General features: G+C 54.4%; 1 protein-coding gene across 1 annotated transcript; it reads left to right on the top strand.

Annotated features, from left to right (window-relative positions):
* Positions 1 to 38231: 38231 nt before the first annotated feature.
* On the top strand, positions 38232 to 44808 carry LOC142268113 (uncharacterized; the record flags this gene model as incomplete). Its single annotated transcript, XM_075332351.1, has 2 exons — positions 38232 to 38402; positions 43639 to 44808. A coding segment is annotated over exon 2 (1164 nt), but the record flags the coding sequence as incomplete, so codon positions are not given.
* Between the last annotated feature and the right edge of the window lie 27281 nt (positions 44809 to 72089).

Genomic DNA, 72089 nt, shown 5'->3' with positions numbered 1-72089 from the left:
AAGTGGAAATCAAGATTCCCAAGCAAAGTGGAAAGCTGTTTCTTAGACCTGTTTCTGAACTTATTCTATTGCTCTAGTTTAAGTTTATGTGGCATTCCCCCGGATGCCAGACGGGGAGTGTCATGCCTTCATAGAAATGCATATAATTATTTTATTATGCCATGTAATAAGATAACATTTAGTAATTGACATTGATACTGATGCTGTGATATCCAACAGCGCCATCTGTTGACAATGCTGTCTTACTGCAGTTAGTTAAATGTTTCACTGGTTACTGTGCAATGCAAATTGTCCTACCAAGGCTTATGTAGTTACCCATCAGACCTTGCATAGGCTCTGCCCCTTCTTCTTCTTCAGCAGCCATTTCAGTTACATGGACATAGACATTTGCATGCTGATTATCTCTCCAGATCTCTGCTCCTTTTGTTTGCCTCTACATAGCACAGTCGGTGAGTTATGATCCCCTGGTTAGGGCTCATCAAATTATAATGTAGTTGCTCTGTTCTGCAAGTATTATCCAGACATTATAGCTAATATGTATTCACCATGTAGTGCATTTACCCTGCATGTCCTGTATCGAATGGAATGCTATGTATCTCAGATATGTTTTATGTTGTACTTAGTCTTTTCATTTATTTCTTGTGGTTTTACACTGATCTCAATAATAAAAGTTGTAAAGGACCCCCAGCGTCCGAGTCAATGCATTGATGGGAAAGAGTTAAGCTGTCTGTCAACTCGTCTTCCAAAGCACAGATTGAGGGTGCCAGAACACACACATTCCCTGTCAGTATTCAGTCTCAGCACTGACCTGTTATCACTACAGCATTGCAAATAACAGCCCCACATCAGGTTCTGCACCACACACCACATCGGGATCTGCACCGCACACCACATCGGGCTCTGCACCGCACATGCACATCAGGATCTGCACCGCACACGCACATATGGCTCTGCACCGCACACGCACATATGGCTCTGCACCGCACACGCACACATATGGCTCTGCACCGCACACGCACACATATGGCTCTGCACCGCACACGCACACATATGGCTCTGCACCGCACACGCACACATATGGCTCTGCACACGCACACATATGGCTCTGCACACGCACACATATGGCTCTGCACCGCACACATATGGCTCTGCACCGCACACGCACACATATGGCTCTGCATCGCACACGCATGGCTCTGCACCGCACACACACACACATATGGCTCTGTACCGCACGCGGCGCTCTGCACCAACCGACCCCCCCCATCCCCATTCCCATCCCCCATCCCCATCCCCATCGGGAACACACATCGGGAGTACATACTCACCCGTCCTCGGTCCCCGTCGCTCCTGCACGTTCGCGCGCTGTCTGTGCTCTGGACATGTCAGCACAGTAGTGACGTCATTGCTGTGCTGAAGAGAGCACAGACAGCGGGACAGTGATGAGAAGCAGCGCTGCGCTGCTTCTCATCAGCACTTTCAAATGTACCGGCATCTGTGATCTGCGATGCCGGTACATTTGAATGTGAGATCCTGAGCAGGGGGCCCGGTGCTGCCGCTGACACCACGGCAGCCGCCGCCAGGCCCCTCCCCCAGGGCACGGACCCCACAGCAGTGCAGGGGGAGGTTGCGGGGAGAGTAAGAGGTGCGGGGGAATGTGTGGGAGGGTGCAGGGAAGGGGGGCGGGGCTCATCTCACTGTACAGCCCAGCAGGGAGGCGACATGCTGTTCCAGATTTGCATGTCAACATGGCCCTGCCCATGTTGACATGAAATGACCGGAAGCAGCAAAATCGCGGCAGGAGCGGTCACATGACCACTCTGAGCCGGGGGAGAGGGGCTGACAGCAGGGAAGGTAAGTGGTCTCTATCTACTTATCTGCCCCAATGTAGCCCAATAGGGAGGCTGAGCGGTTGTCCAGCTGCACATAAGGAGGCCGGGCTGGTGCTCCAGCTGCCCACAAGGAGGCTGTATAAGGGCTTCAGATTTCCATGGGAGGCCATGCGGGGGGCTCCAGCTGCCCACAGGGAGGCCGTGCGGGGCCTCCAGCTGCCCACAGGGAGGCCGTGCGGGGCCTCCAGCTTCCCAAAGGGAGGCCGTGCGGGGCCTCCAGCTGCCCACAGGGAGGCCGTGCGGGGCCTCCAGCTGCCCAAAGGGAGGCCGTGCGGGGCCTCCAGCTGCCCGAAGGGAGGCCGTGCGAGGCCTCCAGCTGCCCGAAGGGAGGCCGTGCGGGGCCTCCATCTGCCAGAAGGGAGGCCGTGCGGGGCCTCCATCTGCCCAAAGGGAGGCCGTGCGGGGCCTCCATCTGCCCACAGGGAGGCCGTGCGGGGCCTCCATCTGCCCACAGGGAGGCCATGCGGGGCCTCCATCTGCCCACAGGGAGGCTGTTCGGGGGCTCCAGCTGCCCACAGGGAGGCCGTGCGGGAGCTCCAGCTGCCCCAAAAGGAGGCCGTGAGTGGGCTCCAGATGCCCACAGGGAGGCTGTGCTGTAGCTCCAGCTGCCCAAAGATAGGCCATGCTGGGGCTCCAGCTGCCCACAGGAAAGCCGTATGGGGGCTCTATCTGCGCACAGGGAGACCATGCGGGATCTCCACCCGCCCCCCACGGAGGCCATGCGTGGGCTCCAGCTGCCCACAGGGAGGCTGAGCGGGGATCCAGCTGCACACAGAGGCTGTGCAAGGGCTCCAGATTTCCACAGGGAGGCCATATGGGGGTTCCAGCTACCCCCCAGGGAGGCCAAGAGTGGGCTCCAGCTACCCACAGGGAGGCTATGCGGCAGTCCAGCTGCACACAAGGAGGCCGGGTGAGGGCTCCAGATTCCCACAGAGAGGCCGTGCGGGTGCACTAGAAGGCTGTCTTGGTGCTTCAGCTGCCCACAGGGAGGCCTTTTGGGGGCTCCAGCTGCCCACAGGGAAGTTGTGCGGGTGAGACCGTGCTGGGGACCCATCTGAACACAGGCAGGTTCATGCGAGGGCCCCAGGTGCCCAAAGGGAGGTCATGCAGGGGCTCCAGCTGTCCACAGGAAAGCCGTGAGGATGTGCCAGCTGATCACAGAGAGGCAGTGTGCAGGCATCAGCTGCTGACAGGAAGGCAGTTCGGGGGCTCCTGATTCCCACAGGGAGGCCATGCGGTGGCTCAAGCTGCACACAAAAAGGCTGTGGAAGGGCTCAAAATTTCCCCAGGGAGGCCGTGCGGGGGCCCCAGCTGTCCACAGGGAGGCCAAGCAAGGGCCCCAGCTGTCCACAGGGAGGCTGTGTGGGGGCTCTATCTGCACAAAGGTAGGCCTTGCGGAGGCTCCTGATACCCACAAGAAGGCCGTGAGGAGGATGCAGCTGAACACAGAGAGGCCATGCAGAGACTGCAGCTGCAGACAGAGATGCCATGCCACCTGGCCTGCCTGTGTTGCAGCCCGGAGCCCCACCTGGCCTGCCTGTGTTGCAGCCCGAAGCCCCCACCTGGCCTGCCTGTGTTGCAGCCCGGAGCCCCCACCGGGCCTGCCTGTGTTGCAGCCCCGAGCCCCCACCTGGCCTGCCTGTGTTGCAGCCCAGAGCCCCCACTTGGCCTGCCTGTGTTGCAGCCCGGAGCCCCCACCTAGCCTCCCTGTGTGCAGCTTAGAGCCCCCACATGGCCTCCCTGTGTGAGGCTTGGAGCCCCCAAATGACCTCTGTGTGCAGCTTGGAGTCTCCACATGGCCTCCTTGTGTGCAGCTTGGAGCCCACACATGGCCTCCCTGTTCGCAGCTTGGAGCCCCCACATGGCCTCCCTGTGTGCTTCATGGAGCCCCCACCTGGCCTGCCTGTGTTGCAGCCCCGAGCCCCCACCTGGCCTGCCTGTGTTGCAGCCCTGAGCCCCGACCTGGCCTGCCTGTGTTGCAGCCCCGAGCCCCCACCTGGCCTGCCTGTGTTGCAGCCCCGAGCCCCAACCTGGCCTGCCTGTGTTCTAGCCCCGGGCCCCAACCTGGCCTGCCTGTGTTGCAGTCCAGAGCCCCCACCTGGCCTGCCTGTGTTGCAGTCCCGAGCCCCCACCTGGCCTGCCTGTGTTGCAACCCCGAACCCCCACCTGGCTTCCCTGTGTGCATCCTGGAGCCCCCACATGGCCTCCCTGTGTGCATCATGGAGCCCCCACATGGCCTCCCTGTGTGCATCATGGAACCCCCACATGCCCTGCCTGTGTGCATCATGGAGCCCCCACATGCCCTGCCTGTGTGCATCATGGAGCCCCCACATGGCCTCCCTGTGTGCATCATGGAGCCGCCACATGGCCTCCCTGTGTGCATCATGGAGCCCCCACCTGGCCTCCCTGTGTGCATTATGGAGCCCCCACCTGGCCTCCCTGTGTGCATCATGGAGCCCCCACCTGGCCTCCCTGTGTGCATCATGGAGCCCCCACCTGGCCTCCCTGTGTGCATCATGGAGCCCCCACCTGGCCTCCCTGTGTGCATCATGGAGCCCCCACCTGGCCTCCCTGTGTGCATCATGGAGCCCCCACATGGCCTTCCTGGTTGTATCGTGGAGCCCACAAATAACCTCCCTGTGTGCATCCTGGAGCCACCACATGGCTTCCCTGTGTTGCAGCCGGGAGCCCCCACCCCCCACCTGGCCTCCCTGTGTGCATCCCGGAGCCACCACCTGGCCTCCCTGTGTGCATCCCGGAGCCACCACATGGCCTCCCTGTGTGCATCCCGGAGCCACCACATGGCCTCCCTGTGTGCATCCCGGAGCCACCACATGGCCTCCCTGTGTGCATCCCGGAGCCACCACATGGCCTCCCTGTGTGCATCCCGGAGCCACCACATGGACTCCCTGTGTGCATCCCGGAGCCACCACCTTGCCTGCCTGTGCAGCATCCCGGACAGCCCACCTGGACTCCCTGTCTTGCAGCCCCGAGCCCCCACCTGGCCTGCCTGTGTTGCAGCACCGAGCCCCCACCTGGCCTGCCTGTGTTGCAGTCCGAGCCCCCACCTGGCCTGCCTGTGTTGCAGCCCCGATCCCCCACCTGGCCTGCCTGTGTTGCAGCCCCGATCCCCCACCTGGCCTGCCTGTGTTGCAGCCACGAGCCCCCACCTGGCCTGCCTGTGTTGCAGCTCCGAGCCCCCACCTGGCCTGCCTGTGTTGCATCCCCGAGCCCCCACCTAGCCTGCCTGTGTTGCAGCCCCGAGCCCCCACCTAGCCTGCCTGCGTTGAAGCCCCGAGCCCCCACCTGGCCTGCCTGTGTTGCAGCCCGAGCCCCCACCTGGCTTCCCTGTGTTGCATCCTGGAGCCCTCACAGGGCTTCCATGTGTGCATCCTGGAGCCCCCACATGGCCTCACTGTGAGTATCATGGAGCCCCCACATGGCCTCCCTGTGTGCATCATGGAGTCCCCACCTGGCCTTCCTGTGTCCATCATGGAGCCCCCACATGGCCTCCCTGTGTGAATCATGGAGACCCCACATGGCCTCCCTGTGTGCATCATGGAGCCCCCACCTGGCCTTCCTGTGTGCATCATGGAGCGCCAACATGGCCTCCCTGGTTGCATCATGGAGCCCACACATGGCCTCCCTGGTTGCATCATGGAGCCCACAAATGACCTCCCTGTGTGCATCCTGGAGCCCCCACATGGCCTCCCTGTGTGCAGTTTGGAGCCACCACATGGTCTCCCTGTGTTGCAACCTTGAGCCCCCACCTGGCCTGCCTGTGTGTAGCTTGGAGCCACCACATGGACTCCCTGTGTGCATCCCGGTGCCACCACATGGACTCCCTGTGTGCATCCCGGTGCCACCACATGGACTCCCTGTGTGCATCCTGGTGCCACCACATGGACTCCCTGTGTGCATCCTGGTGCCACCACATGGACTCCCTGTGTGCATCCCGGAGCCACCACATGGACTCCCTGTGTGCATCCCGGAGCCACCACATGGACTCCCTGTGTGCATCTCGAAGCCACCACATGGACTCCCTGTGTGCATTCCGGAGCCACCACATGGACTCCCTGTGTGCATCCCGGAGCCACCACATGGACTCCCTGTGTGCATCCCGGAGCCACCACATGGCTTCCCTGTGTGCATCCCGGAGCCCCCACCTTGCCTGCCTGTACTGCATCCCTGAGCCCCCACTTGGCCTGCCTATGTTGCAGCCCTGAGCCCCCACTTGGCCTGCCTATGTTGCAGCCCTGAGCCCCCACCTGGCCTGCCTGTGTTGCAGCCCTGAGCCCCCACCTGGCCTGCCTGTGTTGCAGCCCTGAGCCTCCACCTGGCCAGCCTGTGTTGCAGCCACGAGCTCCCACTTGGCTTGCCTGTGTTGCAGCTCCGAGCCCCCACCTGGCCTGCTTGTGTTGCATCCCCGAGCCCCCACCTGGCTTTCCTGTGTTGCAGCCCCGTGCCCCCACCTGGCCTGCCTGTGTTGCAGCCCCGAGCCCCCACCTGGCCTGCCTGTTTGCATCTTGAAGTCACCACATGTCCTCCCTGTGTGCAGCTTGGAGCCCCCACATGTCCTCCCTGTGTGCATCATGGAGCCCCCACATGGCCTCCCTGTGTGCATCATGGAGCCCCCACATGGCCTCCCTGTGTGCATCATGGAGCCCCCACCTGGCCTGCCTGTGTTGCAGCCCCGAGCCCCCACCTGGCCTGCCTGTGTTGCAGCCCCGAGCCCCCACCTGGCCTGCCTGTGTTGCAGCCCCGAGCCCCCACCTGGCCTGCCTGTGTTGCAGCCCCGAGCCCCCACCTGGCCTGCCTGTGTTGCAGCCCCGAGCCCTCATGTGTTGCAGCCCCGAACCCTCACCTGGCCTGCCTGTGTTGCAGCCCCGAGCCCCCACCTGGCCTGCCTGTGTTGCAGCCCCGAGTAGAGATGAGCGAGGTTCGAGGTTCGCTAATATCATGTTCGAGTGATTTTGGGGGGTGGTCGAGATCGTACTCGAACTCAAGCTTTTTGCTAAAAGCTCGACAGTTCGAGTTACGTTCGAGAATGGTTCGATCACCAAAAGCGTGGGTTTTTACAGCTACGTGTGCATGGAGCCATCGCTGGCAGCCTGCGGTAAGCTGGTAACCAAGGTAAATATCGGGTATCCAAGCAGAGCGCTTTGCTTAGTAACCCGATGTTTACCCTGGTTATGTGAGCAAAAATCCCCGAAAGCCACACAGAAGCACTTCCGTGTGACTTCCGTCGGATGCCGCTGCAGTCTGTGTCCCGCTCTAGCTCCAGCCCCGCGGCTGCCCACTCAGCGCGGCTGCTGTCACTGCAGTGTCAGCATATGCCCGCACTGTATGGTGCCCACGGCTGCTGTCACTGCAGTGTCAGCATATGCCCGCACTCTACAGTGCCCACGGCTGCTGTCATTGCAGTGTCAGCATATGCCCGCACTCTACGGTGCCCGCGGCTGCTGTCACTGCAGTGTCCACAGCTGCCCACACTGCCGTGACAGCAGCCGTGGGCATGACAAGCGCTGCCCTCAGGAGGTTAGTGAAGTTCCTTACCTGCGGTGATGAAGTCCTGCCCTCCCGATGTCAGTGCTGTCACTGTCCTCCTTGGCCGCCGCTTGTCATATCTCCTCTCGCTGCCGACCCGAGACTCTCACTAGCGGTGACGTCACAGGCTCCCGCGATACTTGGTTGTGAAGGCGGCGGTCATTGAACTCAGTGACAGCTCTGCTGTCAGAAGTGCAGCGATCACCGCAGGTAATGTACCTCGCTATCCTCCTGACAGCAGCACTTGTCATGCCCTGCAGTGACAGCTCTGCTATCAGGAGTACAGCGATCACCGCAGGTAATGTGCCTTGCTAACCTCCTGACAGCAGCACTTGTCATGCCCTGCAGTGACCTGGGCTGACCTATTGATGTTAGCTCATGTCACTGCATTGCTCTCCCAGTCAATATGGAACATTCTGTTCTTCATTAACTGGGATATTGACTATGGTATGGATCGTCATGGGAACCCCTTGGATTACACCAGACCTGGATTTGTTTTTCTTTCTAATAAATTGGTGAAAGAGGGAATATTTTGGGGAGCATTTTTTCAAATAAAAATGTGTTTGTCATCTTTTTTTTTTTATTACTGACTGGATTCGTGATGTCGGGTATCTGATAGACGCCTGACATCACGAACCCCAGGGCTTGATGCCAGGTGACATTACACATCTGGTATTAACACGATATATTACCCCGTTTGCCACCGCACCAGGGCAATGGGATGAGCTGGAGTGAAGCACCAGGATTGGCACATCTAATGGATGCGCCACTTCTGGGGCGGCTGCGGCCTGCTATTTTTAGGCTGGGGAGAGTCCAATAACCATGGACCTCCCTAGTCTGAGAATATCAGATCCCAGCTGTCCGCTTTACCTTGGATGGTGATCCAATTTTGGGGGGACCCCCACGTGTTGTTTGTTTTTTTTAAATTATTTATTTAATGTAAAATAACAGCGTGGGGTGCCCTCAGTTTTGGATTACCAGCCAAGGTGAAGCTGCCAGCTGTGGTCTGCAGGCTGCAGCCGTCTACTTTACACTAGCTGGCTATCAAAAATAAGGGGAACCCCATGTCATTTTTTTTTAAAATGTATTTATTTTTTTGGCTAAATACAAGGCTAAGCACCCCTTAGTGCAGGGGTCTCAAACTCAGCTGGGTGTATGGGCCGCACACAGAAAAAAAATAATTTGAGGGGCCGCATTCTTTTCAGGACAAAGTGACATTGGTAGTGGTACCATATATATATGTATATATAACGCACACATTTTTTTTGTAAGTAATACAGTTTTATTTACAATAAGCACTGCATAGTAATTTTGGCAAACATCTTGTAGTAATGTGCCCCATCCTGTTCCCCATTCTGTAAAAATGTGCGCATCCTTGCCCCCTTGTAGCAATGTGTCCCATGCAGGTCCCCTTCTTATAATAATGTGCCCCCATGCAGGTCCCCTACTTGTGGTAATGTGCCCCATATGCAGGTCCCCTTCCTATAGTAATGTGCTTCATGCAGGTCCCTTTCTTTTATTAATGTGCCCCATGCATGTCTTCTTGTAGTAATCACACACACACACACAAACAAACCCTGTGCAGCCGCAGCTAACACACACACACACACACACACACACACACACACACACCCCCTGTGCAGCCTCAACACACACACACCCTGTGCAGCCTCAGCTAACACACACACACACACACACACACACACACACACACACCCTGTGCAGCCTCAGCCAGCAGCAGAAACACACACACACACACACCCCCTGTGCAGCCTAAGCTGACACACACACACACACACACACACACACACACCCTGTGCAGCCTCAGCCAGCAGCAGAAACACACACACACACACCCTGTGCAGCCTCAGCCAGCAGCAGAAACACACACACACACACACACACACACACACACACACACACACCCTGTGCAGCATCAGCGGACACACACACTCACACACACACACACACACACCCCCTGTGCAGCCTCAGCTGACACACACACACACACACACCCTGTGCAGCCTCAGCTGACACACACACACACACACACACACACACACACTCTGTGCAGCCTCAGCCAGCAGCAGAAACACACACACACACACACACCCTGTGCAGCCTCAGCCAGCAGCAGAAACACACACACACACACACACACCCTGTGCAGCCTCAGCGGACACACACACACACCCTGTGCAGCCTCAGCCAGCAGCAGAAACACACACACACACACACACCGCCTGTGCAGCCTCAGCCAGCAGCAGAAACACACACACACACCCTGTGCAGCCTCACCCAGCAGCAGAAACACACACACACACACCCTGTGCAGCCTCAGCCAGCAGCAGAAACACACACACACACACACCCCCTGTGCAGCCTCAGCCAGCAGCAGAAACACACACACACCCTGTGCAGCCTCAGCCAGCAGCAGAAACACACACACACACACACACACACACCCTGTGCAGCCTCAGCCAGCAGCAGAAACACACACACACACACACACACACCCTGTGCAGCCTCAGCTGACACACACACACACACACACGCACACACACCCTGTGCAGGCTCAGCCAGCGGCAGAAACACACAAAAACATTCTGCTCACCTCCGTCGGCTCAGCAGCACGCAGGCATGTAGACCCGATAATGATCACAGCTCCTGCCTGTCACTGCTGAACTTTCTGCCGGCGCGTGCAGAGCACTCAGAGCAGTTCTCACTGCACAACAGCCACTGGCCAATCACAGGTAAGCATCTGAGGTCATATGGAGCAGGTGCTTGCCTCTGATTGGCAGGCGGCTGTTATTGTGTTCTGCAGCGAGAACTTTACTGTGCCCGGCAAAGGCAAAACTGTAAACTGAAATAGATAGCTGGAGGCTGCGGCCTCTTGCACCGGTCGCCATCTTTACCGGGTCCACGGGCCAGCGGGCCGCAAGAAGCCACATGAAGGGCCGCATGCGGCCCGCGGGCTGCGTGTTTGAGACCCCTGCCTTAGTGCCACATGAAAGGCACCAAAGGGTGCAAAATTACAAAATGCAGGAGAGTGGGACATTATGTGTCTTTCTGCCATTATAATGACAGAAAAGACTGATATGAAGTGTACAAGCACAAGAAAATCACCAGAGCGCTCTACGCTGTGAAAAGCAGTAGAAAATGGCACTGGAGTGAACATGTAACCGCCTCATGTAGGTTGAAGCTATGGGTCCTGGGTAAATTTATGTATTTTCCTTCCTTCAGTTTTTTTGCAGTACGCAAAAAAACGGAAGGCACACGGATGACAAACGGATGACATACGGACCGTATACGGAACGGAAACGGATGCCACACGGATGCACCCGTGAAAAAAGCGGACCGTTTTTTGCGGATCGAAAAACGGATCGGTCGTGTGAATGTAGCCTTATTCTGATCTACCGTTTATAAACAGCAGGCAGAAATAAGTAAATAGCGCCCCCCAGCGTCAGAAAATCTCCGGGGTTTCAGGGGGTAGCTGAGACCCTCGAGATCATGATTCAGGATGTTTTTTCCGGTCCCCGCTCACGTGATCACAGGTATACACCGTACACCGATGATCACGTTACAGTAAATGACAGCGCCGGTAAAAAAATAATTATCTCCCATCTGGCATGAACAAACATGTCTGATGGAAGATAAATCTCCTCCCCGGTCCCCCGATGTCGCCAAAGTGCCCCCCCCGACCCTCTCCCGGAAATCCAAGATGGCTGCGCGCACAGCAGCGCGCCGGCCGCATTCACCCTACTCCTCTGATTTCTGTCGCATGTGCCATGACACATGCGACAGAAAACCCCTCCCCACGCCCTGCCAGGTCACTCCCTATAACCCCACCGGTGTTCCCCGGTGTCCCATGGTACCTGTGCAGCGTTGATCCCCTGCGGCCCCCTCCTTCACAATAGACGCTGCCGCATGCACAGAGCAGCTGTCAGCTCAGCTTCCTGTGTTCAGACACAGTGAATGGTGGTAACCATGCATCTGTAAGCTACTGCAATGCCCTGCTCATGAGGTAAGGAACATAGTTGATCAGGAGAGCTATACTACATTTCCAAATGGAGGTATTTGTGATTTTATAGTTGCCCTGCTGAACGACTACCAAACATGAGTCCCTTATACGCCACAAGAAAACATGTCTAAATAGCGAGCTCTGTTTATTCAGCTGGATAACTGGACTTAAAGGGGTATTCCATCTCCAAGATCCTATCCCCAATATATAGTAGGTGGAATAGCAATAATATCAGCAAATACCAATATTTGGAAATGTAGAATAGTTCTCCTGATTAGGCATGCCCTTACCTCATGAGCAGGGCATTGCAGCTTTGGTAGCAACAGTTACGACATGGACTCTGCTGCTGTGGACCCAGGGAGAGTGGGTGCAGATTCGTTGCACCCACGCTCCTCACATGGAGGGTCTGCACTCCTAGAAAATGGGGGATACGTTCCCTGAGCGTGTCCCCTCATATTCTAGACGGGGGAACCGCACGCCGTTTTTTTTTAATTAGTTATTTATTTATTTCTATACTCCATAGTGACACGCCCACCGGCTGCTGTGATTGGGTGCAGTGAGACACCTGTCACTCAGCGTGGGAGCGTGGCTCACTGCAACCAATCATAGGCGCCGGTGGGCGGGGAAAGCAGGGAATACGAGATTGTTTAATAAGCGGCCGGCTTTTTCAAATTAGAAAAAGCCGCCGGAGCAGTGTGAACGCCGTGCAGCGCCGGTGATCGAGGATCGGTGAGTATGAGAGCGGGGGGGACACTTCAGTCACTCGGGGGATTAGCGGTCACCGGTGAATCCTTCACAGGTGACCGCTAATCAGTACACGGCACACAGACAGAGCCGCGGCATGACAATGAAGTCGGGTGAAGTTCACCCGAGTTCACTCTCATCCCGCTACTCTGTCTTCCGACATGTAGTAACGACATTTTGCATCACACACGGACATTCCACACGTACAACACAAACACATGTCAGTTAACACACATGCACACACGGCTAGCATATGGGATTCATACGCAGGCCACACATACCATAAAAACGGACCTAAAAAACGGAAAACGGACCCGAAAAATGGCCCGTTTTACACAGACGTGGTTTTAACGGATGTGTGTTTTCGGCCTCAGTGGCATTACTTGTGCCCCAGTTGCAAACTTGACAGGTACATTTGCATCAAGCTCATTCTAAATCCACAAGCCTTTACTCTCCCCAGGATGACACAGGGGTAGTAAAGTCCTTGTGGATCCATGCCTTGTTCATCTTGATGAACGTTAGTCTGTCCACATTGTCACTGGACAGACGTGTGCGCTTATCTGTCAGCACACACCCAGCAGCACTGAAGACACGTTCAGAGACAACGCTGGCAGCTGGACACGACAAGATCTCCGAGGCATAAGTGGCTAGCTCTGGCCATTTTTCAAGATTGGAAGCCCAAAATGAGCAAGGCTCCATTTGCAAAGTCATGGCATTGATGTTCATTTGGAGATACTCCTGTATCATCCTCTCCAGCCGTTGACTATGTGTCAGACTTCTTGTCTCTGGTGGCCTTGCAAAGGATGGTCTAAAAAAATTATGAAACGATTTAATAAAATTGCTGTTACCAGCGTACCGCCCCGCGCTTGGCCGCAGGCGAGCGGTTCGGATCCGGGCACGCGTGGGTGTCGGTGGCTCGAGCGTCTCCGGACCGGGTTGCAACGTCGCTCTGTGAAGGGGGTTGTTTTGGGTGATCGGGCGGGTGCGCGGCCGGGGCCGCTATAGGAATTGTTCGTGACGCCACCCACAGGTTGTGGTGATGATTGGCACCACCGCTGCTGGTGATGGTGGGGGCTCTCTGGTGCAGTGTTGTGGCGCAGCTAGGTGTTGACCCCTCCATGAGTAGGGGATGTGGGTCCCGGGGCCCGCTGGGGTGATGGAGATGCCCAAGGGGTGCAGGGCGGGGGGGTGCAGGGCGGGGCGGCGTAGCGCGGTGCGGTGCCTGAGGGCACTGGTGTACTCACTCTGATGAAACACAGTGGAGTCACTGGTAAACCAAAAACGGGATGGTGGTCGGTGCCCGCAGCCGGCTGCGTTGTTCCCCCTACTCGGGCTGATGGTGTCCGTCTTTCTCCTGCACCTCTGTAAGCTGTGGGACTACTATGCCTGAACAACAATAGTCCGCTCCCCGGCTTGTAGATGCCGGAGGAGCCCTTTTGCCCGCAAGCGCTGGCCCGTGGGATTTTGGTGCCTGGGCGGTGGCTTCCTATCCTCCTTGGTGGGCTGTTGGCGACTCTCTGGACTTGGGGTGGGAATGGACCTATAGTCCAGACCGCAATCAGTTAATTCGACTTGGTCCAGTTGCTTCTGGGCCCTGTACGGGGTCTGAGTACCCTTTCCTGGTGCTCCGGTTTCGGTTTGACTCCCCAATTCGGTACCGGCGGGCCACTACCCTGCCCCGATGCCTTGACGGTTCTGCCGGTTCTACTCCCAGCCTCCTGCAGACGACCACCACCGCCTGTCTCCTGGCCACAGGGTCCCCAGGCTCCAACCTAGGCCCTGACAGACTTCTTCTCCTCAGCTCAGCACTTAACCTCCTCCACTGTCAACTGACTATTCACTACTCCCTACACTGTCTGGTTTTCCCCGCCCCTGACCACAGATCCTCCTCGGTGGGCACAGCCAACTGCCCACCCCCACCCCAGGGTCCCCTGGGCAACCACCGGCGCCCTCCTGGGGGACAGGTGGAGTGCAAGGGCCCACCCGCGACCCCCCGCCAGTCCAGGGCGTCACACCAGCGCCAGATACGGTGCTGCTGGTACGGTTAGACTGTTGATGACGAGACAGTCCCATGTTTGTCAAGTTACAACTGGGAGATTCACTGTGTGCACCACTGTTGCTTGGTGGAAAAGCCGAGCTAAGATTGAGTAACAGCTTCTGCTGATACTCCTGCGTCCCTTTCTATGGCTGGAATTACGTCACAAAATTTGGACTTATACTGGGGATCTAATAGTGTGGCAACCCAGTAGTCAGCATCACTTCTAATTTTAACAATCTGTGGGGTATGTTGTAGGTAGTGCAGCAAGAAGGCGCTCATGTGTCTTGCGCATCCATGTGGACCAAGTCCTCGATGTGTTTGTTGTGGCGAGGTGCTAACCGTTTCTTCTTCCTCTGACATCTCCACCCAACCTCGTTCAACGGAAATTTGACCAAGGTCTCCCTCATCTGCTGAGTCTTCCATGTCCATCGAGAATTCGTCCTCCATTTCTTCCTGGTCTCCTGCACCTTCCTCAACATTTTGGCTGCTACCATTCGCCGTTGTTAATCCCCCTCCCCCACCGTCCCATGCCTGCCGCCTTGTGATGATGAACGTCTGGACCTTGTAAATGTTGGTATCCCTTGCGCATATGAATCCTCCTGTACTTCCTCCCCTTCCTCTTGTCCCACCCCCTGACTCTGAATAGTGCTTAGCGTGTGCTCCAGCATGTAAATGACTGAAATTGTCATGCTGATAATGGCATTGTCAGGGCTAAACATATTCGTCGCCATGTCGAAACTGTGCAGAAGGGTGCATAGGTCCTTGATCTGAGGCCACTCCATCAGCGTGATCTGCCCCACCTCTGCATCTCGTTGGCCCAGGCTATACGTCATAACGTATTGCACCAGGGCTCGGCGGTGCTGCCACAGTCGCTGTAACATGAAAACCGTAGAACAGTGAAGCTGGATCTTAACAGCAGTAAGGGGCAAAGACTTCAGGAAGCATAAATGGATACAAGGAAGGAAGAAGTCGTTCATTTTGCCCGGGTGCCTACATACCTCAAAAACTAGAAGCAAAAAGTAGTCAAATGCACTAGTGTGCAGATAAAAAATTCATTTAATAAACAAGCAATAGTGCAATACAAAGGCATGGATATAAATATAAGTATGAAAGGTTTACAAAGACAAGGGGGTGATAAGATTCCCCACATGTGGATGCATGCAGAATCGTATCATATCAGTCACTTATAGCTCACTGGTATGGTCAGTGCTGAAGAACACATATAGCAAATAGTGTAGACAAGGAGATACTAGCTGAAAAAATCGGCATGCCGACTACACATTGGAAGTAAACAATACAGCAAAAGACCAGAGACCAGTATGGAGCTTACCAAGGTAACAGGAGAAAAAGCATGCAGGCACACACAGGGATAGTCCCGACACGTGTTTCGTGCGGTGACTGCTTCAGGGGACCGTGGACAACAGGACAAAGTGTGAGTCTAATATACCTGCCAAACTTGTACTGGATTAGCAACACCTGTCGCAGTTCAATGGGGCGGAGAGGCGCAGCGTCAGTATGGGCGGCTACTCAAGCGTCATCTGGGTGGAGGGAAATCCCTTGTTGACGTCACGGACCCAGAGGACGCCGGGAAGAGAGCCGCGCCCACCGCGCATGCGCGATCCCGTAACCAGGAAGTGCGATCGCAAAACCCATATTAAGTACTGGCAGCAGTGAGGGCAGAAAAATACAAATGGAGCTTCCTGAATAAAAGTGTCGTATATAGTAATAGCTCAAACAAGGTGGCTCAAATATGCCACAATGAGCATATATAGCTATACAAATTAGTAGAAGCAGGAGCAAACCAATTGTATTTGAACTGCTTGATATAAGCAATATACCGGACTTGAGCATATACAAACATTTAATAGATAAAAAGTGCATCCATTGGATATATATAACATCCCAGCCAGGTACAGAGATGAAAACATCTGCTTGAGTTAGATAATGGAGTAAAGCATTTGCTGCGATAATAATCCAGAATAGATTTCATCGGGGACTCCATTTACAGTAGTTCGTATAGGTGTTCAATGTTCTGGTTACTGTTGCTCCAAAAGAGGTGGCGTGGTACATATCCGGCAAGTATATTAGAGAAACGAAAAAGTGGACTGTGAAGAAGGTAAAAAACACAAAGAGTGAGATTAAAAATTTTTTGTTAAAAAGACTCAAAAAGGTCATAAACAGCACATGGAAATTGCAACCAACAAGCAAGGGGCATTAACACAGCCCACAACGGAGGAGACGTGGTGGTTTAAAGGAATGACGCAAACGTTTGTCTTTCATTCAATCCGTTGGGTACCACGGACTCAAGCAGAAAGATCCACCGGCATTCTGCCCGTGCCAACACCCTATGTATATCCCCACCCCTGAGTCCTAGGTGCACCTGGTCAATTCCCCTCACCTTGAAACCTGAGGGGTCCGACCGATGGTGCACCCTAAAGTGGCGGGGAATAGTTTTGAGGGTGTCAACATCCTCAAGTTTAACTTGTTTTGCGGCAATTATATCCCTCACATGTTCTCTAGTGCGGACTTTAAGTTCACGGCTGGTTAGCCCGACATATATCAGATTGCATTCGCACGTGGCATAATAAATTACGCCAGTGCTATTGCAAGAGATATAATGTCGAATGTCAAATGTCCTAGAACCACTAGAGGACGTGAAAGATGTTGCCCGGACAATATTGCCGTGGCGGCACGCGATACATGATCCACAGGGAAACGAACCAACTAAGGGCCGCCCGATAGAAAAGGGTAGTTTGTTAGATCTTGAATAATGACTGTGGACCAGCATATCGCGTAAGCTACGACCACGGCGAGCCGTCATAAGAGGGCGGTCAGGCAGAGTATTTCTCAACACGGGCTCAGTTTGTAAAACCGGCCAGTGTTTAGAAAGGATACCTCTGATCTGTTCCCACTGGCGGTTGAATGATGACACAAAACGGATCTTAGGTTCACTGCAGCGTGTCGTGTTGGGATTAAATCTCAAAAGGAGCTGGTCTCGTGGAGCAGACCTAGCGCGTTTGTATGCCCTCTTTATGGATCTTGCACTATAACCTCTCGCCCTAAACCTATCACGCATCTCATTGGCCCGGTCCTCAAATACCCCTGTCTCAGAGCAAATCCGTTTAAGACGGATAAATTGACCTGTAGGGATGGCATTGATGGTAAATTTTGGATGGCCAGAGGATGCGTGAAGAAGGGCGTTAACAGAGGAAGGCTTACGATAGATGTCAGTAGACAAGAGGCGCTGGTCAGTAAGGGATATATTAATCTCCAGAAAGTCCACCTTGATGGGGTCAGCATGGAAAGTGAGATAGATGTTAAAAGAGTTGGAGTTCAAGTGACGCACAAAGCCCTCAAGCTCCGAGGTGGTTCCCCCCCAGATGACAAAGATGTCATCAATAAAGCGGAGCCAGCACTGCGCATGGGAGCTAGCCGGCACGCCACCGCCGAAAACCTCTCTCTCCCAGTATCCCAGGAAGAGGTTTGCGTACGATGGCGCACAAGCCGCCCCCATCGCAGTGCCGCGCCGGTGGAGGTAGAACCGTTCCCCGAAGGTGAAGACATTGTGCGTCAGTATGAACTCCAATAGCTCCAGAATCAGCTGTTGTAGAGGGGGTGCCCAGTTGCTCATACTCAAAAAATACTCCACCGCCTGCAAACCATGTTCATGACAAATGTTGGTATAAAGTGTCTCCACGGTTTGCAGGCGGTGGAGTATTTTTTGAGTATGAGCAACTGGGCACCCCCTCTACAACAGCTGATTCTGGAGCTATTGGAGTTCATACTGACGCACAATGTCTTCACCTTCGGGGAACGGTTCTACCTCCAGCGGCGCGGCACTGCGATGGGGCGGCTTGTGCGCCATCGTACGCAAACCTCTTCCTGGGATACTGGGAGAGAGAGGTTTTCGGCGGTGGCGTGCCGGCTAGCTCCCATGCGCAGTGCTGGCTCCGCTTTATTGATGACATCTTTGTCATCTGGGGGGGAACCACCTCGGAGCTTGAGGGCTTTGTGCGTCACTTGAACTCCAACTCTTTTAACATCTATCTCACTTTCCATGCTGACCCCATCAAGGTGGACTTTCTGGAGATTAATATATCCCTTACTGACCAGCGCCTCTTGTCTACTGACATCTATCGTAAGCCTTCCTCTGTTAACGCCCTTCTTCACGCATCCTCTGGCCATCCAAAATTTACCATCAATGCCATCCCTACAGGTCAATTTATCCGTCTTAAACGGATTTGCTCTGAGACAGGGGTATTTGAGGACCGGGCCAATGAGATGCGTGATAGGTTTAGGGCGAGAGGTTATAGTGCAAGATCCATAAAGAGGGCATACAAACGCGCTAGGTCTGCTCCACGAGACCAGCTCCTTTTGAGATTTAATCCCAACACGACACGCTGCAGTGAACCTAAGATCCGTTTTGTGTCATCATTCAACCGCCAGTGGGAACAGATCAGAGGTATCCTTTCTAAACACTGGCCGGTTTTACAAACTGAGCCCGTGTTGAGAAATACTCTGCCTGACCGCCCTCTTATGACGGCTCGCCGTGGTCGTAGCTTACGCGATATGCTGGTCCACAGTCATTATTCAAGATCTAACAAACTACCCTTTTCTATCGGGCGGCCCTTAGTTGGTTCGTTTCCCTGTGGATCATGTATCGCGTGCCGCCACGGCAATATTGTCCGGGCAACATCTTTCACGTCCTCTAGTGGTTCTAGGACATTTGACATTCGACATTATATCTCTTGCAATAGCACTGGCGTAATTTATTATGCCACGTGCGAATGCAATCTGATATATGTCGGGCTAACCAGCCGTGAACTTAAAGTCCGCACTAGAGAACATGTGAGGGATATAATTGCCGCAAAACAAGTTAAACTTGAGGATGTTGACACCCTCAAAACTATTCCCCGCCACTTTAGGGTGCACCATCGGTCGGACCCCTCAGGTTTCAAGGTGAGGGGAATTGACCAGGTGCACCTAGGACTCAGGGGTGGGGATATACATAGGGTGTTGGCACGGGCAGAATGCCGGTGGATCTTTCTGCTTGAGTCCGTGGTACCCAACGGATTGAATGAAAGACAAACGTTTGCGTCATTCCTTTAAACCACCACGTCTCCTCCGTTGTGGGCTGTGTTAATGCCCCTTGCTTGTTGGTTGCAATTTCCATGTGCTGTTTATGACCTTTTTGAGTCTTTTTAACAAAAAATTTTTAATCTCACTCTTTGTGTTTTTTACCTTCTTCACAGTCCACTTTTTCGTTTCTCTAATATACTTGCCGGATATGTACCACGCCACCTCTTTTGGAGCAACAGTAACCAGAACATTGAACACCTATATGAACTACTGTAAATGGAGTCCCCGATGAAATCTATTCTGGATTATTATCGCAGCAAATGCTTTACTCCATTATCTAACTCAAGCAGATGTTTTCATCTCTGTACCTGGCTGGGATGTTATATATATCCAATGGATGCACTTTTTATCTATTAAATGTTTGTATATGCTCAAGTCCGGTATATTGCTTATATCAAGCAGTTCAAATACAATTGGTTTGCTCCTGCTTCTACTAATTTGTATAGCTATATATGCTCATTGTGGCATATTTGAGCCACCTTGTTTGAGCTATTACTATATACGACACTTTTATTCAGGAAGCTCCATTTGTATTTTTCTGCCCTCACTGCTGCCAGTACTTAATATGGGTTTTGCGATCGCACTTCCTGGTTACGGGATCGCGCATGCGCGGTGGGCGCGGCTCTCTTCCCGGCGTCCTCTGGGTCCGTGACGTCAACAAGGGATTTCCCTCCACCCAGATGACGCTTGAGTAGCCGCCCATACTGACGCTGCGCCTCTCCGCCCCATTGAACTGCGACAGGTGTTGCTAATCCAGTACAAGTTTGGCAGGTATATTAGACTCACACTTTGTCCTGTTGTCCACGGTCCCCTGAAGCAGTCACCGCACGAAACACGTGTCGGGACTATCCCTGTGTGTGCCTGCATGCTTTTTCTCCTGTTACCTTGGTAAGCTCCATACTGGTCTCTGGTCTTTTGCTGTATTGTTTACTTCCAATGTGTAGTCGGCATGCCGATTTTTTCAGCTAGTATCTCCTTGTCTACACTATTTGCTATATGTGTTCTTCAGCACTGACCATACCAGTGAGCTATAAGTGACTGATATGATACGATTCTGCATGCATCCACATGTGGGGAATCTTATCACCCCCTTGTCTTTGTAAACCTTTCATACTTATATTTATATCCATGCCTTTGTATTGCACTATTGCTTGTTTATTAACCTCATAACGACGGCCGTACGACTTAAAGCGGCGGCAAAACAGGGTACTTATTCTGTTCCGCCGCTTTAAAGCGGCGGCCCGAAAAAACCCTGTAGCGCCCCCCAGCGACCGAAAATCTCGGGGGTTTCAGCTACCGGGGGTAGCTGAGACCCCCCAGATTATGAATCGGGGTGTTTTTTTTGGACCCTGATCATGTGATCGGCGGTATACACTGTATACCGACGAACACATGAAAAAAAAAGAAATGGCCGGTAAAACTGATTTCTTTTTCATCTGACATGATCAAACATGTCAGATGAGAAAGAAATCTAACCCCCTAGTGCCCCCAAAGCCCCCGGTACCGGAGAGTCCCCCCACCCCCACCCCTACCCCCACCGGACATCCAAAATGGCGCCGAAGCGCACAGAAAACTGCCGCCGCCGCCGGCTCTGCAGTCATTTCCCTCCGATCTGAAATGATCAAACATTTCAGATCGGAGGGAAATGTCCTCCCCCTGACCCCTCCTCCGGTCCACCGGAGCCCTCTGGTCACCGGAACCCCCTCCGGTTCTCCAGAGCCACCACCCCCCCTCCCCCCTCCGGAAGATGGCGGCGCACAGCGCGCGGCCGCATTCATTCTGCTCTTTCTGCCGCATGTGACACGTCACATGCGACAGAAAGGTGTCCCCAGGTCCCGCTAGGTCACCCCCCGTCACCTCCCCCCCAAGCCCCCGGTTATACGTTACCTGTCTGCCGCTCCGTCCCGCGATCACGCCGCCTCCTTCTTCTTCAATGCTGGCGGCGCATGCGCAGACAGCGGCTGTCAGCTGGATCCCTGCAAGCAGGGATCCTGCTGACGTCGCAACTGCACAGGCTACTCCACTGTGGACCGGGGGAGGGTGAGTGCGGTAATCTGCAGTCACACTCCTCACATGGAGAGACTGCTGTTCCAGAAAATGGGGGGTACGTTCTGTGAGCGTGCCCCTCATATTCTGGAATGAGGTTACTGCAGGTCACTCTGCCCTAGGTTGGACCGGGGCAGTGTGAGTGCAGTATTCTCAGATTACTGCACCCACACTGCTCATGGAGAGCTTGCTCTTCCAGAAAATGGGGGATACGTTCCCTGAACGTGCCCCCCATATTCTAGACGATCCAGAGTCGGCGTGGGACCTCCTCCAAAATGGATTACAGCGACTGGAATTTCTTTATTTTCAATAAATTGGTAAAAGAGGAATGTTTCGGGGAGTGTTTTTTCAAATAAATTTTTTTTTTGTCTTTTTTTTTTCTATTACTGACTGGGTTAGTGATGTCGGGTATCTGTTCAGATGCCGTGACATCACTAACCCCAGGGCTTGATGCCAGGTGACATTACAGCTGGTATCAACCCCATATATTACCCCGTCTGCCACCGCACCAGGGCGCGGGATGAGCTGGGGCGAAGCGCCAGGATTGGCGCATCTAATGGATGCGCCACTTCTGGGGCGGCTGCGGCCTGCTATTTTTAGGCTGGGAAGAGTCCAATAACCATGGCTCTTCCCACCCTGAGAATACCAGACCCCAGCTGTCCGCTTCACCTTGGCTGGTGATCTAATTTGGGGGGGACCCCACGTTTTTTTTTTTTTTAAAAAAACGCCTGGGGAGCCCTCCAAATTGATCACCAGACAAGGTGAAGCTGTCAGCTGTGGTTTGCAGGCTACAGCTGTCTGCTTTACCCTAGCTGGCTATCAAAAATAGGGGGGACCCCACGTCGTTTATTTTAATTATTAATTTTTTGGGGGGCTAAATACAAGGCTGGGCACCCTTTAGTGCCACATGAAAGGCACTAAAGGGCGCCAGCTTAGAATATGCAGGGGGTGGGACGTTATATATGTTTGACATCTATCCATTCATCCATTGTAGCATTTTACGCTGTGTGCCCACAATCAGGGTTTGCAGCGTTTTGGGCGCAGAGTGTTTTCCCTGTGTCCATGACGCTGCGTTGTGCTGTAGAAGCACAGTGGAAGGATTTTTAGAAATCTCATGCCCACTGTGCTTCTTTTCTCCGCAGCATAAACCGACCTGTGGCGCAGCTTCCCGAGCCTCAGCATGTCAATTTATGTTGCGGAGATGAGTGTTCTCTGCAGGTAGCATAGAGCTCCACAGCGGCCTGAACCCAAATCGTGGGCATGGGCAGCTGCGTTCTCCCGTGGACAACACTCACATCTCTGCAGGAGGCTGACACTGTGTACTGGACGCCGTGTCGCTGGATCATGGCCACATAGCCTAAAAGTGAGACATTTGTTGCTACAGCAACATTTTTGTGAAGTACCTGTGGATTCAAAATGCTTACTATACTCCTGAATAAAATCCAGTTTCCAAAATGGGGTCACTTGTGGGGGTTTTCTGACGTATAGGTACCCAAGGGGCCCTGCTAATGTGACATGGTGCGCGCAATTTATTTCAACTTTTCCAGAATTCAAATGGTACTCCTTCCATTCCAAGCCCTCCCATTTATCCAAACAGAGGTTTTTGGCCACATGTGGGGTATCCCTGTGCTCATAAGACATTGGATAACAACCTGTGGGGTCCACGGTTTGTTGTTGTCTCTTGAAAAAGTGAGAAATTTGATGCTAAAGCAACAGTTTTGTGAAAAAAATGAAAATTTTCAATATGGCAACCTAAGCTTATCAAATTCTGTGAAGTACTCGTGGATTCAAACTGCTCACTATACACCTAGATAAAAGCCTTGAGGTGTCTTGTTTCCAGAATGAAGTCACTTGTGGGGGACCGCCACTGTTTAGGCACCTCAGGGGCTCTCCAAATGCAACCTGGCGTCCGCTATTGATTCCAGCCAATTTTGCAGTCAAATGGCACTCCTTCCCTTCCGAGCCCTGCCATGCGCCCAAACAGTTGATTTCCACCACATATAAGGTATCGCCAAACTCAGGAGAAATTGCACAATAAATGTTATGCTGAATTTTTTCCTTTTACTCTTGTAAAAAAAAAAGCTACCTGGTTGAAATAACAATTTTGTGGTAAAATTTTATTTTTTTTTTTCATGGCTCAACGTTATAAAATTCTGTGAAGCACCTGAGGGTTCAGGGTACTCACCAAACATCTAGATAAATTCCTTGAGGGGCCTAGTTTCCAAAATGGGGTCACTTGTGCGGGGTTTCTGCTGTTTAGGTACCTTAGGGGACCTCCAAATGCGACATGGTGCCCGCAATCTTTTTCAGGCAAATTTCCTTTCTAAAATTCAAATATTGCTCCTTTCGTTCCAAGCCCTCCCATTTTTCCAAACAAAGGTTTCAGACCACATGTGAGGTACCACCGCGCTCATAAAAAAGTGGTTAACAAACCTTGAGGTCAAATTTTTGGAATTACCTCTTGAAAAAGTGAGAAAATTGATGCTAAAGCAACATTTTTGAGAAAATTATTAAAATTTTCAATATGACAACGTAACGTTAACAAAATCTGTGAAGTACCTGTGGATCTAAAATGCTCCCTATACCCCTAGATAGAAGCCTTGAGGGGTCTAGTTTCCAAAATGGTGTCACTTGTGAGGGATTTCTTCTGTTTAGGTACCTTAGCGGACCTGTAAATGCAACATGGTGCCCGCAATCTATTTCAGCCAAATTTGCTTTCCAAAATTCAAATATTGCTCCTTCTGTTCCGAGCCCTCCCATTTGTCCAAACAGAGGTTTCTGACCACATGTGGGGTATCGGCGCGCTCATAAGAAAGTGGGGAACAAGTTTTGGGGTCCATTTTGTTGTGTTATTTCTTCTAAAAGTGAATAAATTTGGGTTAGAGCAACATTTTTAGGTAAAATTTAATTTTTGCTTTTTTTCATTCCACATTGCTTTTGTTCATGTGAAGCACCTGAAGGGTTAATAAACTTCTTGAATGTGGTTTTGAGTACTTTGGGGGGTGCAGTTTTTAGAATGGTGTCACTTTTGGGTTTTTTCTGTCATCTAGGCCTATTGAAGTCACTTCAAATGTGATGTGGTCCCTAAAAAACTGGTTTTGTAAATTTTGATGTAAAAATGAGAAATTGCTGATAAACTTTGAACCCCTCTAACTTCCTAACAAAAAAAAATTTTGTTTCCAAAATTGTGCTGATGTAAAGTAGACATGTGGGAAATGTTATTTATTAACTATTTTGTGTCACAGAAATCTCTGGTTTACCGGTATAAAAATTCAAAAGTTGAAAATTGCTAAATTTTCAAAATTTTTGCCAATATTCAATTTTTTTCATAAATAAACACAAAAAATATTGTCCTAAATTTGGTACTAACATGAAGTCCAATATGTGACGAAAAAACAATCTCAGAATCACCGGGATCCGTTGAAGCGTTCTAGAGTTATAACCTCATGAAATGACACTGGTCAGAATTGCAAAATTTGGTCTGGTCATTAAGGTGAAAATTAGCTCCGTCACTAAAGGGTTAAATGAATTTTTTATCTGCACACTAGTGCATTTGACTACTTTTTGCTTCTAGTTTTTGAGGTATGTAGGCACCCGGGCAAAATGAACGACTTCTTCCTTCCTTGTATCCAGTCGCTGTAACATGTGGAGAGTCGAATTCCAGCGTGTCACCACATCACATTTCAGGCGATGAACCAGCAAGCCGAATGACTTCTGGAGTGATGAAAGTCGGTCAGCTGCGGCGGTTGAACGGCGGAAGTGAGCAGAGAGTGACCGTGCCTTGTGCAGAAGCCCATCTAGGCCGGGATAGTGGGTTAAAAATTGCTGGACAACAAGGTTCAACACGTGAGCCATACAATTCACGTGTGTCACCTTGCCCAGGCGAAGGGTCGCACCCAGGTTTGCAGCATTGTCGCACACGGCCTTCCCTGGCAGCAAGTTGAGTGGAGACAACCATTTACGAAACTCGGACCGCAGAGCTGCCCACAACTCCTCCGCTGTGTGACTATTATTTCCAAGACATTTCAAGCTAAAGACCGCCTGATGCCGTTGATCTCTGCTGCCAGCATAGTAAGGAGGTGTGCAGGATTCCTTGTGTGCAGTTGCAACGCGGGTGGCCTGACCAGGCAGGCTTGGGGTGGAGGTGGAGGACCCAGATGAGGTTGAGAAGGCAGAAGCAGTGTAGGAAGTTCGACATACAGAGCATTGACGCACAAGTCGTGTGGACGGCAAGACTTGTTGAGCAGACCCTTCTCCATCTATTACCATAGTTACCCAGTGCCCAGTCAGCGACATGTAACGCCCCTGTCCATGCTTACTGGTCCAAGTATCGGTGGTGAAATGCACCCGGTCACACACAGCGTTTCTCAAGGAAGCGGTGATGTTGTGTGCGACATGCTGGTGTAGCGCAGGCACACCTTCCTTGGAGAAGTAGTGGCGACTGGGCATCTGGTACTGGGGCACTGCAACGGACATAAGGTCTCGAAAATCCGCTGTGTCCACAAGGCGGAAAGGCAGCATTTCCGTAGCCAAGAGCTTACAGAGGGATAAAGTCAACCTCTTAGCTTTGTCATGGCTCGGAGGAAATGGCCTTTTATTTGTCCACATCTGAGGGACCGGGATCTGGCTGCTGCGTGGAGACGGTGGTGAGTAGGGTGTCCCTGGAAAACTTCAGGTCTGTGAGGAAAGTGCAGGTGGAGACATGATGTTGCCTTCATCCAAAGTTGGTGATCTTGATGTCTGAGAGAGCTGTACACCAGCACTTGTTTCCCCTTCCAAACCAACTGACGACCTACCAAGCAAACTGCCTGTTGAGGTTAAAGTGGTGGAAGGTCTGCGTGGAAGAACAGGTCTGACAGCTGTGCCCACAGTCATAGAAGATGAAGAGCACGCGGATGCACTGGAAGGGGCAGGTGGTGGATGGCCTGCTTCGCTAGACCGCATTGCAGCACAGTGAGCTTCCCACTGGGACTTATGCTTGTTATTCATGTGATGATTCATGGAAGAAGTTGTCAAACTGGTGAGGTTTTGGCCTCTACTTATAGATTGCCGACAAATTTTACAGATCACATGATTTGGGAGATCCTTCGCAAGGTCAAAAAAGGACCAGGCAAGGCTTAGAGGACATGCGACCTGCAGAGCCACCCTGACTTGTGCTCAGAGGCAGAGTGGTGGCTGGGGGTGCACTTGTTGACGTGCTTCCAGTACTCTGACTCTTTACAGGAAGGCGCAAGGCTACTTCGTCGTCAGTTGCATCCTACTCAACCGCCTCTGCTGATCTCCTCGAGTGCCCGACTGAGGGTTGACAGTATGTGGGATCTAAAACTTCATCATCAAGCATTGTGTTTGCACTCCCCTTGCCCTCAGACCTAACCTCTTCCTGCCCTGACTGAATAGCTAAGTTGTCATCCCAATCTGATATCTGTGTCTCATCGTCATCAGTATGTTCCTCATTGTCTCCACCAACTGGTGTTACAATTTGGGAATGAGGGTCTACATTATGTTCAGAAACTTGGTCATCAGGGCCTGAATCTGCCTCACAAAGGTTCTGGGCATCACTGCAGACCATTTCCTGGTCTGTATTCACTGTAGCTTGGGAGCAGACCTCTGATTCCCAGCCTATAGTGTGACTAAACAGCTCTGCAGACTCAGCCATCTCTGTTACACCATACTCTGCAAGGCGGGTGGAGACTTGAGAGCTGGGAGAAAGCAAGTGTGATTGGGATGACAACTCAGAGGACTGTTTTTTTTTATTTTGAAGTTGAGGTGGAGGAGAGGCCACTTGTTGTAGCACTTGAGATCCATTCAAGCATGTGTTTTTTTGTGCATCGTCTACCTTTGTTCCAGTTGTTTTGTTCTATAAAAAAGGGAGCACATCGGATTGTCCACGGAAAGTAGTAGACATCTTACTTTTGCTGGAAGATGGCCTATCTTCAGCAGATGTTAATGTAGCTTTCCCACCTTCCCCAGGGACACAAACTTTTTTCCTTTTCCAACACGCCTGTTCCCCTTTCCACCAGCATCTGTCCTTTTGACACTCATTTTGTTAGCGACAAGATTGGACACTTAAAATGTGGTAGCAAAAATTGAGAGGTGGTGTAGATTCAGAGGTGGTCTAGCTTTATTGTCAGCTGAAGAACCAACACTGACTATCCCTGACAATGCAAGTATGGCCATAAAACTGGCAGCACTGTTTGCTATAAAAATAGTGTAGCCAAATGTGCAGGAGGGTATAATGCAGAGGTGGTGGAACTTGCTTGGCACAAATGGGACACAAATTTAGTATAGCAGACACTTTGTGGAAGCCACTTATGTTCAGCACTGTTTGCTATAAAAATAGCGTAGCTAAATGTGCAGAGGGTAGAATGCAGAGGTGGTGGAACTTGCTTGGCACTAGTGGGACACAAAATTAGTATAGCAGACACTTTGTGGAAGCCACTTATGTTCAGCACTGTTTGCTATAAAAATAGCGTAGCTAAATGTGCAGGAGGGTAGAATGCAGAGGTGGTGGAACTTGCTTGGCACTAGTGGGACACAAATTTAGTATAGCACACACTTTTTGGATGCCACTTATGTTCAGCACTGTTTGCTATAAAAATAGCGTAGCAAAATATGCAGGAGGGTAGAATGCAGAGGTGGTGGAACTTGCTTGGCACAAATGGGACACAAAATTAGTATAGCAGCAACTTTTTGGATGTCACTTATGTTCAGCACTGTTTGCTATAAAAATAGCGTAGCAAAATATGCAGGAGGGTAGAATGCAGAGGTGGTGGAACTTGCTTGGCACTAGTGGGACACAAATTGTAGGGCATGTCAATGGGGCTACACTGAATGCACCCTGACTGCTGAGCCCCGTATATAAAGGGTTAAATCCATCTCCCATGCCCGAATCTGCCCCCCCTTGTGTTTGTCCAATCCCACTGTTTTCCCCCTCCTACTGTTTTTTCTATATAATCCCCCTACTTCCTGGTTTCGGTCTTTCCTCAGCCTGAGACCCGGACGCTGCTGTGCTGCTGGATACCCGGACACACTTGCGCTGCTGGTGAGAGATGGCCGACACTTTGGCTGCTGCCATAAGGGACAGAATCAGGAGGGATGGTGACGCCTGGCTTAACACTTTCTTAGATGGGCCAGGTCCCGTCCCTCCTGAGGCTCAGGCGGCGATCCCCGGCGGCAGGCGGTCCGCTCGGCGTACCCGTCCGCCCGAGCGCCTGAGTCCTACACCGATAATGTTGCGGGGCGTGCGCACTTCTCGTGCGCGCGCCTCGCGACTAGCCCCGCAAAACCCACCTCGGTTCCCGACCGCAGTGGCTACACGCCAGTACTGTCCCTCTGGCAGTGTGGACCTGCGGTCGGTAGCTAAAAAGTCGTTGGGCATGCGCACTTCTCGTGCGCGCGCCTCGCGACTAGTACCTCACACTTCCACCCAGTTCCCGGCCGCGGCGGCTGTGAGCCGGGACTGCCCCCCTGGCCGCGTGTATCCGCAGTCGGGAGCTATGACGTCGCGGGGCGTGCGCGCGCCTCGCGACTAGTACCGTCCACTTCCACCCAGCTCCCAATGGCAGCGGCTGTGCACCGGGACTATCACCCTGGCTGCGTGGATCTGCAGTCGGGAGCTGTTAACCCCCATGTAACACCAATGCATGTGCATTCCTCCCCCCTCATCCCCTCCCAGCTCCTCACCCCCTCCCAGCTTCCGGCCGTGGCTGATGCACGCAGGCACTGTTCCCCTGTCAGTGTAGAGCCACGGCCGGTATTAGTTAACCCCTGCCTACCCGAACCACCATTTCTACATCCTCCATCACCACTTATAATGCAGGGTCGCCATGTCTGCGGCCCCTCGTCTATAGAGGGGTCTGCACACATGGTGCAGCCCCACACCCCACCCCCCGCCTCCCAGTCTCTTCAACATGATGCACCCCTGGCTGCTAGGGCGTTAATAAGCCCTTCTACCCCCCTTTCACAACCCCCACTGCTGGCCTTGCCACCATTACTGCAGGAGGCTGCAGGTGTGCACCCTGCAGTGCCTGCCCCCACCCCACAAGCCCCATCTGCCCCAGGTGCACCTGCCCCAGTATTTCAACCACCATATCTTGCTGGTCCCACGCAGGTGGGTGCTGGAACACCGGCCCTCGGTCGTAGCCACTGTGGGCGCGGTTACCGCTCCTCCTCGCTTTCCTCGCCGTCACCCCCTCGCACCCCTCGCCGACACAGACGCTCTGTTGGATCACGTGGCAGACGTAGCTGCCATTCCGCCCGTCGTTCCCGATCCTCTTGGAGGAGCCACCATTCTCGTTCATCGAGGTGGCGTTCTACTCCCACTACACCGGATTCCTCAGTCGTGCCTCATGGGCATCACCGCCGTCGTTACCAACCTTCTCAAGGGGAGATTGTTATTCCCTCAGCACGTCGGCAGCCTGTGGCATTTGTTGATCCTGTACAGGAGCCTTCTGACGCTCCTCTCCCGGATGCTGGTGAGTATCAATACTCGGGGGCCGGGGGGGATAGTGCGGGTATGGCAGCGGCTATTAAAACACTTTTAGATAATTTGCAGCCTGCGGCGGGGGGGAATATTCTAGTTGGCCCTTCATCTTCTGGTTACCCTCTTATACAATCTAACCCTCCGCCTCGCGCCGATATTTATAGGGACGCTTTCTTTTGCGGCGTTACCCCTTTGGGATCCCACTTGACTGAGGAGACTGTCCGGAAAATTTGGGCGAACGATTTATGTTGATATATGGTCTTTAGTTTCGACCGATCAGCATACAATTGATAAGCAGCGGCGTTCATCTGATCGTCCTTTTGAGGGGACGCCCAAAGTGGCGAAGTCCATTAACAACTGGCTTCAGGCATTTTTTGTTATGGGATGTGTCATGGGACAAAAGCACCCTGAGCGCTGTTCCGAGATGTTTATATATCTCGACACCATATATAATTCTTATAAAGCTCATGGGGGATCAGCCTGGTGGCGCTACGACGAGGATTTTCGTCGTCGTTTAGCCCTTCAACCCCAGTTGGGCTGGGGAGTTAAAGCCACAGACACCTGGCTGCGTTTAATGTTGGCCCAGAAGGATTATAACCCCTTTCGTTCTGTGCCTCATAGCACCTCTGCCGGCTCCGGCCCAGTGGCCGTTCGTAGACCTGGCACGTGTTGGTTATTCAATGAAGGCCACTGCCGCTTCTTTGGCCTTTGTAAATTTAAGCACGAGTGCTCCGCTTGTGGTGGACCACACGCAGCAGCCCAGTGCCCCCGACCATCTGCAAAACTGCCAGCAACGCCACTCCACATGCCAGATAATGATGCCAGTGAGCGTTCTTATGATGGCGCCATGGCTCGACCGATACCCCAATAAAGGAGCAGCTGCTCAGCGGTAATTTAGCTTCACTTTTGTTTTATTTTTCACCCTTTATCTTTCCTAGGGAACCTTCGTTTGCTCCAATCCTTAAGCGGATTCTGATTTTCACCGTGTTCCTTCAAAAGCTGTATGTTGAATTGTCAATTGGCGGGATCGTAGTTTCTTTTTCTGACACCAAGTCGATTTTTCGTATTTTACAAGTTCACCTGTTTGCCATCATTTTCTGAGTTGTTTTCAACCCCTTTCTTGGATGATTTTCTCTTGTCCGCCCAGTTTTGCCGTCTCATGTACACGTTTGCCCCACATGTGCGTAGTTATTGCCATTAAAGTTTTTGTATTCACCCCTGGTAATTCAGTCATTTAAAGCATTAGTGCTTAGATGCTTGACCCCAACATCTGTTTTCGCATCTGTTTTCGCACTCGTCATGTTCTCGGTTTTTGTAATTCTATTGCTGATACTTTGCCCATTTGGTTTTTTTTTCAGGAGTTTCGGGGGCTTTGCACTCACGCTCGGACGGTGGGGTTGCCTTGCCCAGTCAGTATGTGGGACTTGATTGTTAACATTTGTCCCCCCCCCTTCCTGGTGTGAGCTTCACGGCTCTTGACACGTGGCAGACTTGCGGCGGTACTAGGCTGGTAGTGTGGCGGTTGGGCCATTCTTATATTTTGATTTGGTCAGGGAGCGGTGCAACGGACGAAGCCTCCAGTATATTTTTATTGGGCCCTCAGGACGGGGTTGTGCATGCCCTATCTATCATGGGTGGGGGTCGGAGCGCAGTCTAGTGACTTTTGCTCCTCTGTGGCGGTCAGTGGTCGAAAATGGTGGATGTTAAGCGAAGGCTGATTGCGCCGGGAATCCGGCCTGGTATTACGCCTCGTTGACATGGTATATTTGGTTGGTTAATTATACCTGTTATTTCAAAAGCTGTGACCGACCCCAACCCAACAAAAGATGAGAGTTTGTACATATTTGGTTATCTCTCCAATAAAGTTTATGTGGTTTACTACATTTGTGTGTTTTGTTCGGGCATGGGACACTCGATACGGTGGTGGGGTCTCAGCAGTCTTAGCATAGCACACACTTTGTGGATGCCACTAAGTGTCAGCTCTGTTTGCTATAAAAATAGCTTGGCAGAAATGGCCAGGTGGGTACAGTTCCCGGGTTCTGTGGGTACCAGGACAGGAAAGGAAGCCTCACTTTCTATCACTCCTAATGATGAAATGCAGCAAGGAATTCCCTCAGCTGAGGTACACAGACGCTGTTATCTAAAGCTGTATACAGCGTTTGCACGGACCTGCCTGTCAGCTATGGCTCTGAGCGCTTTGAAATCAGCCCTGAAAAGGGCTTAAGAAAACTGCAGTCTCTAATCTGTACAGCGCTGTGTGTATAGCGTACACAGCAGGAGCGGCGGCAGGAGCAGCGTGAGCGGTGACTGTCACCCACACGCAGAAAGCAGATAATGGCGACGTGAGGGAAAATGGCCGTATTTATAAGGCAAGGACATGTGACATTCACAGCCTATGACACATGCCCTTGCTTGTCTGGGAAAAAGTCCACTTAGCTGTGTGTGTGTGTGTGTGTCTGGGATTAGCTGACATCCTGGCCCGCCCCACTGCACGCGCGCTTAGGAAAAAAAAAAAAAGGCGATCGGCATTCTCTCTGCACCACAGATCTAAACCGCGTTTCCCCCGCATACTTTACGCTGAAATTTGATAATAGTGTGAATCACAGTGACTCACACTATTACAGTGAAAAGCCAGCTAGTAACTAGCTAGGCTTTTTGCTGATCGAGCCGTTCTCGAATGTAACTCGAGCTATCGAGCTTTTAGCAAAAAGCTCGAGTTCGAATTCGATCTCGAGCACCCCCCCTCAAACATGAAATTGGCGAACCTCGAACATCGCTCATCTCTAGTCCAGAGTCGTCGTAGGACCCCCTTATTTTTTTTCTTATAACAAATAGAGGGAATGTTTTGGGGAATGTTTTTTCAAATACATTTTTTTTGTCTATTTTTTTTGTTAGTACTGACAGTTTGTGATGTCGGGTATCTGATAGACGCCATGATATCACAAACTGCTTGGCTTGATGTCAGGTGACCTTACAGCTAGTATCAACCCCATTTATTACCCCGTTTGCCACTGCACCAGGGCACGGGATAAGCTGGGGTGAAGTGCCAGGATTGGCACATCTAGTGGATGCGCCACTTCTGGGGCGCCTGCGGCCTGCTATTTTTAGGCTGTGAAGGGCCAATAACTATGGACCTTCCAACCCTGAGAATACCAGATCACAGCTGTCCACTTTACCTTGGCTGGTGATCCAATTTGGTGGGGACCCTACTTTTTTTTTTGTAATTATTATCTAATATATAAAGCTGAATGTGTGTATGTGTGTGTGTGTATGTATGTGTGTATGTCCGGGATTGGCATCTGCACTGTCGCAGCTACAGCCACAAAATTTTCCACACAGACTTCTGGACCCCGAGAGCGTCATAGGCTATGTTTTGAGGGGAAATTTTAACCCCGCGCTTTACAGTTAATCACCAAAAAAACCTGCCTCCATTAAAGCGAATGGAGTTGGAGCCACAGTGCAGCCAGAACTTCAGAAGAATGCGCAGCCACTCCCTTATATGGAATGTTGGCGTGTCACAATGCAGCCAGGGAAAGAGACAGACCCAGAGAGGGTAAGAAACAGACATTAACAGCGTAAGAGACAGACACAGAGAAAGAGACAGACTGACATGGAAAGAGACAGACAGGGAAAGAGAGGGAAAGAGAGAGACAGGTTAAGAGACAGACAGACAGGTATAAAGAGACAGACACAGGGAAACAGACAGACAGGGAAAGAGAAGGGAAGAGATATGGTAAGAGACAGACAAAGACAGGTAAAGAGACAGACAAAGAGACAGACACAGGGAAAGAGACAGATAGGAAAAGACAGGGAAAGAGACAGACAGGGAAAGTGACAGACAGACAGCGAAAGAGATTGAGACAAATGGAAAAAGAGACAGACTATCAGAGACAGACAGGGAAAGAGACAGCAATTACCGGGAGGACGCAGCGATTATCGGAAGGAAAAGCGGCAGGTGACAGAGTGCAGGACGCGAAGTGTTATGGCAATGTTTATTAACTGTATGTGTAAATTTATAATGTGTTTTTATGTGTTTGTGTTTGCCTGCTATTGGTTTCAATGGGGCTCGAGAGGTTTGTCGAATGGCTCGCCGAACCTAACTCGAACGCGGCCTCCGTTCAACGAACCGAGTTTAACTTGAACCTCTAGAGGCTCGCTCATCTCTAGTCCCGAGCCCCCACCTGGCCTGCCTGTGTTGCATCCCGGAGCCACCACATAGCCTCCCTGTGTGCATTCCAGAGCCACCACATGTCCTCCCTGTGTGCATCCCGGAGCCACCACATAGCCTCCCTGTTTGCAGCTTGGAGCCCCCACATGGCCTCCCTGTGTGCATCATGGAGCCCCCACATGGCCTCCCTGTGTGCATCATGGAGCCCCACTCTGGCCTGCCTGTGTTGCAACCCCGAGCCCCCAACTGGCCTCCCTGTGTGCAGCTTGGAGCTACCACATGTCCTCCCTGTGTGCATCATGGAGCCCCAACATGGCCTCCCTGTGTGCATCATGGAGCCCCAACATGGCCTCCCTGTGTGCATCCTGGAGCTCCCACATGGCCTCCCTGTGTCCATCCTGGAGCTCCCACATGGCCTCCCTGTGTGCATTCTGAAGCCCCCACATGGCCTCCCTGTGTGCAGTTTGGAGCCCCCACATGGCCTCCCTGTGTGCATATGTCGCGGGCGGGGAGGAGGGTGTCGGCACACTACGCTCACCCCTTCTGCTCGGGTCCAGCAGGTGCTCAGTGGTGGCTCGAGCTGTGGGCCGGATCCCGGGGTTTCTCGAGCGACACTCCTCGCCCGTGAGTGAAAGCGGGGTTGTTGGGTGTAGGGATGATTATTGTCCGTGACGCCACCCACGGTTGTGGTGATTTCACCACCGCTGCTCTATACGGGGCTCCCGGGGATGGTGATGCAGAGCAGCCGGGTGTTGTGTTGCCCCTCCGTGGGTAGGGGTTGGTGATCCCGGGGCCCGGTGATGGAGATGGAGGTGCAGGGCCTGGTGGGCGCAGGGACGCGGGGGCAGCGCTGTGCCTTGCGGCACTGTGGTACTCACTCAGCCTGAGACGTGACACAGTTTTTACGGTAAACCAAACGGCTGGATAGACGGTCCCACGGACGGCTGCACTTGCTCTCCCGGTAGGTGACGGTGATGTCCCTTTTCCTGGCACCTTGATGTACTGGTTGGTTGCGATGGGTCCCCACCGGTAACCCGCTCCCCGGCTTCAAGCTGGACCGGGGGAGCTCTACTCTTTGCCCGCAGGCGCTGGCCCTAAGAAACGGGTGCCTTGGCGGTGGCGGTGTCTCTTCTATACTGGCTGGGCTGTTGCCTTCAATCGGGACTTTGTTGTTGGGGGATCTACATCCCCTTCACTGACGCATTCGGCAAATTTGGCGACTCCTAGCCTTGCCGGGGTCCGAGAGGCCCCTGCCCTGGTGCTGACTGTCCTTCGGAACACTGCTCCAGACCGCCGAGCACACAGCCAACGGGGTCCTTCCAGGAACTTCCAAACGGTCCCCCTCCAGACAGTCACCGCCGTTGCTGACCTTGCTGACCTGGCCCTACACAAAGCTGGACCCTTCAGGCTTTCCTTCCTTCTTGTCACCTCACTTGCTTTCCTCCTTTACTTAGCTCCTCACTCCTGCTCCTCCCTGAGCTGACTTCACTCGAGCCCTGCCTGGGCTAATCTGCCTGGTTTCTCCCGCCTCCAGAGCTGTGAACTCCTCGGTGGGCGGAGCCAACCGCCTGGCCCACCCCCTGGTGTGAATCATCAGTCTCTGGAGGAAGGCTACAAGGATTTGTGGTTAGCTTAGATGTTCCTACCTGGGATGTAGGGTGTGGTGGTGTGTGACCTGTGTCCCCTGGCTTGCCCAGGGCGACACACATACTGGAGCCCCCACATGGCTTCCTGTGTGCATCCTGGAGTCACCACATGACCTCCCTGTGTGCATCCTGGAGCCACCACATGGCCTCCCTGTGTGCAGTTTGGAGCCACCACATGGCCTTCCTGTGTGCATCCTGGAGCTGTCGCGGGCGGAGGGGCCGCGCTCGGGTCCGGGGACTTCTGCTGCTCCTCGGTGGCTCGAGCGGTGGGCCGGATCCGGGGACTTGAACAGCGCTCCTCACCCGTGAGTGAAAAGGGATAATTGGTTTGGGGAGATAGTTCGTGACGCCACCCACGGGACGTGGTGATGATGGCACCACTGCTGCTGGTGACGGGGATCCCGGGAGAGATGGTAGGGAGCAGCTAGGATGTTGTCCCCTCCGTGGGTAGGGGTCGGTGATCCCGGGGCCCGGATGGTGTAACGGGGAGGATGGATGGCTGGGGTTGAAGGGACAGCGCGGCGCGGTGCCGGATGACATTGGTGTACTCACTCAGACAATCAATGACAGAGTCTCTGGTAAACCAAACGGCCAGATGGACGGGTCCCGCAGCCGGCTGCAGTGTTGTTGTGCTCTCCCCGGACGGCTGATGGTGGCTGTCTTTCCCTGCACCTGTGTGTTTACTCCGATGGTTTCCCAACGGTAGTCCACTCCCCGCCGTATAGGTACTGTAGGAGCCCTTTTGCCCGCAGGCGCTGGCCCTTGGATCTCTAGCCTGTGGCGGTGGCTGTATATCCTCACGGTGTGGACTGTTGCCTTATCTCGGGACTTGGTTGTTAGGAAACCCCTGGGGTTCCTGTCACACTCGGATTTGACTGTTGTCAGCGGCTCCAAGCCTAGTCGGGGTCCGATTGCCCTGCCTGTGTGCTTAACTTCACTCCGCTCCCCGGTTCGGTACCGGTGGCCCACCGCCCAACCCCGGTCCTACGGTTCCGCAGAGATCCATCAACTCCTGCAGACGGCCACCACCGTCTGCCAACCTTCCTGTCAGTGCCTGGGCTCCAACCCAGACACTTGCAGTTTGTGACCTCTCACTTTCACCTCCAAACACTATCTGCTGCTTTTCCCGCCTCCAGGCCTGTGAACGCCTCGGTGGGTGGGGCCAACCACCTGGCTCCGCCCCACCTGGTGTGGACATCAGACCCTGGAGGGAGGCAAGAAGGGTTTTTGTCTGACTGTTGTAACTGCCTAGGGTGGGGGTGTGTGTGTGTGTGTTGTTAACTGTGACCCCTGACTAGTCCAGGGCATCACAGAGCCACCACATGTCCTCCCTGTGTGCAGCTTGGAGCCACCACATGTCCTCCCTGTGTGCAGCTTGGAGCCACCACATGTCCTCCCTGTGTGCAGCTTGGAGCAACCACATGGCCTCCCTGTGAGCAGCTTGGTGCCACCACATGTCCTCCCTGTGTGCATCTTGGAGCCACCACATGTCCTCGTCTGCAGCTTTGAGCCTGTAAAATAGTGAGTTTATGGAGATTGATTCATAGACTGGATTACATATATTCATAAATATATGTATATTTCGCCCATCCCTTTAAGGATGCCTGTGTGTTGGAAAATGCTAAACCAAGAGTTTGAGATGGTAAGAACCAAACTCATCTGTTAGTCGTCCATCAAAGCCATCTGACGTTGTTTGTCAAAGTTGTCAAAGTAGTGCTATATATTGTTTAGAATGTTGGGCTATGAGCTGAAATAGCTATGAGAAACGTTTTACTGTAAGTTACTGTTACACTGAGGTCAAAGCTCAGCGAGCTTCAAAGGAATTATAAATAAGACTGAAGTAGGTTTTGTTACAGGTCTCTAGTGCGCAAGTACACTTATTTCGCGGGTAAAATGTACCACGTGACATGATGTAATGCTAAACCTAAATTAAGGATAGTTAGTTTTTGTGTTACCATGTAAAGAGATAAGGACAATCCAGAGGAGGGGTTTTGGGTTATAAAAGAAGCCCACACTTCAAAGGTAGGGGGAGAAGGAGGGAGAGGCAGAAGGTGACAGGAGAAAGACGGACCCATCCGACCAGACCATCTACAGACCATCCCGAGACGACTTACACAATACAGCGATGTAAGAGATATGAACTGTTATTTTTTTCTATCTGTCTCCATCTATTAACTCAAGCCAAGATAGTTATTTTTCTCTAATGACTGTAACCCTCCAACTCTTATCTGAATAAATTCATAATATGTTTTTGACCTATCTTCGCTCCAATCATTATATACTGGCTATGCAGTTGTCGCCGTAAACCCATTATTTAACATTTGGCGAGCACCAGCCTGAATGATTGTGAAACACAGCTGTTTTCTGTGCGAGGTGATTTTTTTTTCACGCTGCCTATTCACAGCGATAAGGACTCTTTTTTTTTTTTTTTCTCACGTTATTCCCTGCCCTTTGTCCGTGAGGGGGGGTCAGTGAGTAAAACTTTCTGTCCAAGCTGCAGGCGAACGACGATACACTGTGTCCACATCAGAACCTAAGACAGGGTTAACGTGACAAGCCGCACGGAGGTCGTATGTGTCAAAGCCACTCCAGGACCATCCATCCAGTCGGTTGGAGCCATCTGAAGCCATTCCATCCATAAGACGGTTGAAGCCATTCCAGGACAAGCATCACATATTGGTGAGAAATGGAGTTTATTCATGATTATTTTAGTAACTGTCATGTAGAGTATTCTTTTGATCATACACATAGTGACGCACAGTTATGGTCAAATCTGTACCGGCAATGTGAACTTGAAAATACTAAGCTAGATAAAAAGTTTTTTATTGTGAATCGGTTACAGAAAAAGATACAGAATGTATTGGGTATGGTATACACTTACAATTCCATGGTGGGTGGGGCACAGCCATATGCACGCACTATCTGTATGGTGACTGACACACCCATAACAACAGGCACGCCCAATACAACAGACACACACGTCACAGATTCAGAAACAACAGATTGTCCAAATTGTTCGATATTAGCAGAACATATCGAACATCTGGAGGATCAGTTGGAAACAAGAGCAGATTTAATATCAAAACTACGGAAAGATATTAAATATGTATCTGTTAATACGAGACAGAACAAGACAGAAGCTTTAGGTTCAGACGTACCGGACGGGCTGAATACGGCCGAGGACGAGACTCTGAATGAGGAGGAACTTCGAAAAAAGAAGTTACATGATAAGGCCGCCCGTCTTAACATTAAAATCCATGACCAATTAATGAAAATCATTAAAGACATACCGAAATATGATGATAAAATGGACGCCTTCCATAATGCGGACATTTTTGAGTCACATTCCGATAAATATAATCTAACAAATGAACAGAGAAACAAGATTTACAGGGTATGGCTTCCCTCCCACATGGCAAAAAGGTTACAAGCAACACCTAGGACTGACGAACACAATGACCTGATCCATGACACAAAGGAAGATAGGCTGAGACAGTTGATTCTCTTTACCACAGGAGAGTCTACCCCAACAGTCGAATTGTTAGAAAACCTTAAGACACACATACAGGAGGATCCGTTTGTCTTCCTAGTCAAATTCGAGCAAGGATATCGTTTGATAATGGAAATCGGATCTGATCAAGAACCGACTTCCATGATCAAGGCCTTTGTTAAAAAGTTTAAATATTTGGACCCTGCTTCATTCGAAATAGCTTCTAGAATGGAAAGTCTACAAGAGGTCACGTCATTTATTGATAGAATACGTAGACGAATGAAGCAAAATCAGGTAAAATCAAAAATAGCCATGATAGAAGGGAACACTGACACATTAGCATCCCAGGAAAAACAGATCAAAAACAACAAAAGACCGGTGTTGAATTCTAAAAACAAGAATTCAGGGGGGGGTAACAGGAAAAGCACAATTCATTGCTTTTTTTGCGGCCAACCCGGACACCTGAAGTGGGAATGCAAGAAATTCCTGAGGGCGGGAGTTGAGGAAAGGCTGGGTAAGGAAAATGGACTGATGCCAAACACATCCAGTGCACCTCCCCCATCTTCAGCACCTCCACCTTCATACACGCCCACTCGTACTGACAACAGAAATAACCAATCACCATACGCGCCCACTCATACTGACAACAGAAATAACCAATCACCATATGCACCTCTGACCAGACAGATAAGGGAAATGTCCATACAGGGATTGGAAGGAAGGGGCAAGACACCTGCTGCTCTTCTCCCTTCTCCATCATCCTGACTGGCAAAGCCGGTCCCCAGGCTGCATCCACTGGAATTCGTCACTCGAGTTTCAATGGATAGCTGTGGTCGACCATTTTTAAAGGTAAATCTTGAAGGTCAGGAAGTAACATTTCTCCTTGATACAGGTGCGCAATTGAGTGTCACAAATGTTGATTTACATTTAAAGCCAGATTCCCCTGTATGCACAATTGTTGGTTTCAGTGGTAAAAATGGAACAAAGGTGATTTTAGCACAGGATGTTTCTTTGGAAATACCTGGTTTTTTGAAAACGAAAATGGATATTTGGTGTTGTCAGGATACTGAGAATATAATTGGCACTGATTTTATGGAAAAGCATGGCTGGATTATTGATTTGGGTAACAAAACAGTATGGAAAGATTCTAACGGTTGTAAGGCGGTAGTTATTGATCCAGATGAATATAGTCATGTCGGGACCATTTGTTTGACTGATGTAGTGTCAGCAGATCATTTGTGGCCTGAAACTGGTGGTGATGAAGTATTGACTGAGTTAGTACAGCGGTTTCCTTCTTTATGGGCTCAGTACAGGAATGAGGTTGGAACAATGAAGGATGTAATTGTCAAAATTGAAGGCCGAGACCCACCTCCTCAGCGTCAGTATAAGTTGCCTCCGGAGTCAGTTGCTCCGATGTCGAAGATTATACAGGAATTGTTGGCTCAAGGTGTCATACGAAAGGCAAATTCGGTTTGTAACAATCCATTGTGGTGTGTTCTGAAAAGCGATGGTAGCTATAGGATGTTGTTGGACTTGAGGATGTTCAATAAGTGTACTCCCAATGTAGCACCGATTGTAGCTGATACACATGACATGATGTCGAGATTGGATGCTAAGGCAAGGTACTTCTCAGTATTGGATATCAGTAATGGTTTTTTCAGTATACCGATTGAGCAAAGTTGCCAATATCGATTTGCATTCAACCACCTCGATCAGCAATTTGTATGCTGTAGGCTTCCTCAGGGGGCAAGTATGTCGCCAAGCATTTTTCATCAGGCGCTGGCGAACGTTTTGTCGAAATTTTCTCGTCCGGAATGTTTATTGCAATATGTGGACGATATCTTGTTGAGTACGGAGGATGAGAATTTGCATATTTCTCTACTGGCAGAATTGTTTGAGCTGCTGCATGATGCAGGTTTAAAACTGAATACCAAAAAGGTCAAGCTGATGCAGACTGAGGTCAGGTTTTTAGGAGTTCTGCTAAGTCCAGGTACACGGCGACCCCTACAGGACAGAATAGAGGCAATTGCATCTCTTCCAATTCCAACATCACACAAGGCACTAAGACATTTTTTAGGACTTGTAAATTACTCAAGGGATTTCATTGAAAATTTTGCTGACAAAGCCAGACCTTTGTATGATCTTTTAAAAGGTGACAATGATGATTATTTTGGTCCCTGGAGTGTTGAACAGGAAAAAGCCTTCACACAATTGAAACATGATCTACAACACGCACCTGCGTTAAGTATGGTGGAAAAGAACGCACCTTTTGCGCTTCAAGCACACACTTCAGAGACAAGTGTCTCTGTGGTTTTGCTGCAGCTGCAAGGGGGGGAATGGAGAATCTTGGGGTACTTCTCTAAGCTTCTCTCACCTGTTGAGAGGGGGTTTGAGGTGTGCGCAAGACACCTGGTGGGAGTGTATTTTGCAATAAAAATCACTCAACACATCATCGGGTTCCAAAAGGTTATTCTCCAAACGCCACATTCCACACTGAAACTTCTCTTTGAGAAAAACATCCCAGGTGTGTCAAATCAGAGATTTGCCCATTGGTTGCTCTCATTGTCTCCAAATCAAATTGAGGTAGATTATAAGGCCAAGTATGTTCTTCCTCAATTGATGCAGTATGAAGGACAAACCCATGATTGCATAGAAACGTTCCATGAACCAAGTCCATCTCTCTTCAGACGACAGTCGGAAGACGCAGATGAACCTGTGTTTGTAGACGGTTCTAGATTTTTTCTGGAAGGACATTATCACACAGGATATGGAATTTTCTATTCCAAGCGAGGACAAGTGGTAAAACACAAGTTACCAAGTCATTTCTCAGCTCAAAGGGCAGAGATAGAAGCGGTAAGAATGGTCCTACAGCTGAATGAAGCTGATGATCAAACTCCAATGGTAATCTACAGTGATAGCTCCTATGTTGTCAGATCCCTAACCGATTACCTGCCTGTTTGGGAAAGGAGAGGCTATGTGGACTCGTCCAACAAAGCCTTGTTGCACCGCGAAACTCTAGAATCAATTTTTGAGATGGCATCTAGGGCCCCAAATAGATTTGCTATAGTGAAAGTCGCTGCACATCAAAGATCTGATGATGAGTTATCTGTAGGAAATGCAACCGCAGATGCTCTAGCCAAAGAAGCTGCCCTGACAGGAGAGGAAGTGTTTGACTCTGAACCTTCTGAGATTTCAGCGGTTCAAAGAGCAGACACGTACATACCTTCATTTGCAGAAGAACAGAGAAAAGATCCTTCTCTTGTTATTTTTCTGGATGATCCAAAACCTCCTTTCATCTGTGAAAATGGGGTTTTGTGTCACAGTTCAAATGAAGAATTGCGTCCAGTTGTACCAAAACATCTACAGGTAGAATTCACTCGATACAACCATGAGAGTTTAGGTCACTTGGGACAACAGAAATTGTTAGTCATTCTCAAGGAGAAATTTTATTGGGAAAAAATGGACGAAACAGTTCAAAGTGTTGTACTATCATGTCTCATTTGTGCCCAAATAAATCCAAGACCTAAAGGACAGAAGCCACCACTTCTACGGATCGCACCTGCAGATGGTCCATGGTCTACACTGCAGATAGACTATATTGGTCCTTTACCCTCAGGTAAACATGGTCTCAGGTATGCATTGATTGTGGTAGATGTGTTCTCAAAATGGGTAGAAATATTACCTGTTAGGAAAGATGATGCTTTGTCCACAGCAAGGGAATTGGTACAACATGTCTTTTGTACTTGGGGGATCCCAAGGATGATTACCTCCGATCGAGGTAGCCACTTCACAGGTAAAATCATGCAAACTGCTTGTGCTATTCTAGGGGCGCGACAGCAATTTCATGTCCCCTATCATCCACAATCTGCGGGAATTGTGGAAAGAATGAATAGGACAATCAAGTCCAGAATTGCAAAGATGCTTTTGGACAAAGGTAACACTTGGGTTGACAAGGTACCTTTCATACTGATGAGTATAAGAGGTTCAATCTCTTCTACAACTCAATTCACTCCGTTTGAGTTGATGACGGGAAGAAAAATGCCATTGTGGTTTCCACATGAGCCATTTTTATCCACTCCACAAAAAGATGCTATCTCAAGGTCCCAATGGTTGAGATCGCTGCAGGAGAACCTGAAAGCGATTCTGCCATATGCGGCATCGAGAATGCAGAAAATGGAGCCACCCTATGAGTCCAAATTCAAGAAAGGTGCTCTAGTGATGATCAAAACCTTTCGCAAGAGTGGTCCATGGGAGTGTAATTGGGAAGGTCCTTTTGAAGTCCTTGAGACTATGGGACAAGTCATGATTCTTGTGCACCGAGTGTCAAATGTGGTAAAAAAGACCCGGAAAACACAAAAAGTGTGGGTTCACGTTGACCAGTGCAAAATATTTGTGACAAAATAATGATACTGCATTTCTTTCCAGGAAGAAATGGATTCCTATACGAACTGGAATAAAGAACTTAAAGACTGTGAAGGAAAGATGACATCAAGCCTTCTGGAGAAAGAACATCTTCCCAAGCTCAAGACAAGCTTCTACGTGATGGGATCTACGTTCCTGCTGCTTTGCTTTATTTTCATCATTGTTTACATGTTACATCAAGGAACAATCGTCAATGATGTGAATGAACGGACTAGAGAGATTCAACATTCTCGAAGACCAAGAGGATCAGAGACAAGGAACTTACTGACAGAGAACATCACGGACAATTCTGTGGAGATAACAGGAAATATCTGCATGGGATATGGAACAAAATGTTGCATTGAATTACATTTCATACACGACACAGACATAATATTACATGCGATTGCAGGACCTAAAACTAGATTCACACAATTACAAGGAGAATATGTACACAATAATAAAACTGGTACATGGGAATGTTCTCCTACAGATGTACTATACTGGAACATAGAGATCAGAGGTGATGAACCTGCTGTATGGTCCGGTGATATTACAAATGACATGATTGCAAAGGGAAAGTTTGGAAGATCCAAAACAGAAATTTTGTTAAAAACTCAGGTTTTTGGGAAAATTCTGGATCCTTCTTTACTCTCCATCACAGAAGGAGATAAAGATTGGGTCAAAACATGGAATTTCCAGATAACACGGGAACCTGTACAAGTTCAGGTATCTGTAGTGTTTACCGTTACTAACACTATAGTTCCGGAAATAAGGGTTTCACCACAGACAGTACATAATAAAGTAAATACATTACCCATAATGTTAAAATGTAACACAAGGTTGAAATTGCCTTCTGAGTCTTTGTTGACATGGACCAAAAATTCATCATTTTTGGGAAGTTTTTTAAACAGTCCAACTAATGTCATTCACAGAGGTCAGATTGGTAATATCAGGTGGATGGATGATACGTTCATTTTTTCCATAGAGAATCCATCTTCCAGGGACTCTGGAATTTACCAGTGTTGCGTTGAAACAAAGACACATTACAGACATTGTAAAGACGTTAGTGTGAATATTTGGTCAGCAGCAGATAGTGCATGCACAGACACGAGGTTCATGCCGTCTTCTCCTTTCCAAATTAATCAATTTCAGTCTAAGTCCTTATTAAGGGATGGAGAATTTATGACAATGGTGTGGACTTTCAATATGTCTCATTGGAAGATCTCTACCAGGTTTCCTCAGTGTCAATCACATCTCATAAACATGGAGATGGGGATAGAACAATGGTTTGGGAAAAGAACTACTCAGACTAGGAGTAAGAGAGGAGTGTTAGAAGGAATTCTGGGAGGAATTGGGACAGTGGGAAGTCTGACTAATGCCATGAATATACAGACACTTAAGTCAGATTTGGATAATATTGGTTTTATTGGAGGAAAAGGTGTAAAGGTTCAGAAGAGTCTGAATCAACTTCTTGAAAAGATGGTAATGAATACAGCTGCTGTACTAGGGTCTTCCGTGTCACATCTACAGGATGCTACATTAGCTCTCGTGGAAAGCACACACGAAACACAAGTGGCTAAAGCGTGCCTGGAGATACAGGTAGAGTACTCTTCTAATTTGAAGCTGATTGCACAAGCTTTACAGAGTGGAATTACTCCACTGGGAATACTGCGAAATTTACCTGTAGAGTATGATTTTGCATTGAATCATACGGATTTGTGGGTAAATAAGTGGTTAGGATGTGAACGAAACATTTGTGTTGGCACATCGCTAATCCCGGTGATTGGAAGAGAGGGGACTATTGTTCCTGTTACAGTTTTGGGTATACCTGTGAGCAACACACAACAAGTGTTCTATCAACTGCAGTACACAGATTTTGCATTTGATGGAGTGAACACTGAACAAGTAGACATTTCTTCATGTTTGCATTTTGTTTCTAAGGTGATGTGTTTACCTGGACAGGATAAGGTGATTTATCATTCATGTTTTCATAATCATTCTTCTTGTCATGCGAGAATAGAGACTGTACAGACACTACATGATCTGGTGACTCCAGTAAGTCCAACTAAGATATGTTTTCAGGTCATGTCTGAGACAGAGAAGGTTTCTGCTTACTATTCTGCTTGTGTACATAAGGAAAACCTACCTATGGGTTTGTATTGTATAGAAGGAGATGTGAGATCTCTTTCAAAGAAGGAAGGAAGTTTTAATATCACTTCTATAGGAAAGAGAAATTTAACGGCATTTCCGATACAATTCAATTTATCACAGATAAATGATTTTCCTTGGGATATGTGGACAAGTGAAATAAAGAAAGACAAGGGTTTGTTAGATTTATTAACGAAACAGTTAAAGGAAGCAGAAATTATATTCAGACATGAACAAGGTGAATTAAGTGATATTGAACACGAATGGAATGGAATGTCAGGTAGAACTTGGTGGAAGAGTTTTAGTAAATCTGTACATTCCTGGTCTCAGTCATCTTTTCAGTCAGCGGTTGGTAATGTTTTATTTAATCCCATCATAATCATATTTTTATTAGTTTTGATGTGTATTATATATCAAGTTTTTGTGATGTGTAGAATTCAGAAGATATATAGGAACATAAAAATAGAAATGAAAAAGGAAGATAACATTCTTAGAGGAATGTTAAATCGCAAGATGACTTTTTGACAGAAAGTTGCAGATTGGTTTATCAAGTCAAATATTGGTCTAGAATTTCCAACAAGAATGTATGTGATACGAATGATGACACGATTGAGTTAGGGTTTCCCGGGGTTCATCAAACGTCCATATAAGGGGGGACTGTAAAATAGTGAGTTTATGGAGATTGATTCATAGACTGGATTACATATATTCATAAATATATGTATATTTCGCCCATCCCTTTAAGGATGCCTGTGTGTTGGAAAATGCTAAACCAAGAGTTTGAGATGGTAAGAACCAAACTCATCTGTTAGTCGTCCATCAAAGCCATCTGACGTTGTTTGTCAAAGTTGTCAAAGTAGTGCTATATATTGTTTAGAATGTTGGGCTATGAGCTGAAATAGCTATGAGAAACGTTTTACTGTAAGTTACTGTTACACTGAGGTCAAAGCTCAGCGAGCTTCAAAGGAATTATAAATAAGACTGAAGTAGGTTTTGTTACAGGTCTCTAGTGCGCAAGTACACTTATTTCGCGGGTAAAATGTACCACGTGACATGATGTAATGCTAAACCTAAATTAAGGATAGTTAGTTTTTGTGTTACCATGTAAAGAGATAAGGACAATCCAGAGGAGGGGTTTTGGGTTATAAAAGAAGCCCACACTTCAAAGGTAGGGGGAGAAGGAGGGAGAGGCAGAAGGTGACAGGAGAAAGACGGACCCATCCGACCAGACCATCTACAGACCATCCCGAGACGACTTACACAATACAGCGATGTAAGAGATATGAACTGTTATTTTTTTCTATCTGTCTCCATCTATTAACTCAAGCCAAGATAGTTATTTTTCTCTAATGACTGTAACCCTCCAACTCTTATCTGAATAAATTCATAATATGTTTTTGACCTATCTTCGCTCCAATCATTATATACTGGCTATGCAGTTGTCGCCGTAAACCCATTATTTAACAGAGCCACCACATGGTCTCCCTGTGTGCAGCTTGGAGCAACCACATGGCCTCCCTATGTGCATCCCAGAGCCACCACATGGACTCCTTGTGTGCATCCCAGAGCCCCCACCTAGACTCCTTGTGTGCATCCCGGAGCCCCCACCTGGCCCACGTGTGTTGCAGCCCCGAGCCCCCACCTGGCCTGCCTGTGTTGAGCCCCGAGCCCCCACCTGGCCTGCCTGTGTTGCAGCCCCGTGCCCCCACCTGGCCTGCCTGTGTTGCAGCCCCGAGCCCCCGCCTGGCCTGCCTGTGTTGCAGCCCCGAGCCCCCGCCTGGCCTGCCTGTGTTGCAGCCCCGAACCCCCGCCTGACCTGCCTGTGTTGCAGCCCCGAGCCCCCGCCTGGCCTGCCTGTGTGCATCATGGATCCCTCGCCTGGCCTGCCTGTGTACATCATGGAGCCCCCACCTGGCCTGCCTGTGTGCATCATGGAGCCCCCACATGGCCTTCCTGTGTGCATCATGGAGCCCCCACATGGCCTCCCTGGTTGCATCATGGAGCCCCCACATGGCCTCTCTGATTGCATCATGGAGCCCACACATGGCCTCCCTGTGTGCATCCTGGAGCAACCACATGGTCTCCATGTTTGCATCATGGAGCCCACACCTGGCCTCCCTGTGTGCATCCAAGAGCCACCACATGGCCTCCCTGTGTGCATCCTGGAGCCACCACATGGCCTCCCTGTGTGCAGTTTGGATCCACCACATGGCCTTCCTGTGTGCATCATGGAGCCACCACATGTCCTCCCTGTGTGCAGCTTGGAGCCACCACCTGGCCTGCCGGTGTTGCAGCCCCGAGCCCCCACCTGGCCTTCCTGCGTTGCAGCCCCGAGCCACCACCTGGCCTGTCTGTGCTGCATCCCGGAGCCCCCAAGAGGCCTGCCTGTGCTGCATCCCAGAGCCCCCAAGTGGCCTGCCTGTGCTGCAGCCCGGAGCCCCCACCTGGCCTGCCGGTGCTGTAGCCTGTAGCAGCCACCTAGACTGCCTGTGTTGCAGCCCGGAGTCTCCACCTGGCCTGCCTCTGCGCTGCTTAGGGCCCCCACATGGCCTCCCTGTGTGCATTCTGGAGCCACCACATGGCCTCCCTGTGTGCAGCTTGGAGCCCCCACATTGCCTACCTGTGTACAGCTTGGAGCCACCAAATGTCCTCCTTGTGTGCATCTTGAAGCCCCCACATGTCCTCCCTGTGTGCAGGTTGGAGCCACCACATGTCCTCCCTGTGTGGTCATGTGGTGGCTCCAAGATGCACAGAGGGAGGACATCTGGTGGCTCCATACCGCACACAGGGAGTAAATGTGGGGGCTCCAAGCTGCACACAAGGAGGACATGTGGGGGCTCCAAGCTACACACAAGGAGGACATGTGGGGGCTCCAAGCTACATACAAGGAGGCCATGTGGGGGCTCCTGCACAGGGAGGTCATGTGGGGGCTCTAAGCTGCACACAGGGAGGCCATGTGGTGGCTCCAAGCTGCACACAGGGAGACCATGTGGTGGCTCCAAGCTGCACACAGGGAGGACATGTGGTGGCTCCAAGCTGCACACAGGGAGGACATGGGGTAGGGCTCAAAGCTGCACACAGGGAGGCCATGTGGTTGCTAAAGGATGAACACAGGTTAGCCATGTGGTGGCTACAGGATGCACACAGGTTAGCCATGTGGTGGCTCCTGGATGTACACAGGGAAGCCATGTGGTGGCTCCAGGATGCACACAGTGAGGCCATGTGGTGGATCCAGGATGCACACAGGGAGGCCATGTGGTGGCTCCAGGATGCACACAGGGAGGCCATGTGGTGGCTCCATGATGCACATGTGGCGCCCTGGACTAGCCAGATCGTCACAGGTACTACAACACTCACCCCCACCCTGAGGCAGGCACATCAGCCAGACACAAAATCCTTGTTGCCTCCCTCCAGGGACTGATGTCCACACCAGGTGGGGTGGAGCCAGGCGGTTGGCCCCTCCCACTGAGGGATTCACAGTCCTGGAGGCGGGAAAGGAGAGCAGATCAGTTAGGGAAAGGAAAGTGAGAGGAGCTACTGCTGGTGTCCTGGTGTGTGGCCCGGGCACTGAGAGCAAGGTTGGCAGACGGTGGTGGCCATCTGCAGGAGAGGCAGATCAACGCGGGACCGGGGTCGGGCGGTGGCCCGCCAGTAACGAACCGGGGAGCGAAGTGAAGCCAGCACACACAGGCAGGGCCTGCGGACCCCGACCAGGCTTGGAACTGCCATTAGAGGTCAAATCCGTCAGTGACCGGAACCCCAGGGGTTTCCTAACAGCCAAGACCCGATTGAAGGCAACCGTCCAACCAGCAAAAGGAAATACAGCTACCGCCACAGCTAGAGTTCCAAGGGCCAGCGCCTGCGAGCAAAAGGGCTCCTCCGGCACACGTACACGCTGGGGAGCGGGTTACCGGTGGGAATCCATCGGGACCGAACATACACACTGGTGCAGGGAAAGGCAGCCACCACCACCCGTCCGGGAGAGACTACAGCAGCTGGCTGCGGGACCCGTCCATCCAGCCGGTTGGTTTACCAGAGACTTTGCGTACATTTGTGGCTGAGTGAGTACACCAGTGCCATCTGGCACCGCGCTGCGCAATCCAAGCGACCCTGCACCTACCCGACCCTGCCTCCCCGTCACCTCACCGGGCCCCGGGACCACCAACCCCTACCCACGGAGGGGAAAAACAACATCCCAGCTGCTCCCTGCCATCGCTCCCGGGATCCCCGTCACCAGCAGCGGTGGTGCCCAACTTCACCACAAACCGTGGGTGGCGTCACGGACTAAATCCCCAAACCAAACCACCCCTTTCACTCACGGGCGAAAAGCGCCGCTCGAGTCCCCGGATCCGGCCCACCGCTCGAGCCACCGAGCAGCAGCCGCAGCAGCGCCGGACCCGAGTGTTAGCGAGCACAGCGCCCCGCCGCCCGCGACAACTTGTCATCACGAACAGGATACTTACCGTTCTACTGGCTGGTAGAAGTGCGCCTTGTAGTCCCGCCGGCGGTGTCCGGTCGAAAAATTTCCGACATGTAGTCCGACATCTTGGGCGCGAAGGTTTTCCCGCTCGAGCGTCTCCTCGAGCAGTGGAGGCGCGAAAGCCGAATCCCCGCCCCTGAAGAGGAGGTGCCGAGAAAAGACCAAGGCGGGGGCGGAAATGTCACGGGCGGAGGAGGGGACGCTGCGCTCACCCACTGCTCGGGTCCGGCTGCTGCTGCTGCTCAGTGGTGGCTCGAGCGGTGGGCCGGATCCCGGGGACTCGAGCGGCGTTCCTCGCTCGTGAGTGAAAGGGGGTGGTTTGAGTTTAGGGATATTGTCCGTGACGCCACCCACGGTTGTGGTGAGATTGGTGACACCACCGCTGCTCTGGACGGGGATCCCGGGAGCGGTGACAAGGAGCAGCTTGGATGTTGTTTTCTCCCCTCCGTGGGTAGGGGGGTTGGTTGTCCCGGGGCCCGGTGAGGGGTAGGGATGGATGGCCGGCGGGTTACGGGGCCTGGTGAGGTGCAGTGTCGCGGGGGCAGCGCTGTGCCGCACGGCACGGTGGTACTCACTCAGCCAATGATGAATGCAAAGTCTCCGGTAAAACAAACGGCTGGATGGACGGTCCCACAGACGGCTGCGGTAGCTCTCCCGGTAGGTTGATGGTGACTGCCTTTCCCTGCACCTGTGTTGTGTTTACGGTTCCAATGGCTTCCCACCGGTAACCCGCTCCCCAGCTTGGATGGGTGCTGAAGGAGCCCCTTTTGCCCGCAGGCTCTGGCTCTCGGAACTGTAGCCTTGGCGGTGACTGTGTTTCCCTGTACGGTGTGAGCTGTTGCCTTCAATCGGGTCTTGACTGCTGGGAAACCCCGGAGGTTCCCTTCGCTAACGGATTTGACCAGTTTTACGGCGACTCCTAGCCTGGTCGGGGTCCGTAAGCCCTGCCGGATGGTGCTGGCTTCTCTTTGCTCTCCGATCTGATCCTCGGTAGGCGGGGCCAACCGCCTGGCCCACCCCCTGGTGTGGACATCAGCCCCTGGAGGGAGGCAACAAGGATTTGTGTTTGACTTCAGTGTGCCTAGCCGGGGTGTGGGGTGTGTTGGTGTAGTACCTGTGACGACCTGGCTTGTCCAGGGCGCCACAGAAACAAGATGTCTGCGCCCGACGGAGCCGCTGGAGGAGCGGCGGTCGCAGCCGTAGCGGCGCCCGTGGATGGAAATGGGCAAGCCCATGCTCCGGTCGCACGGTCAGGGGAGGCCGCGGCCCCCGCCATTGCTCAGGTGATGCCGTTCTCCTTGCCCTATGTGCCCGGAGCTACCTGGCTGCCGCAGTACGACGGGAAACCTGACGCTTTACAGGTCTTCCGGAAGAAGCTTAAAGGGAACCTGTCATCAGAAATTTAGCTATCCACCTAAAAGTTTCCCCCTCTGCAGCTCCTGGGCTGCATTCTAGCAAGGTTCCTGTAGTTTTTCTGGCCCCTTTTAGCCCAAAATAAACACTTTATAAAGTAGTACCTGCTCGTATGTAAATTTTCTCATTTTTCCATGTGGGCGGTCTGTCTGGTGTCTGTGCCTGTCCTCCTACCGATTTACGCCCCCCCCAGAACGCAGAATTTCAAACCTCAAGACGCCGCCCCTGGGCGCCTGAGGTCCTGCGCATGCGCTCTGCTACCGTAGCGGGACAGTGCACAGCGTGCACGTGTGACCGCTGGTGACGGTATGCGCAGGCACGATGTTATGGGCGGCGCTGTGAGTGTCCTCAGCAAGTGCCGCCCATAACCTCGTGACCGCACTTTCCTCTCTTCCTCCATCGTTCTGCGCCAGCGCTCGCTGGCGCGGTGACCCGACGTCACCTCCTCCCATCTATTTCCTGCTGCAGGGCAAGATGGGAGGAGGTGACGTCGGGTCACCGCGCCAGCGAGCGCTGGCGCAGAACGATGGAGGAAGAGAGGAAAGTGCGCGCACGAGGTTATGGGCGGCACTTGCTGAGGACACTCACAGCGCCGCCCATAACATCGTGCCTGCGCATACCGTCACCAGCGGTCACATGTGCACGCTGTGCACTGTCCCGCTACGGTAGCAGAGCGCATGCGCAGGACCTCAGGCGCCCAGGGGCGGCGTCTTGAGGTTTGAAATTCTGCGTTCTGGGGGGGGCGTAAATCGGTAGGAGGACAGGCACAGACACCAGACAGACCGCCCACATGGAAAAATGAGAAAATTTACATACGAGCAGGTACTACTTTATAAAGTGTTTATTTTGGGCTAAAAGGGGCAAGAAAAACTACAGGAACCTTGCTAGAATGCAGCCCAGGAGCTGCAGAGGGGGAAACTTTTAGGTGGATAGCTAAATTTCTGATGACAGGTTCCCTTTAACCCGGTCCTAGAACTGTATCCCCTGACCGATAAGCAACGTGCAGCGGTAGTGCTGGGGCAGCTAACTGGCGCGGTTGAGCAGGAGACGGATACCTGGACCGAGGGGGACCGGTCCTCCGTAGCCACTATCTTTGAAAAGCTACAGATTGCCTTCGAGACTTGGACCGAAGCCGAGCTGCGGATGCAGTTTTATCAATGTCGACAGCGGCCTGCAGATAGTATTAGAGACTATGCCTTGCGCCTGCAAACTTCCCTCTGTACATTGAAGCAGGTGGATACCATTAATGATGCGGACAGCAACAAAATGTTAGTCGAGCAGTTCGTGCAGGGGATGGGATCCCCGGAGGACCGCAAGCAGCTCCGGCTGTGGGCCCTAGAACACCCTAATGTGGACTTTGCCGTGCTGAAAGAACGGGCCATCAGAGCTCTGCAGCCCCCAGCAACCGACGTCCCTGAAGCGGCCCCATGGCCAGCTGAGACGGCTCCCATCGTGGTGGCCCCTGCTATCCCAGCTCCCTCGGCGCCTGCAACCCCTGGCGGAATGATGGAGGAGCTGGCTGTCCAGGTCCGTCGCATGGATGGAGACCTCGCCAAGATCCCCGCCGCACTCCAGCCTCTGACGAGACCCAAGCCCCCGGGGAGGATGCAGCTCGCCGACAGCCCGGAGGATGTCCCCTGGATGCAGCGGAGAAGGGCCAATGACTCACGGTATGGACCTCCAATTTGTTACAGGTGCAGCAAGCCCGGCCACTACTCCCGACGGTGTCCGTTAAACGAGCAAAACCTGGGGCCACGGGCCAATCCTCAGGAGTAGAACCCAGTGGCCCCCCAGACTGGCGGGACCGGTACATCAGAGCCCGGCCCATCATCCCTCTGGCAGTAGACGGCGTCCCGCTGATGGCCCTCCTGGACACTGGATCCCAGGTAACCACAATACCATACACACTGTATCAGCGGTATTGGCGGGATGATGAACTTGCCCCTCCAGACAGTAGCATGACACTGATCGCAGCTGATGGACTCCCATTTACCCAAGTGGGATATAAACAAGTGGCCATGACCGTGGGACGGGCTGAACTGCAGCACTAGGGAATGATTGTGATAATGAATGAACCCAGCGACCATAACCCGAAGGTAGTGCTAGGGACTAATGTGATGGAGCATTGCATGAGTGATATGCTGACCCCACTGCAGCAGCTGTCCGCCACCGCAGCAGGACGCCGACAGAGGGCTGTGCAGCGTGAGATCCGGGCCTTGATGTATCGGCAGCAAGTGAACTCAACAGGAGGGGAGATTGGGGGAGTGAGAGTGATGGATGCGGCCCCTTTGATTGTGCCTCCCCAGATTGAGATGATGATTTGGTGCAGGGCAGTGGTAGGTCCCCAGGGGCGGGATTACCCAGCCATGGTAGAGCCCATGCCCTACGAACACTGGCCCACAGTAATGGCCGCCCGAGGGGTGGTAGATGTCAAGAAAGGGAGAGTGCCCGTATGGGTGTTAAACTGCGGGGAGGAGGAGGTTAGGCTTCCCCGATACGCTACCCTCGCCAAGCTGCTTACTCTAGACCCCCACACCATCCAGGAGGCCGTTCCCCCGACCTCACCGCCTCCTGCCACTCACCACCCATCTCAGGAGCGGTTAGATGAGTGGTGTCAAGAGTTACATGTAGGCACTGATGGTACCCCCACACATCATAAAGAAGGGGTATACCGGGTGGTACAGGAGTATGAGCAGGTATTCAGCAAACATTCACTAGATTTCGGGCGGATTAAAGGGGTCCAACACCACATCCCCACCGGTGAGCATCCCCCCATTAAAGAGAGATACAGACCTATCCCCCCTGCACACTACCAATGCGCCAAAGACATGTTGAGGAACATGAAGGAGGTGGGGGTTATTCGGGATAGCTGCAGTCCCTGGGCCGCGCCGCTGGTGCTGGTAAAGAAGAAGGATGGCACCATGAGGATGTGTATGGATGTGTATGGATCACCGGAAGATTAACCAGATAACGCATAAAGATGCCTATCCTCTGCCCCGTATCGAAGAGTCCCTGGCCGCGCTAAGAACCGCTACTACTTCTCCACCCTTGACCTCACCAGTGGGTACTGGCAGGTGGCCTTGGCGCCTGAAGACCGTGAGAAGACCGCCTTCGCTACACCCATGGGACTCTGTGAGTTCAACAGCATGCCGTTCGGGCTGTGCAACGCCCCTGGAACCTTCCAATGGGTGATGGAATGTTGTCTGGGACATCTGAATTTTGAGACCGGCTTGCTGTACCTGGACGATGTAATTGTATACTCGCAGACGTACGAAGCCCACCTGGAGCACCTAGCTGAGGTGTTCGCGTCCCTTGCCAAGTACGGGATGAAATTGAAGCCCTCCAAGTGCCATCTATTGAAGCCCAGGGTGCAGTACCTCGGACATGTGGTGGGCGCAGAAGGCGTCGCCCCAGATCCCGAAAAGATCACTGCCATTCAGGACTGGCCGAGGCCGACCACTGTGAGAGAGGTGAGGCAGTTCCTGGGTCTGGTGGGCTATTACCGCCGCTTCATTAAGGGATACACGTAGATGGCCGCTCCCATGCAAGACCTCCTCGTGGGACAGACCAAGGGTGGTAGGTCCCCTGGAACCCCGTTGGCGTGGGAGGAAAAGCATGAAGAGTCCTTTCGCCAGCTAAAGACGGCTTGACCGGGGAAGAAATCCTGGCGTACCCCGACTACAGTCTCCCATTCATCCTCTACACCGATGCCAGTAACGTAGGCTTAGGAGCAGTCTTATCCCAGGTCCAGGACGGAAGGGAGAAGGTGATCACTTATGCTAGCCGAAAACTCCGACCTACGGAAAGGAACCCTTAGAACTACAGCTCTTTCAAGCTTGAGCTCTTAGCACTGGTGTGGGTCATCACCGAGCGATTCCGCCATTATCTAGCGGCTGCCAAGTTCACCGCTTATACGGACAATAACCTGCTAACCCATCTGGATACAGCTAAGCTGGGTGCATTGGAGCAGCGGTGGGTGGCCAGGTTGGCTAACTATGACTTCACCATCAAGTACCGAGCCGGCCGTAAAAATGCTAATGCGGACGCACTCTCCCGGATGCCTCACCTGTTGGGAGAGGGGCCGGACGAGGATGACCTCGAAGAAATCGAGCTGCCTGCGTTCCACCGGCCGCCAGCCGAGAAGTTGCATGTCCATCAACAACAAGTGAATTTAGATCCGCTGCCCAGCCAAGGGTGGCAAGAAGCCCAGGACCAGGCACCTGCTGTCCGCTTGGTCAAGACCCTGGTGGAAGAAGGCTCCACCGGAATAAACCCTGCCGCCCATGCTGAGGCCCAACGACTGTGGAAGGAACGAGCCCGGCTGTACCTGCACCAGGAGAAGCTGTATCGGAAATTGATCAACCCCGAAGACCCACGAGAAGGTTCGCCAGCTGGTGATTCCCCAGACTAACGTGCCCACTGTCCTGCAGGCATACCATGACGGTGCCGGGCACTTTGGGTGGAAGAAGCTGGAGATGCTGTTGAGGGAGCGGTTCTATTGGAGTGGGATGCGGGAGTCTGTGGAGGCCTGGTGCCGAGAATGTGGTCCCTGTGCACTGAGAAGAAGGGACGAGGCCAGCCAGAAGGCCCCTTTGCGCCCAATCATTACGCATCAGCCGCTGGAGCTGGTTGCCCTCGACCACGTGAAGCTCACCCCTAGCCGAAGTGGGTACACCTACGCCCTGACCATTGTAGACCACTATTCAAGATTCATGGTGGTTGTCCCAGTCAAGGACCTGACCGGCCGAACCGCCGCTAGAGCATTCCAGGCCTACTTCTGTCGACCGCACGGGTATCCGGAGAGGGTGCTTACCGACCCGGGCCCGGCTTTTGAAGCGGAGGTGTTTCAAGAATTCTGCCAGTTGTACGGCTGCAAGAAAATTCGGACCACGCCTTACCATGCCCAGACCAATGGCATGTGTGAAAAGATGAACCATCTGGTCCTGGGCCTCCTCAAGACATTATCGCTAGAAGAGCAGAACCAACCTGTGGCCAGAAAAACTACTTGACCTGGTCGATATGTACAATAACATCCCTTCCAGCTCTACCAAATGTACACCGGCGTACCTGATGAGAGCTCGGCCCGGTCGGCTGCCAGTAGACCTGGAAATGGGTTTAGAAGCCCCAGAAGCCCTCCCTTCGACTGTTGGATGGGACACTCGGCGAAGGGCGCAATACCGACAGGTCCAAGAATACGTAGAAAATAACCTATGCCGGAGTCGGAGACAGCAGGAGCAGTGCTTCAACAGGAAGGCTCCTGCGGGTCCCTTTCAGACTGGGGATGTAGTACTGAAGCGAAAGAGAAGAACCCATAAGCTGGATGATCAATGGGAGAAGACCCCGTATGTCATACAACCCACTGAATGGGAGAATGGGAAGGCCTACCAGATCAGTCGTGACCAGGGGAAGACTATAGCTACGGTTTCCAGGGACCACCTGAAGAGGTGCCCACAACCGTTAAGGGTGGCAACTGAAGTCCCAGCCCCCAGGCCGGCTGGGGAGAAAAAAAAAGAGGTAATCCACACCATGATGGGCGATTTCCCGGCAGATTGGCGCCGTGATTCTTCCAGTAATACTGTTCCCACAACCCGTGGAGGAAAAAGAGATGTAAGTAGCCGCCGACGAACCAACGCCCAGGGATGCCCCTGTACCCAGCTCCCCTATGTCTCCACCTGCCCCACACGATAGAGGGGAAGAGGAACAAGTTGTTTCCTCTGCCCCACTGCCTGTCACCACTGACATTGGGCCCCGAAGGTCCACGCGCCCCAACCTAGGCAGACCCCCGCTTAGGTACAGGGAAACTACCATTTAGGGGTGTGATATGTTGAGTGTGTAAATAAGTAGATGAATGATAAGAGAAATTAACCGAAGTTTTACCTGATTGACACCGTGATTGATCCGGCCGTTGCCGGCAAGTTGTCCCCGTAGGGATCCTTTGCTACCGTTGCATGAGGAACTCTTCATGGACATGCCTGATAACTTGCAGGGCACCCACGAACTTGTGGGATTGTAAATAGGTTGGGGCATGTTTTCCGGTGCCGCCTCCGGAGAGGCAGATTTGGAGGATGGACTTGGAGGGAAGTGATGGCCCAGACCCGCCACTACCGCAACCGGTGGCGATCTTCCGGGGGTCAGGGGTCCCCCATGGACGTGGGGTCCCCTGAGATGACAGTCGGGTGCGAGACACCATACCCGTTCCCGCTCGGGCAGCCTGGATCTGGACTAGGGTAAAGAGGTGCTGCCCATTGTCTTAGGGGCAGCATCAGGGCCAGGTTGCTTGGGTGGGAGAGCGGAAGCCGTCTGTTATTAATAAAAATGTAATATCATTGTTTTGCAACGTTCAAGTGACATGCCTCCCGTAAGGGAAGATTTGAAAAGAATACCATGTTTCTGTTTTTATATTTTTACAGTTAAAAAGAAAAAAACGGTGATGGACGGGCAGCCCGCGGACGGTCTGCATTTAACCAAGGGGGAATGTGGCGCCCTGGACTAGCCAGGTCATCACAGGTACTACAACACACACCCCCACCCTGAGGCAGGCACATCAGCCAGACACAAAATCCTTGTTGCCTCCCTCCAGGGGCTGATGTCCACACCAGGTGGGGTGGAGCCAGGCGGTTGGCCCCACCCACTGAGGAGTTCACAATCCTGGAGGCGGGAAAGGAGAGCAGATCAGTTAGGGAAAGGAAAGTGAGAGGAGCTACTGCTGGTGTCCGGGTGTGTGTCCCAGGCACTGAGAGCAAGGTTGGCAGACGGTGGTGGCCGTCTGCAGGAGAGGCAGATCAACGCGGGACCGGGGTCGGGCGGTGGCCCGCCAGTAACGAACCGGGGAGCGAAGTGAAGCCAGCACACACAGGCAGGGCCTGCGGACCCCGACCAGGCTTGGAACCGCCATTAGAGGTCAAATCCGTCAGTGACCGGAACCCCAGGGGTTTCCTAACAGCCAAGACCCGATTGAAGGCAACCGTCCAACCAGCAAAAGGAAATACAGCTACCGCCACAGCTAGAGTTCCAAGGGCCAGAGCCTGCGGGCAAAAGGGCTCCTCTGGCACACATACACGCTGGGGAGCGGGTTACCGGTGGGAATCCATCGGGACCGAACATACACACAGGTGCAGGGAAAGGCAGCCACCACCACCCGTCCAGGAGAGGCTACAGCAGCCGGCTGCGGGACCCGTCCATCCAGCCGGTTGGTTTACCAGAGACTTTGCGTACATTTGTGGCTGAGTGAGTACACCAGTGCCATCCGGCACCACGCTGCGCAATCCAAGCGACTCTGCACCTTCCCGACCCTGCCTCCCCGTCACCTCACCGGGCCCCGGGACCACCAACCCCTACCCACGGAGGGGGAAAACAACATCCCAGCTGCTCCTTGCCATCGCTCCCGGGATCCCCGTCAGCAGCAGCGGTGGTGCCCAACTTCACCACAAACCGTGGGTGGCGTCATGGACTAAATCCCTAAACCAAACCACCCCTTTCACTCACGGGCGAGGAGCGCCGCTCGAGTCCCCGGATCCGGCCCACCGCTCGAGCCACCGAGCAGCAGCCGCAGCAGCGCCGGACCCGAGCATTAGCGAGCGCAGCGCCCCGCCGCCCGCGACACAAACAGGGAGGCCATGTGGTGGTTCCATGATACACACAGGAAGGCCATGTGTGGGATTCATGATGCACACAGGAAGGCCATGTGGGGGCTCCATTATGCACACAGGGAGGCCATGCGGGGGCTCCATGATGCACACAGGGAGGCCATGTGGGGGCTCCAAGCAGCGCAGAGGCAGGCCAGTTGCAGTCTCCGGGCTGCAACACAGGCAGGCCAGGTGGGGGCTCGGGGCTGTAACACAGGCAGGCCAGGTGGGGGCTCGGGGCTGCAACACAGGCAGACCAGGTGGGGGCTCGGGGCTGCAACACAGGCAGACCAGGTGGGGGCACGGAACTGAAACACAGGCAGGCCAGGTGGGGGCACGGGGCTGCAACACAGTCAGGCCAGGTCGGGGCTCGGGGCTGCAACACAGGCAGGCGAAGTGGTGGCTTAGTTTTACCCAAGTCCAATCACTATACACACTTCAGTTACACTGAACCAACACAACTTGGTACCATATTACTGACCAAGAAAGAAGTGAATCAATATAATTTACTATCAAATATTATTTTATTTTCAATAAATTCAAATAAATAACAATATCAAACAAGAGAGCCACCTGGGGGACACATGGTTCCAGAATCTAAATAAACTTCCTGCCCTTTATGACATAGTACAGTACCCATACCATATATCATATATTATATTTTACCATCTGCCATTCTGTTACCATAATGTGACACACACCATGGGACATGAGATCTATTTTTATTCAGGGCAAAAATGTGGCTTCGGATTCCAGAATTATATATTAATTATTGAATGTAACTATATCATCATCCTATATGCCACTTCACTTTCCATCAGACCTAATGACTAATCCCATCATGTCACATTCATTTAGCAACAGAAAAGCTTCATCCAATCTAATGATTATAACACTGTCTATAGAAATGAAAAGGTCCATAGAAATAACACAGCAAATCAATAAGTGCTAATTGTAAACAAATAGACATAGTTAACATCAAAAGGCAGCAAGTACTTACATTAGGCAATACGTTATCTGGCCATGCGCCCCTCCACCCCTAACGCACGTTTCGCCACACGCTTTGTCAAAAGAGGGCGTGTCGAGGTGGGGAAACGTCTGTGTTTATATATTGTGATCCCGCCAATACCAGTGCCCTGACATACCATCATCATTACGTAGCGTGAGCTACTTCCGGTGTATATCGGCGCATGACGATGTTGCCGCTTCCTCTTTGTAAACGGACTTCCGGCCTGCGCGCGCTGACCCGCAAACGTCATCACGTTCTAGGGCACTCAGTGTACGTGCGTCCGGAAGTCTGAGGAGCGGAACAACAGAGCATGCGCACTACCAGCGATGATGCCACATCTTGAAATAACATTCAAATACACTAGAAAATTCATATAGAGGATGCAGTATACATATACATATCTGCCAAAATATTTAAATGCAAATACAAATATATTATAAGAGGATGACCGATGCAGCACTCACAGACAGTCACACACCTCACATCCGGTGGGCCATCAGCACTGCATCGGTGATCCTCACACACCATCACAATATCCATTGTTCCCTAAGCGTGCATGTGTCCCTCATCGCACATCAAGACACATACATATTATATAATATTTACAGTTTCCATATACCGTATAGCAAAAACATACACGCTACCAGCAATAATATCACATCTTGGAATAACACTCACATATACAATGGACATTACATATACAAACACACAGCAACTGTGTATATATTTACCATGGTGTTTAAATGCAAGCACAAATACATTTATACTATAAGAGGATGACCGATACAGCCCTAACACCCACTCATACCATATCTGGTGAACCATCAGCACTGCATCGGTAGTCCCCGAAACACCACAAAATCCTTTATTTCACAAATATATGTATCCCACATGTATCAGGGCATATATCGAAAGATGTATATTGATTATCTCAAATTTACATATGCAACAGACATCCTTCACATGGATCCTCTTTATATTTTCATCATGGATTCATGGTTGTAGGTTCTCGAAAAGTATTACACTGCATCCAACATGGATCCCCATATACGTCATCCTGCTTCCATCGCCGCAATCAGGTACAACCAATGACACTAGTTCCTTGGCTAGGATAAATCAAATCAAATGAAAAAAGTTAAAATCACCCCTAACACTTAAAACCATTAACCCACCCTTAAAAACCACCGCAGACAAATATGGACTTATCATGCCTCATTTTAACCAATATGGCTCTCTTGTTTGATATTGTTATTTATTTGAATTTATTGAAAATAAAATAATATTTGATAGTAAATTATATTGATTCACTTCTTTCTTGGTCAGTAATATGGTACCAAGTTGTGGTGAAGTGGTGGCTTAGGGCTGCAACACAGGCAGGCAAAGTGGGGGCTCGGGGCTGCAACACAGGCAAGCCAGGTAGGGGCTCGAGGCTGCAACACAGGCAGGCCAGGTGGGGGCTCGGGGCTGCAACACAGGCAGGCCAGGTGGGCGGTCGGGGCTGCAACACAGGCAGGCCAGGTGGGGGCTCGCGGCTGCAGCACAGGCAGGCCAGGTGGGAGCTCGGGGCTGAAACACAGGCAGGCCAGGTGGGGGCTCGGGGCTGCAACACAGGCAGGCCAGGTGGGGGCTCGGGGCTGCAACACAGGCAGGCCAGGTGGGGACTCAGGGCTGCAACACAGGCAAGCCAGGTGGGGGCTCGGGGCTGCAACAACACAAGCAGGCCAGTGGGGGCTTGGGGCTGCAACACAGGCAGGCAGGTGGTGGCTCGGGGCTCCAACACAGGCAGGCCAGGTGGGGGCTCAGGGCTGCAACACAGGCAGGCCAGTTTGGGGCTCGGGGCTGCAACACAGGCAGGCCAGTTTGGGGCTCGGGGCTGCAACACAAGCAAGCCAGGTGGGGGCTCGGGGCTGCAAGACAGCCAGGCCAGGTGGGGGCTGGGGCTGCAACACAGGCAGGCCAGGTGGGGGCTCCGGGCTGAAGTACAGGCAGGCCACTTGGAGGCTCTGGGATGCAGCACAGGCAGGCCTCTTGAGGGCTCCGGAATGCAACACGGGCAGGCCAGGTGGGGTCTCGGGGCTGCAACACAGGTATGCCAGGTGGGGTCTCTAAAGTGCAACACAGGCAGGCCAGGTGGGGGCTCGGGGCTGCAACACAGGCAGGCCAGGTGGGGGCTGGGGCTGCACAGAGGGAGGCCATGTGGTGGCTCCAGGAAGCACACAGGGAGGCCATGTGTGGTCTCCATGATACACAAAGGGAGGCCATGTGGGGGCCCCATGATGCACAAAGTGAAGCCATGTGGGGGCTCCATGATGCACACAGGCAGGCCATGTGGGGGCTCCATGATGCAGAAAAGGAGGCCATGTTGTGCCTCCATGATTCACACAGGTAGGCCATGTGGGAGCCCCAAGCAGCGCAGAGGCAGGCCAGGTGGAGGCTCAGAGCGACAACACAGGCAGGCCAGGTGGGAGCTTGGGGCTGCAATACAGGCCAGCCAGGTGGGGGTTCGGGGCTGCAACACAGGCAGACCAGGTGGGGGCACGGGGCTGCAACACAGGCAGGCCAGGTGGACGCACGGGGCTGCAACACAGGCAGACCAGATGGGAGCTCGGGGCTGCAGCACAGGCAGGCAAGATGGGAGCTCGGGGCTGCAACACAGGCAGGCCAGGTGGGGACTCGGGGCTGCAACACAGCTGGTAGGGGCTCAGGGCTGCAACACAGGCAGGCAAAGTGGGGGCTCGGGGCTGCAACACAGGCAAGCCAGGTGGGGGCTCGAGGCTGCAACACAGGCAGGCCAGGTGGGGGCTCGGGGCTGCAACACCGGCAGGCCAGGTGGGGGGTCGGGGCTGCAACACAGGCAGGCCAGGTGGGGGGTCGGGGCTGCAACACAGGCAGGCCAGGTGGGGGCTCGGGGCTGCAACACAGGCAGGCCAGGTGGGGGCTCGGGGCTGCAACACAGGCAGGCCAGGTGGGGGGTAGGGGCTGCAACACAGGCAGGCCAGGTGGGGACACAGGGCTGCAACACATGCAGGCCAGTAGGGGCTCGGGGTTGCAACACAGGCAGGCCAGGTGGGGGCTCGGGGCTGCAACACAGGCAGGCGAAGTGGTGGCTCAGGGCTGCAACACAGACAAGCCAGGTGGGGGTCGAGGCTGCAACACAGACAAGCCAGGTGGGGGCTCGGAGCTGCAACACCGACAGGCTAGGTGGGGGCTCGGGGCTGCAACACAGGCAGGCCAGGTGGGGGCTCGGGGCTGCAACACAGGCAGGCAAGATGGGAGCTCGGGGCTGCAACACAGGCAGGCCAGGTGGGGACTCGGGGCTGCAACACAGCTGGTAGGGGCTCAGGGCTGCAACACAGGCAGGCAAAGTGGGGACTCGGGGCTGCAACACAGGCAAGCCAGGTGGGGGCTCGAGGCTGCAACACAGGCAGGCCAGGTGGGGGCTCGGGGCTGCAACACCGGCAGGCCAGGTGGGGGGTCGGGGCTGCAACACAGGCAGGCCAGGTGGGGGGTCGGGGCTGCAACACAGGCAGGCCAGGTGGGGGCTCGGGGCTGCAACACAGGCAGGCCAGGTGGGGGCTCGGGGCTGCAACACAGGCAGGCCAGGTGGGGGGTAGGGGCTGCAACACAGGCAGGCCAGGTGGGGACACAGGGCTGCAACACATGCAGGCCAGTAGGGGCTCGGGGTTGCAACACAGGCAGGCCAGGTGGGGGCTCGGGGCTGCAACACAGGCAGGCGAAGTGGTGGCTCAGGGCTGCAACACAGACAAGCCAGGTGGGGGTCGAGGCTGCAACACAGACAAGCCAGGTGGGGGCTCGGAGCTGCAACACCGGCAGGCTAGGTGGGGGCTCGGGGCTGCAACACAGGCAGGCCAGGTGGGGGCTCGGGGCTGCAACACAGGCAGGCCAGGTGGGGGCTCGAGGCTGCAACACAGGCAGGCCAGGTGGGGGCTCGGAGCAGCAACACCGGCAGGCCAGGTGGGGACTCGGGGCTGCAACACAGGCAAGCCAGGTGGGGGCTCGGGGCTGCAACACAGCTGGTAGGGGCTCAGGGCTGCAACACAGGCAGGCAAAGTGGGGGCTCGGGGCTGCAACACAGGCAAGCCAGGTGGGGGCTCGGGGCTGCAACACCGGCAGGCCAGGTGGGGGGTCGGGGCTGCAACACAGGCAGGCCAGGTGGGGGGTCGGGGCTGCAACACAGGCAGGCCAGGTGGGGGCTCGGGGCTGCAACACAGGCAGGCCAGGTGGGGGCTCGGGGCTGCAACACAGGCAGGCCAGGTGGGGGCTCGGGGCTGCTACACAGGCAGGCCAAGTGGGGGGTCGGGGCTGCAACACAGGCAGGCCAGGTGGGGACACAGGGCTGCAACACATGCAGGCCAGTGGGGGCTCGGGGCTGCAACACAGGCAGGCCAGGTGGGGGCTCGGGGCTGTAACACAGGCAGGCGAAGTGGTGGCTCAGGGCTGCAACACAGACAAGCCAGGTGGGGGTCGAGGCTGCAACACAGGCAGGCCAGGTGGGGGCTCGGAGCTGCAACACCGGCAGGCTAGGTGGGGGCTCAGGGCTGCAACACAGGCAGGCCAGGTGGGGGCTTGAGGCTGCAACACAGGCAGGCCAGGTGGGGGCTCGGAGCTGCAACACCGGCAGGCCAGGTGGGGGCTTGGGGCTGCAGCACAGGCAGGCCAGGTGGGGGCTTGGGGCTGCAACACAGGCAGGCCAGGTGGGGGCTCGGGGCTGCAACACAGGCAGGCCAGGTGGGGGCTCGGGGCTGCAACACAGGCAGGCCAGGTGGGGGCTTGGGGCTGCAGCACAGGCAGGCCAGGTGGGGGCTCGGGGCTGCAACACAGGCAGGCCAGGTGGGGGCTCGGGGCTGCAACACAGGCAGGCCAGGTGGGGGCTCGGGGCTGCAACACAGGCAGGCCAGGTGGGGGCTCGGGGCTGCAACACAGGCAGGCCAGGTGGGGGCTCGGGGCTGCAACACAGGCAGGCCAGGTAGGGGCTCGGGGCTGCAACACAGGCAGGCCAGGTAGGGGCTCGGGGCTGCAACACATGCAGGTCAGGTAGGGGCTCGGGGCTGCAACACAGGCAGGCCAGGTAGGGGCTAGGGGCTGCAACAAAAGCAGGCAAGGTGGGGGCTCGGGGCTGCAACACAGGCAGGCCAGGTGGGGGCTAGGGGCTGCAACAACACAAGCAGGCCAGTGGGGGCTTGGGGCTGCAACACAGGCAGGCAGGTGGTGGCTCGGGGCTCCAACACAGGCAGGCCAGGTGGGGGCTCGGGGCTGCAACACAGGCAGGCCAGTTTCGGGCTCGGGGCTGCAACACAGGCAGTCCAGGTGGGGGCTCGGGGCTGCAACACAGGCAGGCCAGGTGGGGGTCGAGGCTGCAACACAGGCAGGCCAGGTGGGGGCTCGGAGCTGCAACACCGGCAGGCTAGGTGGGGGCTCGGGGCTGCAACACAGGCAGGCCAGGTGGGGGCTCCGGGCTGCAACACAGGCAGGCCAGGTGGGGGCTCGAGGCTGCAACACAGGCAGGCCAGGTGGGGGCTCGGAGCTGCAACACCGGCAGGCTAGGTGGGGGCTCGGGGCTGCAACACAGGCAGGCCAGGTGGAGGCTTGGGGCTGCAGCACAGGCAGGCCAGGTGGGGGCTCGGGGCTGCAACACAGGCAGGCCAGGTGGGGGCTCGGGGCTGCAACACAGGCAGGCCAGGTGGGGGCTCGGGGCTGCAACACAGTCAGGCCAGGTGGGGGCTCGGGGCTGCAACACAGGCAGGCCAGGTGGGGGCTCGGGGCTGCAACACAGGCAGGCCAGGTGGGGGCTCGGGGCTGCAACACAGGCAGGCCAGTTTGGGGCTCGGGGCTGCAACACAGGCAGGCCAGTGGGGGCTCGGGGCTGCAACACAGGCAGGCCAGGTGGGGGCTCGGGGCTGCAACACAGGAAGGCCAGGTGGGGGCTCAGGGCTGCAACACAGGCAGGCCAGGTGGGGGCTTGGGGCTGCAGCACAGGTAGGCCAGGTGGGGGCTTGGGGCTGCAGCACAGGCAGGCCAGGTGGGGGCTCGGGGCTACAGCACAGGCAGGCCAGGTGGGGGCTCGGGGCTGCAACACAGGCAGGCCAGGTGGGGGCTCGGGGCTGCAACACAAGCAGGCCAGGTGGGGACTCGGGGCTGCAACACAGGCAGGCCAGGTAGGGGCTCGGGGCTGCAACACAGGCAGGCCAGGTAGGGGCTCGGGGCTGCAACACAGGCAGGCCAGGTAGGGGCTAGGCGCTGCAACAAAAGCAGGCAAGGTGAGGGCTCGGGGCTGCAACACAGGCAGGCCAGGTGAGGGTTCGGGGCTGCAACACAAGCAGGCCAGGTGGGGGCTCGGGGCTGCAACACAGGCAGGCCAGGTGGGGGCTCGGGGCTGCAACACAGGCAGGCCAGGTGGGGTCTCGGGGCTTCAACACAGGCAGCCAAAGTGGGGGCTCGGGGCTGCAACACAGGCAGGCAAAGTGGGGGCTCGGGGCTGCAACACAGGCAAGCCAGGTGGGGGCTCGAGGCTGCAACACAGGCAGGCCCGATGGGGGCTCGAGGCTACAACACCGGCAGGCCAGGTGGGGGCTCGGGGCTACAGCACAGGCAGGCCAGGTGGAGGCTCGGGGCTACAGCACAAGCAGGCCAGGTGGGGGCTCGGGGCTGGAACACAGGCAGGCCAGGTGGGGGCTCGAGGCTGCAACACAGGCAGGCCAGGTGGGGTCTCGGGGCTGCAACACAGGCAGGCCAGGTGGGGGTTCGGGGCTGCAACACAGGCAGGCCAGGTGGGGTCTCGGGGCTGCAACACAGGTAGGCCTGGTAGGGGCTCAGGGCTGCAACACAGGCAGGCAAAGTGGGGGCTCGGGGCTGCAACACAGGCAAGCCAGGTGGGGGATCGAGGCTGCAACACAGGCAGGCCAGGTGGGGGCTCGGGGCTGCAACACCGGCAGGCCAGGTGGGGGGTCGGGGCTGCAACACAGGCAGGCCAGGTGGAGGCTCGGGGCTGCAGCACAGGCAGGCCAGGTGGGGGCTCGGGGCTGCAACACCGGCAGGCCAGGTGGGGGGTCGGGGCTGCAACACAGGCAGGCCAGGTGGGGGGTCGGGGCTGCAACACCGGCAGGCTAGGTGGGGGCTTGGGGCTGCAGCACAGGCAGGCCAGGTGGGGGCTCGGGGCTGCAACACAGGCAGGCCAGGTGGGGGCTCGGGGCTGCAACACAGGCAGGCCAGGTGGGGGCTCGGGGCTGCAACACAGGCAGGCCAGGTGGGGGCTCGGGGCTGCAACACAGTCAGGCCAGGTGGGGGCTCGGGGCTGCAACACAGGCAGGCCAGGTGGGGGCTCGGGGCTGCAACACAGGCAGGCCAGGTGGGGGCTCGGGGCTGCAACACAGGCAGGCCAGGTGGTGGCTCGAGGCTGCAACACAGGCAGGCCAGGTGGGGGCTCGGAGCAGCAACACCGGCAGGCCAGGTGGGGACTCGGGGCTGCAACACAGGCAAGCCAGGTGGGGGCTCGGGGCTGCAACACAGCTGGTAGGGGCTCAGGGCTGCAACACAGGCAGGCAAAGTGGGGGCTCGGGGCTGCAACACAGGCAAGCCAGGTGAGGGCTCGAAGCTGCAACACAGGCAGGCCAGGTGGGGGCTCGGGGCTGCAACACCGGCAGGCCAGGTGGGGGGTCGGGGCTGCAACACAGGCAGGCCAGGTGGGGGGTCGGGGCTGCAACACAGGCAGGCCAGGTGGGGGCTCGGGGCTGCAACACAGGCAGGCCAGGTGGGGGCTCGGGGCTGCAACACAGGCAGGCCAGGTGGGGGCTCGGGGCTGCTACACAGGCAGGCCAAGTGGGGGGTCGGGGCTGCAACACAGGCAGGCCAGGTGGGGACACAGGGCTGCAACACATGCAGGCCAGTGGGGGCTCGGGGCTGCAACATAGGCAGGCCAGGTGGGGGCTCGGGGCTGTAACACAGGCAGGCGAAGTGGTGGCTCAGGGCTGCAACACAGACAAGCCAGGTGGGGGTCGAGGCTGCAACACAGGCAGGCCAGGTGGGGGCTCGGAGCTGCAACACCGGCAGGCTAGGTGGGGGCTCGGGGCTGCAACACAGGCAGGCCAGGTGGGGGCTCCGGGCTGCAACACAGGCAGGCCAGGTGGGGGCTCGAGGCTGCAACACAGGCAGGCCAGGTGGGGGCTCGGAGCTGCAACACTGGCAGGCTAGGTGGGGGCTCGGGGCTGCAACACAGGCAGGCCAGGTGGAGGCTTGGGGCTGCAGCACAGGCAGGCCAGGTGGGGGCTCGGGGCTGCAACACAGGCAGGCCAGGTGGGGGCTCGGGGCTGCAACACAGGCAGGCCAGGTGGGGGCTCGGGGCTGCAACACAGTCAGGCCAGGTGGGGGCTCGGGGCTGCAACACAGTCAGGCCAGGTGGGGGCTCGGGGCTGCAACACAGGCAGGCCAGGTGGGGGCTCGGGGCTGCAACACAGGCAGGCCAGTTTGGGGCTCGGGGCTGCAACACAGGCAGGCCAGTGGGGGATCGGGGCTGCAACACAGGCAGGCCAGGTGGGGGCTCGGGGCTGCAACACAGGCAGGCCAGGTGGGGGCTCAGGGCTGCAACACAGGCAGGCCAGGTGGGGGCTTGGGGCTGCAGCACAGGTAGGCCAGGTGGGGGCTTGGGGCTGCAGCACAGGCAGGCCAGGTGGGGGCTCGGGGCTGCAGCACAGGCAGGCCAGGTGGGGGCTCGGGGCTGCAGCACAGGCAGGCCAGGTGGGGGCTCGGGGCTGCAACACAGGCAGGCCAGGTGGGGGCTCGGGGGTGCAACACAAGCAGGCCAGATGGGGACTCGGGGCTGCAACACAGGCAGGCCAGGTAGGGGCTCGGGGCTGCAACACAGGCAGGCCAGGTAGGGGCTCGGGGCTGCAACACAGGCAGGCCAGGTAGGGGCTAGGGGCTGCAACAAAAGCAGGCAAGGTGAGGGCTCGGGGCTGCAACACAGGCAGGCCAGGTGGGGGTTCGGGGCTGCAACACAAGCAGGCCAGGTGGGGGCTCGGGGCTGCAACACAGGCAGGCCAGGTGGGGGCTCGGGACTGCAACACAGGCAGGCCAGGTGGGGGCTCGGGGCTGCAACACAGGCAGGCCAGGTGGGGTCTCGGGGCTTCAACACAGGCAGCCAAAGTGGGGGCTCGGGGCTGCATCACAGGCAGGCAAAGTGGGGGCTCGGGGCTGCAACACAGGCAAGCCAGGTGGGGGCTCGAGGCTGCAACACAGGCAGGCCCGGTGGGGGCTCGAGGCTACAACACCGGCAGGCCAGGTGGGGGCTCGGGGCTACAGCACAGGCAGGCCAGGTGGAGGCTCGGGGCTACAGCACAAGCAGGCCAGGTGGGGGCTCGGGGCTGGAACACAGGCAGGCCAGGTGGGGGCTCGAGGCTGCAACACAGGCAGGCCAGGTGGGGTCTCGGGGCTGCAACACAGGCAGGCCAGGTGGGGGTTCGGGGCTGCAACACAGGCAGGCCAGGTGGGGTCTCGGGGCTGCAACACAGGTAGGCCTGGTAGGGGGTAGGGGCTGCAACACAGGCAGGCCAGGTGGGGGCTCGGGGCTGCAACACCGGCAGGCCAGGTGGGGGGTCGGGGCTGCAACACAGGCAGGCCAGGTGGAGGCTCGGGGCTGCAGCACAGGCAGGCCAGGTGGGGGCTCGGGGCTGCAACACAGGCAGGCCAGATGGGAGCTCGGGACTGCAATACAGGCAGGCCAGGTGGGGGCTCGGGGCTGCAACACAGGCAGGCCAGGTGGGGGCTCGGGGCTGCAACACAGGCAGGCCAGGTGGTGACTCAGGGCTGCAACACAGGCAAGCCAGGTGGGGGCTCGGGGCTGCAACACATGCAGGCCAGTGGGGGCTCGGGGCTGCAACACAGGCAGGCCAGGTGGGGGCTCGGGGCTGCAACACAGGCAGGCGCAGTGGTGGCTCAGGGCTGCAACACAGGCAGGCCAGGTGGGGGCTCGGAGCTGCAACACAGGCAGACCAGTTTGGGGCTCGGGGCTGCAACACAGGCACGCCAGGTGGGGGCTCGGGGCTGCAACACAGACAGGCCAGGTGGGGGCTCGGGGCTGCAACACAGGCAGGCCAGGTGGCGGCTCGGGGCTGCAACACAGGCAGGCCAGATGAGGGTTCGGGGCCGCAGCACATGTAGGCCAGGTGGGGGCTCGGGGATGCACACAGGCAGGCCAAGTGGGGGGTCGGGGCTGCAACACAGGCAGGCCAGGTGGGGACACAGGGCTGCAACACATGCAGGCCAGTGGGGGCTCGGGGCTGCAACACAGGCAGGCCAGGTGGGGGCTCGGGGCTGTAACACAGGCAGGCGAAGTGGTGGCTCAGGGCTGCAACACAGACAAGCCAGGTGGGGGTCGAGGCTGCAACACAGGCAGGCCAGGTGGGGGCTCGGAGCTGCAACACCGGCAGGCTAGGTGGGGGCTCAGGGCTGCAACACAGGCAGGCCAGGTGGGGGCTCGAGGCTGCAACACAGGCAGGCCAGGTGGGGGCTCGGAGCTGCAACACCGGCAGGCCAGGTGGGGGCTTGGGGCTGCAGCACAGGCAGGCCAGGTGGGGGCTTGGGGCTGCAACACAGGCAGGCCAGGTGGGGGCTCGGGGCTGCAACACAGGCAGGCCAGGTGGGGGCTCGGGGCTGCAACACAGGCAGGCCAGGTGGGGGCTTGGGGCTGCAGCACAGGCAGGCCAGGTGGGGGCTCGGGGCTGCAACACAGGCAGGCCAGGTGGGGGCTCGGGGCTGCAACACAGGCAGGCCAGGTGGGGGCTCGGGGCTGCAACACAGGCAGGCCAGGTGGGGGCTCGGGGCTGCAACACAGGCAGGCTAGGTGGGGGCTCGGGGCTGCAACACAGGCAGGCCAGGTAGGGGCTCGGGGCTGCAACACAGGCAGGCCAGGTAGGGGCTCGGGGCTGCAACACAGGCAGGCCAGGTAGGGGCTCGGGGCTGCAACACAGGCAGGCCAGGTAGGGGCTAGGGGCTGCAACACAGGCAGGCCAGGTGGGGGCTCGGGGTTGCAACACAGGCAGGCCAGGTAGGGGCTCGGGGCTGCAACACAGGCAGGCCAGGTAGGGGCTCGGGGCTGCAACACAGGCAGGCCAGGTGGGGGCTCGGGGTTGCAACACAGGCAGGCCAGGTGGGGGCTCGGGGCTGCAACAACACAAGCAGGCCAGTGGGGGCTTGGGGCTGCAACACAGGCAGGCAGGTGGTGGCTCGGGGCTCCAACACAGGCAGGCCAGGTGGGGGCTCGGGGCTGCAACACAGGCAGGCCAGTTTCGGGCTCAGGGCTGCAACACAGGCAGTCCAGGTGGGGGCTCGGGGCTGCAACACAGGCAGGCCAGGTGGGGGTCGAGGCTGCAACACAGGCAGGCCAGGTGGGGGCTCGGAGCTGCAACACCGGCAGGCTAGGTGGGGGCTCGGGGCTGCAACACAGGCAGGCCAGGTGGGGGCTCCGGGCTGCAACACAGGCAGGCCAGGTGGGGGCTCGAGGCTGCAACACAGGCAGGCCAGGTGGGGGCTCGGAGCTGCAACACCGGCAGGCTAGGTGGGGGCTCGGGGCTGCAACACAGGCAGGTCAGGTGGAGGCTTGGGGCTGCAGCACAGGCAGGCCAGGTGGGGGCTCGGGGCTGCAACACAGGCAGGCCAGGTGGGGGCTCGGGGCTGCAACACAGGCAGGCCAGGTGGGGGCTCGGGGCTGCAACACAGTCAGGCCAGGTGGGGGCTCGGGGCTGCAACACAGGCAGGCCAGGTGGGGGCTCGGGGCTGCAACACA

This window comes from Anomaloglossus baeobatrachus, unplaced genomic scaffold (genome assembly GCF_048569485.1).
Source record: "Anomaloglossus baeobatrachus isolate aAnoBae1 unplaced genomic scaffold, aAnoBae1.hap1 Scaffold_299, whole genome shotgun sequence".
Classification (NCBI taxonomy): Eukaryota; Metazoa; Chordata; class Amphibia; order Anura; family Aromobatidae; genus Anomaloglossus; species Anomaloglossus baeobatrachus.
Note: the sequence above shows the minus strand (reverse complement) of the source record. Positions and strands in the feature narration are given on the sequence as shown.